Source organism: Pungitius pungitius, chromosome 3 (assembly GCF_949316345.1).
Source record: "Pungitius pungitius chromosome 3, fPunPun2.1, whole genome shotgun sequence".
Classification (NCBI taxonomy): Eukaryota; Metazoa; Chordata; class Actinopteri; order Perciformes; family Gasterosteidae; genus Pungitius; species Pungitius pungitius.
In genome coordinates, this window is record NC_084902.1 from 19,220,470 (window position 1) to 19,292,558 (window position 72,089).

Below are 72,089 nucleotides of genomic sequence, written 5' to 3' on the forward strand. Positions count from 1 at the left end.
CTTATAACTTCAAGGTGGTCCATAGGCCGGGGGCCCAGATCGTCATGGCGGACTTCCTCTCCCGTCCTCCAGAAGGGGGGGCGGGAGTAGGTTAGGCCAGAGGGCTCCCCGGCCTAAGTCGGGCGGTGGGTATTGGACAGCCCTGACCATCTACTTTATTTTCTTTTTCTCAGTCACATTCTTAAAGTGTTTTCAGACTGCATTAAATCACTTGAGGCCAAATCATTCAGCATCACCGCTGTGTTTTTCTTAATGACTGAAAAAGGAAAACTGGAGAGAAGGCTTAAGGATAACTTCTTTGGCTTTGCTGTGAACAACAAACTGAAGCAGCTGACTCCTCATCAGGCTGGGAAGTGTAGGGCTGATTTCCTTGCATTCTAAGAAAGAGCCAAGAAATATGTGAGTGAAAGATATGACTTCTCTGAGAACAGCTTTCATATTAAAGTGTCAAAGCTTAGCCTGACCAGTACTGCGTCTTTTGAAGAATACTCTGATGCTGTCCAGGCCTGCAATCTGAAAGACATTGATCTAGATGAGCTCTATGGGGAATATGGTGTGGTGGAAGCTGCACTGTGGAAGGTTGCCACAGCGAGGAGCGGTATCTGAAACTTTTTTCCAGAGCAGATGTCCCACTTGAGAATGTGAGGAAAGTCAGTGCCTACATCTTCTCTATCCCATGTAGAAATGCACATACAGAGCGTGTATTTTCAATGATGACCACAGCCTGGAGAAACGAGAGAAATCGTCTGGAAGTGGACAGTGTCAAGGCAGAGCTGCAGATTTGCATCAATTTGACAGACCAGTGCACAGAGATATACAAGAAATTCCTTGCGAACAAGAAACTCTTGGAACCAGCCAGGAAAGGGCTGATGTATCACAAATAGACTGTGCCAGTCCCAAGAGGCCAGACCTCCCTTCTACCATCAGATTCTCTATCAGCCTCTACCCAGCCTCCAACACGCCTCCTACCAGCCTCTGCCCTGCCTCAACCAGCCTCTACCCAGCCTGTGACCAGCTGCCTGAACTCAAGGTGAGAATGTCATACAACTCAGTCCTGTTCATGTTAATTAGCATAAAAAATATTATTAGACCTATGTAATCTGAATTAGAAGAGCATGTTGTCATGAGCTGTATCTTGTATATTTTTATTAGCTATGTGGTATGTGTATGCACCTCTATGTAATCTGGTGAAAAAACATAGTAAAATTTGAAACCGGATCATACCAAACAAATTTCTGCTTGCGTGTCCCCGTGCTAAGAGTCCTCCTTTTTGACGGGAAGGAAATGGCCACCCTATGTATTAATCATCTGCATAATATATAGAAACCTTTAAATATCTCTTTCAGACAAAGGGACTTTCCATTTAACATTGAAACAACCTCTTGACGAAAGGAAATACAGCAGCAAAGCCAATTCTAAATAGATGTTGCACTTAAGTTTGTATTTTATGTAACATCACGATGGAAAATTGCCAGTGCAATCATACAAAAACTACTCGTGGAGAAAACCCTTGCCCTGAGCTAAAACACAGCAGTTGGTCTCCAATATGTGAATGACAAATGAATATCACTCAGTGGGTCAGATGGTGTAGACACACTCAATGCTTTGTGCTAATCAGGCCAACCTACAGACCTCAAATACCATCAGCACATCCTCCAGGGGGAAATTAATACTTTCAACTATGCTAAATGACTACACTTTCCTCCCTGGCTGAACACATTGTTTGTTATATGGCCAATTTATTTATGTAAATTATACTGCAATAGGTTACATACCAATCATAAGTGAAACAATACTTTTTTTTACTAATCCTGAATCCTAAATTAAACTCTACTTTGAAGGTCACTTTGTCCAACTAGCTACAGAAGTAACTAGTCTTTATATCTAGAATGGATTTCTTAGTTAATATTCAGTATTGATGCCACACCCACTTATGTTTTCACTGCATGAATAGGATTGACATCAGCAGCCCAAAACACTAAGACCATCTGGTACAGAAACACATTGACTACAAAACATGGTACAAAGGTGGGTCAATTGTTGTGTTTCATTTCATATGTATCAGCTATGGTAGAGATTAGGCAATATTACAACTAAAGGACTTTGCACGCCTGTGGGAAACTGTCACAAATTTGAATAGCTGTTGCAATTAATAGTTTTGGTATAAGTATTTAGCATTTTTGTATTGTTTCTTTGTCGGTCCCTCGTTGTGTTAATTAATACCTGTTCAGTAGTACAGAGTTGTCAATTGGAATTCAAATCTGGCCTTTGGACTGTCATTGTATACTTCAAACGCTTAATTAGAGCTCCATTTCTGTAGCCATATTCTAATGTCCCCCCCATGCTATTTCAAATCTAAAACATAATAATTAGAACTGGCTCCAGAGCCTTAAATCAAATTTAAGTCAATATGTAGTTGAAGCCCAACTTCAAGCCATCTCTATAATGTAGCTAAAGCAGTGCATGATCCAAAGGAAATATTCCAGCACCTGTATCATTACACTATAAAAGTTCACACATAACTCAAATGTTTCTGATCTATATAAACCTACTTGGGATTGAACACCAAATCAAGAGCAGGAAGATGTTATGTCCTTGAATCTGGGGTAAAATATTAATGATATGTATATTAAACTATAGAAAAACAACATTGTTTTATTGGAATACTTGCTTACCAACCATTTAAACTGAAATTTGTTTCAATATTGCATTCTTTTGGCTACCACAGTACCTTGCTTGCAGTGAGATGCGAGGATCTAGGGACAGCAAATGTCATATGCTTTACATAGTTAAGCTCTATGAGGCCAATTTGTTTGGCTCTGCAACTAGGTAAAATTGATTCAAATTGAAATTCATTATTGGCAAGGGACATTTGGCTTTTTATGACCCCATCCATTCGCTGTAGTGGGCATGGTGTTGCATTACACAGAAAGGTGTTTCTGTTACCTAGCCATATAAATTGAGTTTAACAAAAGAATCGTAACACTGTTCAGTGGAACATGATATAAATCAATACAGTATCAAGGTTGAACATAATCCAGACCAAGAATGCACCCGTTTTAGCCATTACAATTGTATCCTTGAAGGGACCTTATAGTGGCTGGCATTACCAGCTTGGTTTAGCTGCAAACTGTCCTTCCATAATTTTACCATCTTAATGAGTCTAATGAAAAGAATCCTACCCAACCTAAACTGGGCCTGCAAAGTACATCCTACTTTAATGCAATGGAGCAACTACTACTTCAGGCCTGGGGCCAACAGCTGAGTTAAGTATTGCTTCGACAGCCCATGGTGCTTAGTTAATGCACCTCCATTTAGGGCGGTATCATTGAGCACAATCAGTTAATGGCCTCAGTCTTTTTTCATCATTTATAAATTTATCAAGCATTTATGGACTGAATGTGTCATTACTTTTAGGGCACTTTATGTGATGAGTTTATTCTCTGAATTTGGAAGAGGCCAACATGTTTTTACTTAAACATAAAAGAGGAATAGCATTCTCTGAGGCATGTGGAAACAGTGGGCAACAATCTGTATTTCTAAAATGGTAATAATAAGTCTTCCCAAACGCTACAAAACTTTCAAAGCATAACACCACATCATATTTCCCTTATTCATTTTTAAAACTTGCAGTTCATTTTGTGTAGATGGGAAAGGCCTAAAATTTGTACTAATCTGCAGATTAACTTGTATTAATCTGCATTTGAATTGTGTTTTCATTCTGTTTCTATACATTCATTTTGTCTTTACCCTGGATTTTCTTGAAATTATATTTGACTTTCTCCAGGTCACATTCTTCCTTGCCGGCTCAGTTAATCACATTCATATTTATTCTTAGTACACAAGCAGGTAGTTCTGTAGTACTGTGGACTGTGTAAATTAAGTAAAAGATTTGCACAATGAAATTAAATTAAATGAAAACCTAATAGTGTGAATAGAGTATGAAAGGAAATCATCCATATTTGTAGTCTTTATAAAAGAAACCTCTCGCTGAACATGATCTTAAAAAATGGTTCTATCGCTTAAACATCTGCTTCTATTTTTTACTCTTAGCAGAGGAGAAAGAAGTGTAAAGAAAATGGGTGGCAAAACAAACAGCTCATCAGCGAAGACCTGCTTATCAGGCAGCTACATGACTGTGTATCACCCACTCGCCGAGTATTGAGCTAGGAAAATGTGGCTCAGCGATCAACTAACCTGCTCCATTGATAAAAACCATTTTCTCAATCTTGCCAAGAGACTGGCTTCCCTCAACATGTGTTGTTTGTTTGAGGAGGTAGGAGGACTGGTGCCATGTGATTGTTTGCCTAGGTAAGGGTACAATTCCAGCTTAGCCGCTTGCATTTAAAACTGGCAGCCAAATGCTCCTCATATGGAGAGGCATGAAAAGAAAACTGCTCAGTTGGAATGCAAGTATCTCACTCTACGCCTACTGGGCATGATCTTCCTATTAGCTCAATGTTTTGGTCCCAGTTGTACTCTAAAGTACCCTTTTTGTTTATTTTGTACCTAAGCGCCTATCCCACTGTCACCCCGTTTCATTACACACATGCACATACAGTACTTGCAATCCTGGTGGGTGTTGGGCTATTTGAACGCCCTGACTCAAGGATTTAAAATCTCATTTAAAACCCATTCAATGCTCTTAAGGTTTGCTTTATTTCTCTAGTGTTGGACTACAAGGTCAGTTTGCACCAACAGCTGATGAGCGATCAATGGGAATTTGAATTTAAAGAGCTGTGGCCCCGGGGGCGGTCAGTCGCAGTGCATGGTGTTGTCACAGAGGGGGCTAAGGCCAGAGGCTCAACAGAGACCTATATCCTTCCACAGACCATCCACCCCTACCTTGCACCCCGCATCCGCAAGCTTGTTTAACTCTCAAGACCATGATTAATTCATGGTGGATTACAGTCTGGAGGCAGAGGAGAAAACTAAGATTGTATACATGATCCTAAGTGCACATGCAGGGTTTAGGAGATAAAGGTTCCCTCAGAATCATGCCACAATCCAATAGCCCATTTCATTGCCCTAAAAATGTGACTATTTTTTCATCCTTCTTGCAAAATATCACGCCCCAGTGTTCAGGCTTCTTGATTATTTTTACGGCTATGTTCACCTAAAATAAGTTCCGAAAAGTCTCTGCTAGCTGTCAGACTGCGCGGCGAGAATCGCAAGCTGCAGGGAATAATGTAGGAGCAGGCTAATAAAAGCATAACATGCAGGAGAGCTGCGGTCACAGCAATTTCATCATCGTCCTTCACAGTTGCACAGCAAACTGCTTATGATTAGTCGACGACCTTGAGTAACTGATCAGAAGACTCTGAGGCCACAGCCAAAGTGGTTGAAAAAAGAAGTTGCAATGGCATAAAATGTGAATGCGCTCCCCCTTGTGTCAGCTACAGCAAGCCAGTTCATCAACTGAAAAGTTTTTCTTTTTCTGTTCAACCCCTGGTACTGTTTTTCTACGAATCATTCTCGAATCCATCACAATCGGGTGCAAGGATAGAGAATAAGGTTTGTAGACATTTTAGGATTAGCATTGCACAATACATACTTTAAAGTATGGCTCGCTTGACTTGGCTTCTACGTACTCATCCAAGCCTAGTTTTTTTGTTATGTTTCTATTCATGACTTTCCACCAACTGCCCTTTCAATTTCACTCAACATTTTTGAATAGCATTAATCAGAATTGTTAAACCATGTCAACATGTCTTCAAAGCCAAATTATTTGACAGTCCCCGTGAATAAATATTTTGACACAAAGAGAATAAGTGTTCATTATGAAATAACTGACACTGTCCTTTTAAGTACCTCACAGGAAGCCTGTGGTTTACGGTTACACTGAAACCGTATGCACCATAATACACTGAACTGTAAGGATACACTTTAAGATAGCTGCTCCACAGAAAATATGTTAAAAAATACATGTATATTTCACTAGTTTTATTTAAAACACATTTTTTGTTGTATTTACACAGTGAATGGTCTAATATGCACTGGAGGTCACATAAGCTTAGGTTTATTGGAACAATATAAGACATCCATGGGGGCTTGATATTCAAAGAGATGTGGCAGCTACTAGCTGCATTTTTGACCATCAATTTTTTATAGTTTGGATTTTTATCCTTTGAGGACAGAAAAATAAAACCTGCCTAAGTATGTTATATTAACAATTTTATGAATGTTTCTTCAGCTGACTAATTAAGTCAAATACTCCTTTAACACTTCTAAGACATTTTGTCTCAAAACAATCTGCAGATGATAGTGCAAAGCACTAACAGTATTTGTGCTATTTTTTTATTTGGCAAATGTCTACTTTACTTATGTTTTTTATTGGGGGTTTTTAAAACCTTTTTTGTAAACAACATCTTGTACAAACTAGCACAGTGAACCACAACCCAAGCCATGTGTGTTTTTATCTCCATACAATATAAATGAAATCAATACAAAAGTTTGGTTGGTTGCTTAGAACATTTTTATATGCATCGAGAGGTTCTAAAACATGGTTTTCGAGACTTCTTGACTCCTGAATTAAATAGATTGCGTAAACAGTTGACTGCTCTATGTCCGATTTAGAACCCCGGTAAAAATCATTTTAGAAGGTAGACTTCATTTCATCATTTGAAGTTCACTTTGATTTTAAATAAAGGGTTTCAATCCGTAGAGGGTATTTACTGTTTGCCTTTTCAAGGCGGCCTTCTTAAGATTTTGTGGGAATTCCGAAACCACAAAAAAAAGGAGAAAACAAGTAGTCCAGACGAAGGGAAAATTGTCATTTTCTTCGGCCTTCAGACAGATGGTGTCAAAAAGGTTAAGTGTCAATATGGCAGAGCCTTGAGAGGCAAAGAGGTCTGAGGAGATTCTGAATAAATACAAAGGACAAGGCTAATGCCTCGAACACAGTCTGAACACCACTCAGCCTTCCTACAGTCCCAGGTCAGCACATGATCAACCCTCTGTCCCTTTATTCTCTCTGTAAAGCTATTGAAGTCTTTGACAGTAGCTAATGATATTTTCATGTTCAGGACACATTATCGGAGATTTCCAAAGGGTTTTTTACCCCACCGGTAAGTTTTAGGGGGTTTGGTCGCTATGCCGGGCTACTGACTGAGTCAAGAGGGGTGACAGAGTCCCCCAGGGACCAAAATGAAGAGGGGAGAAATGGGAGGCAGTCTCGCCAATTATTTATGTCACTTTCAGGGGGGGGGGGGTTCGAAGGAGGCAATTGAACACCCAAACATAATACTGAAGACAATGCTGTTTAGCATTGTGCCGGAAATGTTTTTCCCCACAAATGAGATCAAGAAATCAACTCAGAACCAAATAAATAAATATGAAAACACACAAAAAAAAGATTCAATGGCATCTCCCTAACCCTGTCAATATCCATTTCCCTTCTCGACCAATCCCCCCAACACATCCCACCATTAAAGAATCTCATATCGGTAGAGTCCTCTCTCTCTAAAAGCTACCAAACTGTCCCCTCGTTCATTTCCGAGGGCGGATGGGACAGATGGTTGTTGTATCCGCTGCCATTCAGTGACAGTGAGGTAAAGGGCGGACTAGGGCCAAACACCTCGGAAGAGATGCTGTGCATGGGTCCTGGGATTCCGGGTTCTGGGCTGGGGGAGTCCCCCGGATGGTGGGACATTATATCAGAGAAGCGCTGCACCTCACTGGAGGGGTGGTGGCCCGGCAGTGGGTGGTCCATACCTCCGAGGGGGGTGCCTGTGGGGCCCGAGGAGGGCACAAATGGGAGATCGACTGGGGTCTGGGCCTGTGACGACGGAGGCCCCTGAGGGAAGAAGTCATAGTTCCCTCCTGGACCGTAGTACTCGCTTTGATAATCTGTAGATCGAAGTACATTTTTTATGAGTCAACATTAGTTATAAGAACAATGGGTGTGCTGAAATTATTCCAGACATTGAGTTATTCATTGAATACACATAGCTTGATTTACATAGACTGCATAGGAGACCCTTGCCGTACTATATTAGTCTCAGAGCACGTTACACTTAAATCAAAACTACAGTTGGGTGGGGAGAACAAGTGGCCACAAAATTAATTAAAACAAGGGCTATTTCATCAGCAATTTTTCATACTGAGACAGATTTCCTTTCCACTTCAGCAGATTATTATTAGACTTTGAGCTTCAGCAGAATGGATAAAGGCCCAAGCACAAAGGAAATTCTCTGAAAAAGATTGGATATTTCAAAGCAGTTGGATAACCAGTGTGGCATAAAATCACTGAGACATAAAATAACTATGTAAACTTAAATCACTATGCAATGATTTCTACGAGCGGATAAAAAAATTCCTAAATGAGTTTGTTTAAGAAAGTGAAATGCTCACTGCCGACTGTATACGTGTGCTGTCATGTTAAGCAAGAGCAGAAAAGCCCCTTGCTTAGTGATTGGCTATTGTTTTTAGGATTTCAAGATTTTATTTTGTAAACCAAATAAAAGTATTTTTTGGAAGAGCTCAGAAAGCTGAACCTTTACAGGCCTAACACCTATCCCGTGGTGTATTTCCTTTAGGTGGCAGCGGCTCAATGCGATCTGACTATTTACAGATAAGATGTGGAATGGTTTTATTACATCAGCATATGACAAATTAATATGAAATAAATTACAGAGAAAATAAGGGAAAGCACACAGTTTGACCAATTGTTTAAATTCAAATATTCAAAAATCAAAGACAGAAAATTCCCAACAAATATAATTCACACAATATGAAAGAAGTTGTATGAAAAAAATACACTTTCCAGGAGGACAAAAAAAACGTTTCTCACATGACAAAATTTGAGCCTATGCTTACCCCCATAGTAGGAGAAGGGCCCGTTGGGTATCAGCTCTCCGGGCTCCAGCCGGTCCACCAGCGTCCTCATCCGCCGTGGGCTCCGGAAAAACGCGTGCCTTCGAGCACCAAGCGCGCTGAGCTGCTTCATGCGCCTCTCTTTGGAACGTCGGTTCTGGAACCAGACCTGAACACAACCACACATAAAACTCATGTCACTCAGTAAACATTCAAGAGGCGGCCGACGCCATTTTGATTGCACGTCAATATTGTTGTCTGGGAGATGGGAGGAGAGTGAGAAATGGAGATGATGGCGAGCGGCTTTGGTGTGCATTTGTGGCGGCAGAAATGTATGAATAAATATGTTTTTAAAAGAGCACACCTAGTGGATTTTTTTAGAATCTGAAAGTGAACCTCACTGTGTAAATAATCTGCCATGCAAGGCAAAGTGTAATTAGGTGTCATGTTTACATTGGCAGCCACTCCGAGTTGGCTTCTTACTAGAGTAAATAACCGGGCTGTGTGTGTTCTTCTGCGGAGGGCGTGATGAGCCGGTGCGTTAAATCCGCACGGTTCCGCGGCGAAGAGACCAGCGCCAAATTATCGTTATAGGAGCGGGAGTTACAGCTAACCTCCCTAATGATCTTTTAACCCTCCATTTACTCCGACCGAAGGCAGCAGCGCGGGCTTAAAATCTCCAATTAATACTTAATAGGAGGGTTCTTACCAATATATTACCGGGCTCTTGGAAGTTATCATTTCCTAATCTATTGGCCGGCTTCGTTTAATTACAATCTTCCCCTTCCCCCTCATCCTCATATTAGGTACTCTTACTTCACCACTTTTACCGGTGGTCTAGCCCGCCGCCGTATCCACATTATGAGTAGAAGAAAATACAGTTTGAAAAGTACAAGATCTTCTTTCCAATTGTTTATACTTTTCCCGGGAGTGGTTCTTTTATTATTCCTCATGAATGTATAATTCCTAATAGACCTCTAACACGACGCCACACTAAATAGTGTCTTTCACATTTTTTGAGGGAAGATATGAATTAAGACAATACAATAGTCACCCACAGTTAATCGCTCTAAAAAATAATGAATGCATGAAAATAAATCAAATGAAAATCAATAAACAATATTAATGTTTTGACATTTGTCTGTATGTTTAAATTGGCCCCGACTGTAATTCAGAGTTCCAAGGAGACAATCTGAAGACCCTTGAAACAGATTTCTGTCTTTCCTCTTGGCTGAAAATGGTCACAGCATGGCTAAACGTGGTCGCAAAACGTGATGACAGCACTGTGCCAGGACTGCCAACGCTCCCAGCAGCCCGGCGCCAGTTGGCGACTTTGCCCCGTAGCCTGCGCCAAGAACCAAAAATACCCCTATAAATTACCCGTTTCCAAAACATCACTCTTGCGTCAGCCAATCTCTGGCCTAATGAATTAAATGCGACCACACAGTTTGAAGGCAAGATGCCTCCTTTAAATACGTGGGAAGGATATGGGAGGTTGGGGGGTGGAGTCTCTCTTGATCAGTTGAGGCCTGCAGAGATCACGGCTGTTTGGTGGTTAGGCACCATATTTTTTCATAAAATAACATAAGAGATATAAACTGTTACATCACACCTTTCTATGGATGCGTAACAACCTATAGATCTCACCTAAATGTCATTTCCATAATATTTCAGACAGAATCAGAACATCCCCGTTTTGATCATTTTCTATTAAACCGTGCAGAACTGACTGAGGATAGTCAGAGCCATAATTACAATACTGGCTGTGTTTCTGGACCCGCGGAGAAACACACCAGCGTTCTAAATATGAACAACATCTTTGTTTGGTGGTTTCTAAATGAAGATAGATTAAAGTAAGAGAGATAATCTAACCAGGGTTATCAGAACCAGGTTCCTTTACCTGAATGACCCTCATGTTAAGGCCTGTCTCCTGGGCCAGCTGCTCCCTGATGTGTCTGGTGGGTTTGGGGGTAGCAGCAAACGCTGCCTTCAGCGTCTCCAGCTGTTTGGCCTTGATGGTGGTCCGAGGGCCACGCCGCTTCCCTCCGAGGTTCTGGTCGTCGTTCTCGTTATTAACCGTTTCTTTGTCGGACAGGGCGGCTATCTCCGTGTCCTTCAGGACCACATCGTCCTGTAGTTGGTCTTGAGAGTCCGGTGATAAACTGGGGTCGCTGCACGCTGTTACTACAGAAACGACATGTGGGAATTAGAATAACCACAGGCATTTTTTCGTACGACCTTCGTAACCTAAACTACTGCATCACATTTGCGCCACTATAGACGTATATGTCGGTGATGCGAACTAATACCAATATTAATACGAATCGAACGAGTTTCGTGTTTTAAAACGCTGTTTTTCCATTCGACCAAAATTTATAATAATCCATACATAATGTAAACCAGAAAGATCGTTTCATTACTTAAATATCAGCTAATGTGTGTTTCCTCTGTTAAAGATACTTTAGTAATCATGAAAACATGCAAAATAAAAATACCTAAATTAAATATTATGGAAGACATATTGGAAATGCTCAAGTATGTTGCTTAAAAAATGAAATGCTTGAACAAAAAATACATATATATATATATATATTTCAGAACTGTATGAGAATGCGACTCTACTGTGAGTGGTGTCGACTTGTATTCTATGAATGCCGTGTAAGTCCTAGTCATGAAATTGATGAAGCCACTGCGGAACTGAACACATCACATCCATCACAAGTTATCCAACCGTGCATTGCGCTCACACACGCACACATACACAGACACGCAAACTACAACACACGCGTACCTGAGAGGAGGTTGGTGTCTTTTACACTGGCATTGTTTTGGTAATCGTCTTTGCAGACAAATTTGTTCTCGTCTATAACGTAGAGCTCCTCGCCGGTGGAGAGCTGCTTATTGCACATCATGCAGGTGAAGCAGTTGAGGTGAAACACTTTGCTGCGCGCCCTGCGGACTAGGTCGTTTGGAGAGATGCCCTGTGAACAGCCGCCACACTTCGTGCCGAACCGCCTGCAGGATGAAGAAGAAAATTGTTATTTGGTTATCAAAGACGCGTTATACACAAATAATGAATAATAACTTCATTACGCAGTCAGGTTTGGTGGCCAGGTGGAAAGGATAGACGTAAGAAACTATAGATTCACATAGACTTCACTCAAGCTTCTAACAAGTAATAACTTCTCTGAACATCTTTCCAATGTGGAAAGTGTACATTATTTTTGCTTAATGAAAAATAGAATCTATAAAACTTACTTTTATGGTATTATATTATACCAGACTGAAACCTAAAAAACGACTTTATGACTTTTGCTATTTTTAGAGTTATGACTGAATAGATAATAATTATAATAATAATAATACAATATTTTCTGATTTTGTATTGTATGTAAATGTAATATGCATACACCCTCACAAGTTCAAAATAGTGTCATGTGCTTTCCTCCCGACACACACCACATCAAAAGTGTCCAGTTCTACCATCTTTAATAACTTTTAAGACCATACTTATTGATAGCCCATAGAGTAAGTATTGGTAGGGGATGACACACAGTTAATATAGAGGTCTAATTAATAGTTCGACACAGCAGTTTGCTTTGAAAAAATAAATGGTAACCCTGCCATCGACTTCGCGGTTCAACCATGTGTATTGAGTGATGTGCACTGCTTGTTTACTACACGTCTGTGATTGCATTGTCTGCGGACTTGATCTTTTGAACTAGTTTATTATTCAAATCCACTTATCACGTCCTCCTCAGTCGGATTGAGCAAACACACCGGGCAGCGGCTTCCCTAGCCCGGGTTTGATCCTATGCGCTTCCCGATTGCCTGTATGTTGTTAAAAACACACTCCAAGTGTGATTTCCTCGATATCCTAACAACACCCTCTCCCACCCCCACCCCTCATTTCCCCGCTGAGAGCAAGAGTACACGCATTTAACGTTACTGACCGTCTTTTGTTGTTGTTTAGCATACGAATCCAAATTAACAAGCTTTTAATTACGCGCTCCTAATCAAATCTTATCGCCTCCAAGTCCTGACTCCCCTCGAGGCACGGACAGGTCGGATTATTCATTTATTTAGAGATAACTAACTGAAGCAGAACATGAACAATATCTCTGCAAAAACATGAGGCAGTTTTTGTTTCGGACAATTACTGTGATGTAGTTAAAGGTATAGTAGTGCTATATAACCAGTTTACAAGATATAAATTATATAGAAGAAACAATCCACGCATACAATTTTAAATGATCTTCAGCTAAATATAATGTTTGGCCTAAAAGTATAAATGTTGCCCATTAATTTTATCCTACTCCATGTTTCTTCTGCTACTTAAAATACTTGTAATTTCATTCTGCTTCTTCAGTCCAGCTCCTGACATATTTTCAGAAAATTTCAGAAAGATAAACACAGTTGAAGAGTTGTTCTTTTTCCATTTCCGATCTTACCTAAAGAAATCATTTTTGCAGTACAGTCTCCCCTCTCGAGAAAAACATTTCTCCGTCAAATTACATTTGCACTCGCAGCACTGCACGCACTTGACGTGCCAGGCTCTATCCAGCACATTGAGCAGAAAGCGGTCCAGTATAGGCCTCTCGCAGCCGGCGCAGTGGACCATGGTTCGGTTGGGCTACAACCCCACAAATAAAGCGCGCACACACAAAAAAAAATCAATAGCACGGGCCAAGCATTGACCGAACATCCGCTGTTTCCCTTCTTGAATTGCCTGAAGCTCCCGGGTCACTGTCCGCCGAGAAGCCTGTCGATCAGGTGTCACCACAGAGTTTTTCCCTGCATTCGTAAAAAAGCTCAGCGTACAAACGAACACACGTCCTTTCTCCCAGGTGAAAAGAAAAAAAAGGGCTGGGGGGAAGCAGTCCTGTACTGGATCCGGGTTTTAAAAAAAAATTAACCACAAAGTAGATTTTAACACAGGCAGCGGTAGTTGGGTTAGGCGAGAAGACCGGAGCCAGTGTGGTTGCCCCGGCGCTCTAGGAAGTAACGCATCGGTTGTGGGAGCGTCGTGTGCCACTCAGTGCTGGAAGAGGCGTCTAACAAAATGCATTTAAGGCAGAGCTGTCACACAACAAGACACGCACGCCAATAGATAATTTAGTGTACTTGGACATGACAGCGTATCCACTGTCCTGAAGCCGGCGAGAAACCAAATCACACACCCAAAGGATTTTTAAAAAAAGAGTGTTTTCCCTCTCGCTCAATCCGATGATCCCAGTCGTTCAATTTATGGCGGTGGGGGATGCTGTGATGTGCCGGCGGCTCTGATAGTAGTCTGTGTGTAGGCTGGAATGCCCTCAGTCTCCAGTATCGTATGCTTGCTGATGTGATGGGTCTCCAATACAGTGTCTTGCTCCTGAAGCTCCAACCCAGCCTTATTCCCAGCCTCCTGACGTCAGGCTGCGGCCGGACCAATCAGCGCCACGCCATGCCAGTAACCATCAGGCCACCCCATCATAGCCTAGCAAGGGCTCTGCCTGCTATTTATGCCACACACTCAAGACACCGATTGTCAAGAATTTCCTTGCAAACTGTCATATGTTAGTGAATGTGTTTGGAGGAAGCAGCCGCGGCGGCAGAGGGCGAGCAGCACGGAGGGAGAGCGCCGCTTTTCAGCGGCTGAGCCAATTGTCTTCTGGGCAGGAGGGGGCGTGCAGGAGGAATCTGAACAGGTAGATTGAGGAATCTTCAAGATAAAGAAACCGGAGGCAAATATTGCATGAAGTACTCCCTTTCTACTCATGAAGTTGTTTTGCGCCAAAAAACAAGTCTGGCATGTTTGTCTTAATGTTTAAGAATAACTGTTAATTTTCCATAACCATTTGTTATTCAAAATATAAAATCTTTACCGGCTGCTTGCAAGCGTCAACTATAGAGCTAAATGTTTAATCATACAACAAAGAGCTGCAGGGCATGTCTGTCAAGATGACGTTATCGTTGTCCTCTTCTTCCACTGTCGTGCTACATTAAACAACGTTTTGTGCTCATTAACATATTTTTCGTTGCGCAAAGTAGCACGCCTAATCAATTTTCTCTGTTGTGTGATAGAGAGAAGACCTGCAAGTGAAAGACAGAAAGGCTCTAAAGTTGACAGCTCGTGCAGCTAAGCCCGTCAGGACATCGCGGCCCAGACACCTCGGACGATTCATTAGGGAAGTTCAATCTAATTCACATTAGGTAAATAACACCATACGGCTAAAAGCATTCTGCATTTTTGTCATTCATCATCAAAGAGATAAGTATTGTGATGGCAATTTACACGGCGGCGCAATTAAGCTCTTTTAGATTTGTATTTTTGTCAAACAATTTACGGGATTATCTAGTATTTTTTATTTTAAACACTTACCAAAAAGTGCTATATTTTAGCGGTTATTACAGTAAATTGTTGTGTTTGTCTTTAATACTTAACCAGAATGTTGACTTTCATTTTTCGACTTAACGTGGAATCAAGCTAAATAGCTGCGCACTTTAAGCAGAAAAAAAAACAATCAAGGAAACACATTCATTTGCTATCAATAGCCCGCCAGCATCCTCTTGCATATGGGCTGCTTCTCATGCAAAACGCCCGCCTGTCCCCGTCCAGCTGCTTCCCGGCGTCTAAGGAGCGCCCTTTGAACAGGACACGTGTTAGTGGTGTAAAGACAGAGAGATATATAAGGCTTCAAAACCCACAAACTCCATATATTTTCTTGTTTTCCCTCTATACCACCTCTTCAGCCCGACCATTTTCCTCTTTTCCGTTTCCCTCTTCTCTTTTTCCTCCCCCGTGCCGCTATTTTTGTCTAAATGTTTTTGAACGGTGCTTCCAAGCGAATTCTGTTGAGCATCTGATTGTGTTTCCACCCGGTTGATGGAGAGAGAGGGGGCATTTAGCTCCATGACAGGGGCGGGTCATAGTTCTAAATACAGGGGTCATAAGCAATGGCCTTATCGTGGACTACAAAACTAATTTTTCTACACTATAACCTGGGGGAGATCTGAAAATAACCCAAGAACCCCTGCGGTCTGCAGGTCTCATACTCCCTACTAACAAACAAACTTGTAATAGCAGCATGTAAACAACAAAAGTTACTGTTATTTCCATGTGGATAAGATGCCTTGATAGACTGTCAGGGGGGATAATCTCTGCCTGATTTAGAATAAGCCAGAGAAGGAAGGAAAAAAGGCAGCTCACAGAGGCAGATTAATCCACAAATAGAAGGAAATCAAAATATAGGCTTAAAAATATCTCAACTCCCCTCCAGGCAAAGACACTATTAAATGCAAGAAATGGTTTGAACCTTACCACTGTAATCCCTTACTAGCAATAGATTTTATTCTGTCATTTTCATTCTGATGCAGACCAGGTTGTAAATTGGAATTTGTGGCCCACTGTCTGTGCTCAGATGAAGAAAAAAAACGTATTTTTATTTTTGTCCTGCTTTAATCCTAGAAAGTAGATTTAACGGCAGGAGGCCTTTGGGCACACTACAAAGAGTATACCAGTAAATAATAACGTGTTCAGAAATGACAATACAACCAAATTAATCCACTATGTATTTTATTGTTTTCCACTGATAGGTCTAATATTTTCTTTCCTCCTCCAAAGTTGTGGAAAGTGCTGCACATGCCACCACGGAGAAGGACTATTCTTGTATCAGGGCCAGTTTTCGAAAGCAGCCCAGGAGATTTGGGGTTTATGAAGTGCAGACAAGTGAACTGGTACACTGCAAGATAATTAATCCGAGATAATGAATGAGGCTACGAGGATGCATGCAATCATTAATTCTAATCACGACACGTTTATTTGTCTCCCCTCTCTCCTCTAGGTTCAGAACACACAAAACGTCACTACATAATGTGTGAGAGGCACCGGTAAAGGAAGGAGAAATCTATGGAAAAAAAACAGTGATGAGATCGGTTGGGGAGAGATGTTTGGAATATGAGGGAGAGATACTAAAAGCCACTTCTTCTTCTACTTCTAGTTTCCGGGGTGGCCGTGTGTGACATTATAGCCGGCCCAGTCAGGCCAGACAGGCTCGACTCCGGTAATACAGAGAGAAATATCACCACAGACTCCGCTGAGGGTACCGCGGAGGTAGTGGAAGAGGAGAGTACCGGCCCGCTGCTCCGCTCGGCTCTTTGCAGTCAATTCACGGGACTTGCAAAAAAGCAGTGATCTTTTTATTCATGAAACGACGCATTACAGTTTATGAATACGTTCATTTTAGGAAATAAACATTTCATTTTCTGGTATAATCTGTAGTTGTTTTAACTTCACACGTGGCAGATGGGAAATAATTCAGAGATGTGAAAGTGTCCATATTTTCCACAAAAAAAACAATAAGGAAATTAAAATCTGTGAAACAGGACGTTATTTAATTTCATGTCATGCATGGGTTAAAGTGGGTGGGTTATAATGCAATGTAGGTCGCTTCGGACTAAAGCGTCAGCTAAATAACATGTAAAGTAAATATCAATTACAATAAAATATAAACATTGGTCACACATTTCATGTTAGCTCAGCAAAACTACCTACAACGCGTCCTCTTTTCTAGCGCCATGACGTCGACCGCGTTTACAAATTGCGTTTGAGTTGGTAGATTTAGAAGCAGTAGGAGGGCGGCATGCACCTCCTTTCCTTGTAAAGTCTGTCAGTCGTTCTTCACGGCATTATCGCGCAATTCCGACTTTCTCAGCTCGTCCATCAACTCCAGGGCATGAGACTGAGAGGCTCTGGCATCTAACACGCAGAGTCCCACGATCGACTGAGCTATGGCCTCCCCTCCCTCCCCTCCCCTCCTGTAGATCGGCAGCCAAGCATATGCCGATGTGAACTCATCGTGGATTATTGAGCCAACTCTACCAACTCTACGCAAACATTTTCCAGACTTTCCAACTCCGACCAGGCCTGTGCTGAGAGAAATCCAATGGGATTTATAGATCATCTCCCTACAGCTGTCTTTTCTCAGCCAGTACACCCCCACTCACCCCCCCCCCACACACACACATACACAGTGCCAGTATTCTTTCGTTTATGATCTGGCCACCAGGGCCATTCGCAAATACAGCTGCTACACTGTCTGTAGGTTTTCTCAAGTAGATCAAATGTGAATTTGTCCTTTTGGAGTGCACAGCATTAACCCTGCATGGGACACCGAGGTCACCGAGGGACAAGGCCACCACCACGCTCACTGCTTTAGGGCGCAAATTCAATCCGGGTAAAGTGAGGGCTCGTGATATTATACTAGTATTACTCTTAACAATTCTATTATGTTACGATATATCGGATTATATTTAGGTCAGCACATGTTCCACACATGCCATGTGTAGAAATACATCTAAAACGTCTAGATATATTTCTAATGACTGAATACTTAATTGTGTGTGGGGGTTATTCATATTTTTTTGACAAGTAAGATGCCCACTTATTTATATAGAATTGCACTGGACAAGTAATCTAACAGTAATTATTTATATATAAAGTAAACCCGCGAGTAAAAGATGAGCTTTGAAGTAAATATATTTCGATCGTATCCAATACATACATATCAGTTCGAGTAGACTTTCTGGCAGCGACGGGTGGGTTTTGTCAACCAAAAACTCTTTATTGGGAGAAACTGCCTTTTTCTCTCTTTTGAACACGCTCTAAACAGAGTGTCTGAGAAATGAGCACACACGATGTGCTGGTAAGAAGCCTCTAAAGCAGTTCCCCTAGTTCAGATTAATGGTTCTGCGGGCTTATTCTGCAGTCGGGGTGAAAGGGCTAGGATCACTAATGATTATAATATAATGCGTGGCGATAACCACTCCCTTTGAGATATTATCGCCCGATGCACAATGCTCTGGGGACGGGCTGCAGAGCGTCAGATAGCTGAAGCTGCCGCAGCCATCGCAGCGGATTTCTTCTCTATGAAATAAAAAGCCCGCAAGCACGAATGGAGAAGGAGAGCTGGCTGCAGCTGATACCTGCGTTAAAAAGAGCAGAGCCGCCGTGAATGCTGTTTAACCATTTATCTGCTGTTTTTTATGTATCAACCCTGAGATGATGGGGGTTTTATGGTTAAGTTATTAGTGGATGTTTAGTTAGAAAATCCTTGACCTAATTTCCACCATAAAGGACTAAAGCCCAATGGTTTTATTAGTAAAGTCTGCCAGGTGGTTTAATTATGAGGCCTACTACCTGGATCATTTAATGCTTTACAAGATGGCTTTTTACAGCACCAAAGAGGCCCTGTGGAAATGCTCGTTGCTCATCTGATCTAAGCAGGTCTTTATTTGTCTAAGCTTTTGGTTTGAAGAGGTGAAGATAACATCCGAATTATAATGAAACATTTAATTCATTATGAAATAAAGAAAATCATAATCCATAGTATGAATGTTAAAAGTAATGATTTCGTTTTTAAAATTGAGCGTGCTCACTATTTAATCACTTTTTGACCACCCAACCCTTTTCTAATTAATACTTTTTAATACCTGGGCAGTTATTGGGTATAAACTGTTTGAAAGGAGCTAGGTGGAAAAAACATGCCATGTCTAATCTCCGAATATCATTTGAATTAAAACTGATGCAGCTAGGCCTGTACAGTAAGAGTCTGCACCCGCAAAGCCAGGGGGCAGTCCCGATTCATCCTCATCCAAAGAGCAGTACTAATGTGAAAGCACATATGAACCTGAAAATATTCTCACGGTACATAAAAAACCTTTAGCATAAAGTGCGCGCAAAACTTGGCCAAAGTCGGTCAGGCTAGTGATCCCTGCATAATACTCCTAATTAACTAGCAATAAAAAAACAACAGTCCTCAACAATATCTAATGAAAAGGACTGCCGGAGAGGGGAAGAGGAGGAAGTGGAGGAAGATGACTGAGTGATGTTGCTGTGCTGGACGCCACAGCCAATCCCGCTCCATCCATCTTCATTGGAGCTTTGTGTGCACAAAAAGTAAAGGAACGCATAAGGTAAAGCCTGCTTCAAAGCCACGGCTTTATTTTAATATCCAATAGATCAGCAGGCAGACAAAGCTTTATTTTCGCCAGGAGAGATATATTTTACATCTGCCTTACGGTTTTATGTTGGAGAGGTGTCAGCCGGGGGAAATAGATGGCTAATGCATAGGCAAAGCACTGCTCGACTGGGCATGCACGTCAGAGGGAGGAGGGGTGGGGGAGGGGCGGCGTGGGGTGCAGGGTAGAGCAGCGGAGATTTAGGGCCCCTGCGGGGGGCAACATGGGTAAGAGGACGCTGGGGCTGACTCCACTCATACTGTAGCTTATAACACATCAGCACATATCAGTTAAACCAATGCACAAGCTAAAAATCCATGCCCAGACCACATGTTTAGGGGGGGGGGAAGCAGAGATTTGTAAGAATAATGATGGGATTTGTTGAATAGTAAGACAGGTGGACACACACTAAGAAATTTCAATCCAGTCACTGTTGTTTGTATGTTTCATATCATATTCTATTTAGTGCATAATTCTATTCATTAGCTTTCAATTCCCAGCAAAATTCATGTTGTTATTAAAATGTGGACTCAACACATAGAAAGAAACATGTGTCACTGTTCGCTGGAACTGCATTTTTCGGACAATCCAGAGGAAAATAATATGAAGACGAAGAAGTTTTCACACTCTTCTAAATGAGCCTGGTCAAATTTGAGAATATATAGAAAACTCAGAAACACAACAATAATTTAAATAAATACTTAGAGAGAATTTATTTGTTATATAACTTCATGGCGGCCTACAATTCATTCATGTAGTAGTTGAGTAACTATAAATAAATGGCTAAAAACCATTTGAAAAAATGATTAAATGACAGTTGAGTTCATTCGTTCAGAAATACACATCAGAATACTTTAAGTTCTTATTATTTTTCTTTGATAAATGCATGTGCAGAGTTCACTGTGTGCTACACAAAGGACTTGTGCAAAAGTCAGTAGTGAGAAATGTGTCTTGTGTCCTTGAGGCCAACATTTACATTTGTTTTATCAAAGCAAATTATGACAGTCAATAGATTAAAAAACAACTAATTAACCGCATATTTTGTAAGTTTGTTTTTCTTCTAAAGACCAAATCTTTGAAGTAATGAGTAATCACTTTAGAAAGTGTGTATTCTAGACACTGTTGTTGTTTAAATGTAATTTTACCCACATCGGATCATCTTGGAAGTAGAACCCCACTGGCGAAAGATGTTGAACTACCAATTATTTCTGCTGTCCTCATGCACTTTGCTATGCTCTCAACTCTCCATCATCTGAGGGTTGTGTTTGAAGTGCCAACAATCTCCCAACAGCCAGGACGTTTTCCAGACCACTGTGTTTTAGGGCATCAGTGGTGGTCCTCTGCAGGGTAGATGTTGAGATGGAAGTAGCCTAGCAGCTAGCTAAGCCTAGGTGGTGCGTAAAGTGGTCTGTTGGCCAACCACCCCCTTCTGTTTGACACATAGAAGGATTCCTCTACACAGTTCTACTTCAGACCCCTCCAACACATAAACAACTATTAGCTAGTTGTTAAAATTGTATGCACTGCTTACTACCTGACATGAATGCAGATTCCTCACCACATGCTGCAAAGAGTTATTGAGATTTACAATGCCGCTCAAAACACAGAGCTTCCCTGTCATATTTCCCCCTTATGCTAAATAGAAATCTTAAGAAGTGATTTGAATTTACTGCATACCTGAATAACTGAATATAAATAAGGACACATTGCATCAAGGGGGTTTCACTGACAGTTTGGTCGCATTAAAATGGCGGCATACATTATAATACACAGCAAATAATCTTATTTTGCTACATGCTTGCGATTCCGTCCAAATTACCCAGGATTCAAACATGAATTTTCAATTTATTAGACCTATATGGGCAACATCTCATTTTAATGGGACAATTTATTTCTGGAAAGGGATTATCAAGGGTTGATTGAAATCATGGCAGTCATCCCTCCTTTGCTGTGGCCTGTTTCAGTGGACATCGGGAAGTAGGTGCCTTGCAAAGGCCTTAACCTCGTTTCCTCTTCCTGTGGCTGAAAAGCAAAACTAGCTCATTGACATTGGCCATGCCTCCCAGACAAATTCCTCAATTCTCAACACCTTTATGAGCCTGCATGCGCTTACTGAATTTGGTAGAGGAGGACACAAATCCTCCGGATGGGATTGGCAGTCATGCCCCCGGTCTCTCGGACTGACACGCTTGGGATGTAAAGTGGTCGTGGACGGCGCGACCCCCGGTCGAGAGGGCTCAACGGATTTGGAGATAATGACATTGCCGCCTCTATTAAAATTCACATTAACCATTTCACCACACAACCCCATTTCCCTTTGTCCTACCCCCGTGTCAAAAGCCTCGTAGTTTTACCCTGCCTGTGGTAAAATTCAAAGTTGGCCAAAGACAAGAAATATACCTATACAAAAGGACCTCTCCTTCTCTCTGTCTCTTTCAGTCAGACACACACACACAAACCCCTGCTGTCTTCCGGAGTTGTGACTGTGGTAGGGTGGCCAAATTGTTTGTCTCTCCCCTTGTCGAGGCTCTGCTGCGGGGATGAGACTATGAGAACAACTGCTCCCTGTCGAGTTTCTGGCTGATGGCTCCATCAGAGTAGAGCAGCAGGGAGTCTGACACGGGACGAAGTTGAATGTATGTGTGGGTGACTGTTATGTGTCTGAGGAGAGGTGGACTGATACATCCAGTAGTCAAGAGTGATGCTTTTTATAACCAAGGAAAGCCGCTTTAAAAGCGATTGTTGGAAAGCCAACAGAAATGTCACTTAATTGTGAGCACCAAAGATGGAAACAAAAAACAAATAGTGTCAAAAAATTGCTACATGCATAAACAAATAACTCAGGTGTTTGACCTTTCGAAGAGAACTTGAGAATCAACTTAGTATCGTAAGGACATGCACACATGTGTTACTTAATTCTTCAGTACCTGACAGTAGGCCAGGTTTGCATCCAGCACAGAGAACGTCAAGTAAAATTACTTTGCTTACAAGTCAATGCTTAAATGTGTGATGTACTAGTTTTACTAGACCCAAATAGAGTCCAATCCTTTACTTGACACGCTACAACAACAAATGCGTGTTCGCAGTTTGGTAGAAGAAGAGCTAGTAGCTTTAGCTGTTAGCATCAGCTCTGCCTGATGCTAACAGTTCTGTTTGGCTAATAGACAAAGCTAATGTTCATTGAATAACATTATAATGACAGTATATTACAGACCAAAAGTTAGGATTATAAAACAAAAACACTTTGGGACATGCAGTATCTCATACCTTTATGGTCTACCTCTAGCTGCCTAACATAGATGGTCGTTAATTATTGATACTACGTCACACGGCTGTGTTTACCTCCAGTTATGCAAAAGGACATCCCATTGTCATTATATTTGTCTCAAGCAACATGGAAAATAATTGACAAATTGTATTCATGAACACAAAGCAAACAGATCGTATTTAACCTTTCGTGATATAAGTCAGCGTCCAAGTTGAAACTGAAAGTGTTGCAGGTGTCTTAACATAAACATTACAACATGAAAGAAAAGAGGTGAGGAATAGGTTGTCTGACTCTGTCCAACTATACACCAACATGTTTTAAACTATAGATAGATATATTTAGTAGTTTTAGAGGTTTCTTTAGAGTTTCTTAAAAGAAACTGTATTGTTGCAGAATTTTGTTGGAGTAAACAAAGCTTTTGCTATTGGTCTCTGAACAGGCAAGTTGTTGCTAAACCGGGCTTCAGGAATGCTGGCATTTAGCAAATAGATTTTATTCTATATATCTGCTCCTCTGGCTTCTCCAAACGCCACCTCCACTTGCCTACGTTCTCTCTTGTAATTAATACACCTTCGAAATCTTTCAATCATGCATCATAATGTTTTTAACAACTTTTGTGTTGTAATAATAATGTATGTATGTCTAAATAGAAACCAAAATGTATGAATATTTAAATGCAGGCGTTTGAATCAGCTGAGAATACATCATATTTAGGACAAAAACCTGTCAAATATGGGGTTAGTTTTTTTTCTATATATAGATAAATTGATATAGAAAGTGTAGGGTTGACCAGGCTGTGGGATCTCAGCCACAAAGGGAACTTAGAAAACATTATTACCCTTCCCTATTGGCTCCTCACTAGAGCAATCAGCGTATGTGGTTCAGCTGGGAAACAACCATTGTCCTAACTGCTCTGCCGAACATGGATTTTGTAGTCTTTTACTAGATGTAGTCATTGTAGCGTCAACTGGGAGAGATTGTATGCCTTCTCCATAACATTACGTTAAAACATCACAATATGTTCAAGCAGTGTTTTTGTAGGGAGGAAGGAAATGGATGAAGGAATTTAAACTGGTCAACCCTTTGTCTTGAATCAATATAACAAACGCAGTGTCTTATGCACCTTATCAAGGCAAGGCAATTTTATATGTATAGCAAATTTAAAAAAGAAAGCAATTCAAACTTCACATAAAAAACATCTAAACATAAAGCAAGGAGATTTAAAAAATCAATTAAGAACATTTACAAGAACAAAACATAAAAGAAAAACATTCATTTGAAAGATAAAAGACTGAATGTTACAAAAATGAAAATAGAAAACAAATTGTATTGAATTATTATTATTATTTTTTAAGTTAAAAATTCCAAAATGCTCAAATAAAGACAGCAGAAAACAGAAACATTTAGCAGACCTGTAGCTATCTGGAACTTTGTTCAAGATAGCAGAGCAGAACAACTGAACACTGCTTCTCCATGTTTAATTTTGAATCTGGGAACAGAAAGTAGACTGGTCCCAGACAACCCAAGGGCTCATGGCAGTTTATATGGTATCAGCAGATCAGAATTTATTTTGGCCCCAAACCATTGAGTGCTTTATAAAGCAACAGCAATTATTTGTTGGACAGGAAGCCAGTGCATAGACCTGAGAACTGGAATGATGTGATCCACTTTCTTGGTCCTAGTGCGGACTCATGCTGCAGTGTTCTGGATCTGCTGTAGCTTACTTATTTACTTTTTACATGTAAAAACAACATTAGTCGAGACTACTGAAGATTTGTTATTTTTTCATATTCCATATTTGTATTGTAGGTGATATAAATGGCAAATGGACTTGTATAGCGCTTTTCTAGTCTTCTGACCGCAAGCACTTTAATACTACATGACATCATTCACCCATTCACACACCGATGACAGGACCTACCATACACAGTGGCACCTGCCCCCATCAGTAACTAACATTCACACACTGTAGTCGCAGCTACAGGAGCAATGCTTGGGTTAAGTGTCTTGCCCAAGGACACATCGACATGCAGGTTACCCGGGCCTAGGATCAAACCGCCAACCCTCTGATTGGAAGACGACCACGCTCCCCACTCACCCACAGTAACTATGTACAGTATATTTGTGTGTGGTCTGCATAACTATGATAACACACTGTGGTTTTCCATAATCTGAGCTAATGCTTCCGGGCCCAGTATTGAGCCTTGGGAAACACCACGTTTCATTAAATGGGTCTTCATTTTTTGGGATCATGAGGAGACTGGCAGCTCTATGTCACCGTCTCTGTTTACCCCTTACTTTTTACCTGGTGCCTATATCATTTTCTGTTAAGACATCTACAGCATAGATTGATGCAGACAATTTTGTGAATACAAAATTATCTGAATGCAGGACATTAAGTGCTTGAAGACTTATTTGTCTTCATTTTTAAATTGAAACTAATCTCTTGGTCATGGGTTTTATATTATTATATGTTATTGTTTTACATAAATACATTTTAATACTCTGTTAACAGTCCTGCAAAAATACTCATGCCTGGTAAATATATGTTCAACTATTTGTGAAAAAATCCTTAAATGAGGTTTTGCCCTTGTCTCCCTGGCATACTTTGTATGTCCCTCAATCGAGTCGAAAACTGGCATCCTTTCAACATACTGTACACAGAAGCATATTGTACTTGCATGCAGTACACTTAATTGAAGAGTATTCAGTAAAATATGTATCTCTGCTCATGCATTTTGCCGATCTCTCCTATGCTTTCCTACCTTGTGATAATGTGGATGAGGTAGTTATGCTGTTGCATGGACGACCCACCTTCTCTCCTGACTCGCTATGCCTACAGATGAGTTGAAGGGGTGAAGAGGTCACAACCTTCCTTGGGGATGTTTTACGATGACACGGCCGGGAAGGTCTAATTTGTCTCCACTGGAGCGTGCTGCTGGCGTCTTCGCACCCGTCGAGTGTGTGTGCACAGAGTACCGGTGGTGGCTGTGGGGTTGGGGGTGTTTGTTAAAGGGTGGAGGAGGGGGCTGTAAATTAGCTGGCTTGCCAGAATGATGGTCAGCAGCAACAGCACCCACCTTGACCCCCTGCGGGATGAGTCCCGCCGGACGAATCTTGGACCTCAGATTGGCCGACAAAGGCTCAGCATTATTTTTGTGTGGTAGACACAAACATTTCATTCATTATTCATTTTGTGATGACTGCCTGATAATTTAAGTTACTGTAGTGTCCAATAGCATCCAATAGCTTTATTTCTTAATTACTGAAGGGGTTTGGACTGGCACACTAATTGTCTCTCTGTGTAGTGGATGTAAGTGGATAAAAAATTTCAAAATTACTTTTTGTACAATGTGTACAAAAAATACATTAAAAAGCAGTAGTAGCACTTTGGTTAGCCCACGGAAGGATCATCAAAATATTTTTTTATATCGACAATAGCCAATGTCTTAATTTCTTGTAAATACTGATGATCTGGCAGTTGCCAAACATGTTGAAAGAGTTAAAAAGTGGGCAGTATTCTCCACCTTCCACAAAAACAGTAAATTAGCCTATATTAAACAAATCAATCTCACGCTTGGCAGTTCATCGATCTGCTGTTTCTTGTGGCTCATTTGCAATCATAGAGCTCATTAATGGAGAAAATGATCACCCCGAGGTGCTTAATCTGGGGAGGAGAGCCTGAACAAGGTCCAGGGGCACATCACAAAGAGGAAGAGACACTTAATTTGCATGGAGGATGCTGGAATTTACTCCTGTGGGGCTTAGGTGGGAAAGTTAGCACCCTTCAAAAACATCACTAACACACTCTAATAAATTTTGTATCCCTGATACTGGAAGACAAACTGGCAGCAGATCATATGGCAGAATACATTTATCTGGGCACACACTATACACAGTTTTATAGTCCTCCTATTTCAACCAATGAAATGGTTGATAGACATGATGACTAGAAACTGTATGGGGGTTTAAGGCCTATGCTGATATTTTAAGGTTTATATTAATCTTTAAATCATACCATTAGATCATGGGTGTCAGACTCAAGGCCCGCCAGATTACTTTGCTATGGTGAGCATTACAGAAAAACATTAATTCCATTTCAATAGAAGTAGCTGCTATTCCTAATCAGTCCACTGAGGGTTGAACTCTGTCAGTGAGCGCCATTGGAAAAAAAATGTAGGTGAATGGGCAGAGCGGGACGGGGGCAGACCTTACCCCTTACCAGAACCGGCTGACTAGGGGGGGGGGGGGGTAGATTGCCATGATTTGGTTGATTGAAAAGTACCTCGCAAGCCGAAAAAGTGTGGTCACCTCTTTGATTGCTGCGTCATCCCACCACCCGGTCGCACAGACCGTCCGCATGCCATAAACCGCACCCCTTCAGCCGCACCATCCTCCGGATCAGCCTGATCATCAGCTATGATCTAAAATCATTTTAACTAAGGACACCAGCGGTCTTCAGAATAGTGGATGACCGATGTACATCTTGGGCGACAGCTGCTGTGGATTCTGGAGCCTTTGGTAACGTAAAACCGATAAGTAATAACATATATATACATTAAACTATTTCCTAATTAATTGGTGATAGTAATATATCCATGTCTAACTACAGTATAAATTGGGCCAATATACATGTCTCATATCAATTCCTAGTGTTTTTACTGGATAAACAGACATGGATACAAATAGGAACCTAATCTGTATACATGTAACACCATGAGGGAAACTTGCCCTCTATAACTCTCCTGACATCATAGGAAGTCAAATCACTGACATCCCTGCTGTGACTCCACTTTAAAATGCTTTACAATTCTGACTCAAATGAATTCATTTGAACTGTAAATATTCAGTTTGTCACTTACAAGAACATGACTGCATTCCCCCCCGCCCCCCCCCCCCCACACACACACACTCACTGTAACACCTCTGCCCACCGTGAATCAAACACACAGCCAGAGAGCATCCTGGGGAATACATAGCAGATCCTGGGTGACTTTGTATTGTAATAGATGCATTGTGCTGGTAAAGAATATCCTAGCCTGTATTCATGCAGAAGGGAAAAAAAGGGAACAGAAGAAAGGGTCTGGTGCAGATTCAGGGGAAACTAGTCTAATTAGAAAGAGATGGGATTGGGGTGGGGGGGTCAATTGCTCCAAATGTGAAATCTAATTTCTATATAATGTCATTTAAAGCCTGTGATCCAGAAATTGTATTTGAACTGGGATTATCGGAATCATCAAGCTGTGAATGCCTTAGATCCCAGCCAGTGTTTGTGGGTGTGCAAAGGTGTGTATATGGAGGATGGGGATGGGGGGGCTGGCGGGAGGATTCAGTGTTCCACAAGTTCACAAGTTGCACGCTTTTTTGGGATTATTATAGAGGTGAAAAGAAAAAATGGATTCCATTTAAAGTGGAATGAAATGGCAGGAAGGAATAATTTAAGGATTTGAAGACATCACAGAGAGACAAAATGAGAGGGAACATATTTAGGTAGAGATCATTTATATTTTCTTCCAATCACCGACAAGTTTGGAAAAAACTATCAAGTAAAAAATAAGTGTTTTTGTTTTCTTGATTGCAGTGCTATCGTAAACAGTGTAGTGTGATGTAAAATCGAGCTGCTTAACTGCACGGGGGGACGTCTTTGGATGGTGGAAAGAACTTCTAGACCTGGCCATCATGAGGAGGCAGCGCCTGAAGACTTGGGGTGGTGTATGGAGGGCCATCCAGTCTCTCTTCCCAAGATGGCGCCGCAGATGGCTGTCTTTGTGTTTCGGTGCTCTTTGTTTTTTGTTGTTTGCGTCGTAAATTGCGTTTCCTGTTGCGATTCCCGGAGCTCTTTAACCAGACATGAGCTTTTGAACATCCGTGGAACAACTCCAGCAGAGTTATTTCCAACTTTTCTTCTCCCATCTGTGGCATTACTGGACATTCTAGTCAAAGGTGCGCTCACCTTTACTCACGCGGTGAGACAGCGGAGGAGAGGAAAACGTGCCTGCTCGCTAGTGCGACTCCGCAAGCGTGGTTCTTGCACACCGCTGCCAGGCATCTTTCTCTCCAACGTGCGCTCACTGTGCAACAAACTGGACAAACTTCAGCTGCTGGTGAGAAGAGACAGAGACTTTTCTTCATCCTGAGGTTTTGTGCTTCACAGAGACGCGGCTCTGTGGATCGATACCAGACTCCGCGCTCACGCTGGCGGGGTTCCATCTGCTCAGAGCGGGCCGCAACATGGAGCTCTCCGGCAAGACGAAGGCTGGCGGAATCTGTTTCTATTTTAACGGCTGGTGCAACGACATAACAGTGATCCTACAACACTGTTTTGCTCTGGAATCTTTCTTCATCAACCGCAAACCCTTCTTCTCTCCCCGTGAGTTCGCTTCATTCATCCTGGTCATGTTTACATGCCGCCGGCGGGCAACGTGCACGAGGCACAGGGGACACTCGCCGACCAGATACGGCGTGTGGAGCGGACCAACCCGGACTCTTTGGTTATTGTCTTCTGGGACTTTGAACTCGTGGCTGAGGTTACCTTTGTTAAACTGTTTATTAAATGCCCGACCAGAGAGGAGAACACGCTGGATCACTGCTACACTACAGTAAGCAGGGCTTATCACTCCGCCCCTCGTGCTGCGCTGGGACACTCCGACCACGTCATGGTCCACCTGATTCCTGCATACAGGCCGAAACTAAAGCTCTGTAAACCTGTGGTGAGGGAATCCAAGAAGTGGACCAGCGAAGCGCTGGAGGATCATCGGGCGTGTCTTGACTGCACAGACTGGGATGTTTTCAGGACTGCTTCTGACAATCTGGATGACTTCACAGAGGCTGTAACTTCCTACATCAGCTTCTGTGAGGACAGCTGTGTACCATCATGCACCAGGGTGACTTATAACAACGACAAACCGTGGTTCACAGCGGAACTCAGAAAACTACAACTGCAGAAGGATCAGGCATTTAGGAGTGGGGACAAAGACAGAACCCCTGTAAAGCAGCCGGACCGGACTCAGTCTCGCCCCACACCCTGAAGCATTGTGCTGACCAGCTGTGTTCACCGCCATCTTCAACACCTCCTTGGTGACATGCCACGTTCCAGCCTGCTTCAAGGCATCCACCATCATCCCTGTTCCCAAGAAGTCTAGGATCACAAGACTGAATGACTACAGACCCGTCGCCCTGACCTCTGTAGTCATGAAGTCCTTTGAACGGCTAGGCCTGTCCCACCTAAAGTCCCTCACCGACCCCCTCCTGACCTCTGGTGCGGATGAGTCCACCTACAGGTGGGAGTCTGACCACCTGGTGACATGGTGCAGCCAGAACAACCTGGAGCTCAACGCCCTGAAGACAGTGGAGATGGTCGTGGACTTCATGAAGAACGCAGCCCCACCTTCCCCCATCACCATGTGTGACTCCACAGTCACCACTGTGGATTCCTTCCGTTTCCTGGGCTCCATCATCACCCAGGACCTCAAGTGGGAGCTAAACATCAGCTCCGTCACCAAAAAGGCACAGCAGAGGATGTTCTTCTTGAGGCAGCTGAAGAAATTCAACCTGCCAAAGACGATGGTGCAGTTCTATACGGCTATCATCGAGTCCCTCCTCTGCTCCTCCATCACTGTGTGGTCCAGCTACAGCCAAGGACAAAAGCAGGCTGCAGTGTGTCATCCGCTTTGCAGAGAGGGTAATTGGCTGCAATCTTCCGTCTCTCCAGGACTTGTTCGCTTCCAGGACTTTGAAGCGGGCCAGAAAGATTGTAGCCGACCCCTCTCACCCCGGACATGAACTGTGCTCCTTCCATCCGGCAGGAGGCTGAGGTCCATCAGGACTAAGACCTCCCGCCACACTAACAGTTTCTTCCCTTCGGCAGTCGGGCTCATCAACAGAGCCTGGGAACCCTCCCTGACAGACTCTTTACTCTCTTCACGTACATACACTTTATCACTTTTACTTGTCACTTTCTGTTTAGCTGGTGCACTGGAGAGGCCTTAAACACCTCACAAACTACAAGTCTCTGGTCAGCTGGTTTATCTTTATTTTTAAGCCGTCATGCACCAACCGGCAAGTCAAATTCCATGTATGTCTGACATATTATGGCAATAAACGTTTCCTGATTCCTGATTCCTTCACTGGTTACCGATGGCTGCCCGCCATTAGTAATTTAGTCCTGTGATCCTGGGCTTCTTGGGAACAGGGATGATGGTGAAGGCTTTGAAGCAGGCTGGAACATGGCATGTCTCCAAGGAGGTGTTGAAGATGGCAGTGAACACTGGAGACAGCTGGTCAGCACAATGCTTCAGGGTGTGAGGCGAGACGGAGTCTAGACCTGCTGCTTTACGGGGGTTCTGTTTTTTAAACAGCCGGTTAACGTCTCGCTCCAGAATAGAGAGGGTCGATAATGGTGAGGAGGTGGGGGAGGGGAGGGTAATACAGAGGTGTGAGCCCCCGATGGGTCGGGGGACGGAGGGGTGGTGGGGGATGATTCATTCAATAGTTTGGAACAGAAAGAAAAAAAAAAGATACAGGTCTCACTACTACAGAGTCTGTAGTTGTTTTCTTCGGAGGGGTTGAGGGTGGATTTATTCAGGAGTGGGGAAAACAGCCAGATAACAGAGCATTGTTAATGAGACAGGTGAGGAAAGGAAGAAGGTCAGGAGCAATGGCCTGTAGAATATGGGATGGAACGGGGTCAAGAGGGCAGGTGATGGGACGGGCAGAGGTTACTAAGGTAAGAACTTGGTTAGGAGACGGGGGTGAAAGAGGGAAGCAAGGGCAATAGAGGTTAGGTCAGTGGGATACAGATATAAGAAGGTGGGTTAGAGAAAGAGGAGTGTATGTCAGCTACACTCACCAGGAACACCATACTAATACTGTGTTAGACCCCCTTTCGCCTTCAGAACTGCCTTAATTCTACGTGGCATCAACAAGGTGCTGAAAGCATTCTTTAGAAATGTTGGCCCATATTGATAGGATAGCATCTTGCAGTTGATGGAGATTTGTGGGATGCACATCCAGGGCACGAAGCTCCAGTTCCACCACATCCCAAAGATGCTCTATTGGGGTGAAATCTGGTGTCTGTGGGGGCCATTTTAGTACTGTGAACTCAGTCATGTTCAAGAAACCAATTTGAAATGATTCAAGCTTTGTGACATGGTGCATTATCCTGCTGGAAGTAGCCATCAGAGGATGGGTACATGGTGGCCATGAAGGGGTGGACATGGTCAGAAGCAATGCTCAGGTAGGCCGTGGCATTTAAACGATGCCCAATTGGCACGAAGGGGCCTAAAGTGTGCCAAGAAAACATCCCTGACACCATTACACCACCACCACCAGCCTGCACAGTGGTAACAAGGCATGATGGATCCATGTTCTCATTATGTTTACGCCAAATTCTGACCCTACCATCTGAATGTCTCAACAGAAATCAAGACTCATCAGACCAGGCAACATTTTTCCAGTCTTCAAACTGTCCAATTTTGGTGAGCTCTTGCAAATTGTAGTCTCTTTTTCCTATTTGTAGTGGAGATGAGTGGTACCCGGTGGAGTCTTCTGCTGTTGTAGCCCATCCGCCTCAAGGTTGTGCGTGTTGTGGATTCACAAATGCTTTTCTGCCTCGGTTGTAACGAGTGGTTATTTCAGTCAAAGTTGCTCTTCTATCAGCTTGAATCAGTCGGCCCATTCTCCTCTGACCTCTAGCATCAACAAGGCATTTTTACCCACAGGACTGCCGCATACTGGATGTTTTTCCCTTTTCACTCCATTCTTTGTAAACCCTAGAAATGGTTGTGCGTGAAAATCCCAGTAACTGAGCAGATTGTGAAATACTCAGACTGTCCTGTCTGGCACCAACAACCATGCCATGCTCAAAATTGCTTAAATCACCTTTCTTTCCCATTCTGACATTCAGTTTAGAGTTCAGGAGATGTCTTGACCAGGACCACACCACTAAATGCATTGAAGCAACTGCCATGTGATTGGTTGATTAGATACTTGCATTAATGAGAAATTGAACAGGTGTTCCTAATAATCCTTTAGGTGAGTCTATTTATTTGTTAAAATAGCTGACAAAGTCTCTTAGAAGAAGGAGGGGGGGAGAGAACTGGGGGGTTCGAGGAGGTTGGTGAAGATAGAAAGTTTTTTGGGATTAGAAAATGAGGACTGGATTGGTAGAGCTTTTGGCAGCAGAGACAGAGGCAGAAAAAGAGAGAAGAGACTGAAACGCATTCAGGTCATCAGGTTGTTTGTATTCACGCCATTTCCTTTCCGATGCTCGCAGAGTGACTTTCACGGTAAGCACCGGTTCAGACAACCAGTGAGCTAGGGCTACACGGTATGGCCAGAAATCCTTATCACAGTGTTAAGAAACATTATGACGGAGTCCCGGTATAACACGGTATTGCTTTTTCAAGTAAACACATTAATTCATTGACCGCGAAAACGACCACGGCTACCCAAACAGCTGTTCACCGCTTGCCGGTTAGTGCGACAAATTGTTTATGTGTCACAAGCTGTTGTGTTTTGGTGTTTCACTGTTTTAGTTTTCCCCCCTATTTGGAATTGGATTCGAGAGACAGGTAAAAGGTTTAGACTAACAAATTGTAGAAGTCAGTTGATTAAGGTTGATGGGAGCGTAACCATCCAAGTATGTATCAGAGCCCAAAGATGTATCCAAAGTACCTACACCCGACAACAGGTTGAAGTTAGAACACCATCAATTTTTCCTCCAATAGAATCTTATCATTAAAAAAGTTCATAGTCAATTGCAACTGAGGTCCAAAGGAATAGAAGGCTAAAACAGAGCTAAAGACAACCTTTTTCTCTATTATTGATGAGTAATAAGCTGCATTACAGAGAGCCTTCTTATATAATTTAAGGCTGTCTGGCCAAACAAGCCTAGATTGTTCTCAATTGGTGAAACACCTTAAACGTTCAAGTTCACAGTTCGCTTCAAGTTGCAGGTTTGAGTTAAACCAAGGATCAAACTTCCTTCTAGTTACCATTCTGATTTCTAGAGGAGAATCTGGTGTTTAAACATATCTGGCCCTCTGATTGTTGTACGTTCTTTTTGAGTGCTTGAATAAATAAATAGCCTTGAGTTGTTGTTACCTAGGCATTCTGAGAATGTGGCAAAAGTTGCAAACTGTCTGACAAACTGTCAACAAGGTGATTTGTTAATCTACACCAAGAAGATTGAAAGCAAATATTTTTATTTACAGTATTATTAAACGACTATCATTTACATCTCATTATCCATAACCAAAGAAACTGAAAACAAGCACTTTGACACATTATCAGTGATTCACCACCTATGTAAGCCAGAGACAGTTCCCTGCCACTCAGATTATTCAGCTGCTAGATTGTCAGTTGATCAGGCAATAGCTGACCATTCAGGGTCACTTCAATATACATTACATGTCATTTAGCTGACGCTTTTATCCAAAGCAACTTACAATAAGTGCATTTATTATATATAAACACGTATATATACATATAGGTCCATGTTTTGACAGTTGAAAGCTTGATGTGTGTATTTCATCAACGTAAACAGATATGTTGGTTTTTACCTTTTGGAATGAATTCATGATTATTAAAATAACAGACAATTAGCTGAAACCAGAAGCAAAACCTTTGAGCAGGATGAGTCGAATCCACATGTGGGTCTGGAGGTAAGCAAAAGAGTAATGAGGAGTACTGAATTCTTTCATTATGAACTTGCACCGCTTTCTTTGTAAATTCTTGTCTCATGCCTTTTTCTTCACCCTTTACTTTCCCAGTCCTATTCTACCGCTTCACTTCTTCAAGTCGTTTCTGTCTCTTTATTTACCTACCCTTTTATTTTGTCTGTCTCATTCCATCTCTCTATTCAAATTACCTCCATCTAGTCATCATCAGGCAAATCCCACTGCCGCTTATGGCACGCGGGTTTACCAACCTATAATGCCATTCTCAAATTGGTTTAGCTCCAAATATTGCTCTTTGTGTGCATGTACCCCACCCGCTCTACCGCCCTCCACCTTTACTTTATTGCCCAACAAAGGCAAAAAATGCTATTTTCAGTGGCAATCCTCCTGCAATGTTACCCTCACACCCACCACTGCCGATTGTTAGAGTGGTTTATATACTGAACCATCATACTGTTTCCTGTTGCTAAACCTGGAGACTAACAAGGAATGTCTGCCAAAAACTATGCAAACACAAGGAGAGAGAAAGAAAGCAAGATGCCTGCCAATGCAGCATCTACACAACCTACACATCCTTTCTACACAACTAACTCAAGATTAGGTTAAGGATTTCAACATGCAGCTTCTTTTACCATGATAACTGCTGGAGGGGTTAGGTGAGGGTGGCAGTGTGAAAGAAACGAAAAATGCATAATAATGCATGTATTCATCTTTAAAGAAGTGCGTGGAAAGTCATAGATGTCTCCGTTGGGTTCATCATTGACACCTTTCCAATGCTGGATGGATAATTGAAGTCTGGGGTTTTTCAAAAGGGATGTGCAGGGGGCGGGGGGAGTTATAATACGCAGGTGGAATGAAAGGATGTGTTATGTATGCCAAAACACTCCAGCCGGTGCTTACGGTCTCTTTAGGAGCTGAGCACACACAGCAGTGACTGGTATTTTGCTGTTTTTTTGGTAGACTTCACTCATACAGATGCAAGTGAAAGCACTCTTTGCTAAGATGTCAGAAACAAACAGAGCAGTGAATAGTATTCACAGTTTAAGTAAGTTCACACAATTTCACACAAGTTAAAGGAAGTAAGTTCACACAATTTACAATAATAGTGTTGAAGGCTGACCTTCATTCTGCTAACCATTAGTTGTTTAACACTCCAGAGGCTAGTAGTTTGCTTGTTGAGTGGACCGACGCACAAGGGGTTCAAAGGAAGCAGTTCAAACACATCAGGGAGCTGACTAATGTGCACACTATGCATGATTCAGGGGCTTGCACGAATGTCATCTTTAACCAGAAGAGAGGATACACATTTGCTCTGCTACAATTCAGCTGTTTATAAATGACACAAGTTGCTCCAGTCTTTTTCAACTGTATTTCTGACAATTGTCAGACAAAAGCACTGTCAAAACAATGTAGTTATAGAAATACTCAAAATAAATGAGGAAGGCAGTGCCACCACACCCTATTTTTAACAGGGATGTCATGAAGTTAGTGTTTCCCCTAGGTTTACAACTTCAGAACTGCCTGTTGTCAAACTTAACTGGTAACGACAGGCCATTCTGTGATGCTCAAACACAATGTGTCTATCAAGTTTGTCCTTTGCAGTATATCAAGGTATTTACCTGGTTGACTTCGGAGCTTGCAGACAGGTTACTTGCCTGACAGAATCTCTCAAATCTCCAAATCCATTCCGTCCAGTCGTTCGGCTCGGAAAAGTCAGATGGCTCCGGTGGCTGTATGTTAAACGTAGAGCTGGGAGTGTTAGCCGCCATGCTAAGGCTAGCTGCTTCCCGGTCCTGCTTATTATCACTCATCGAACACTTTGCAAACTTTTACCTATGTCCCTACAGTAGTACAACTTTCACATATCCAGTTCTGACACCGTGTCGGATTCACTTAATAATGCGTGTGAGACAGATTGTGTAGTAAGGTTGACATCTTACTAGTTTGGTTTTAAACTCTACTATTTCAGATGTTTAGATTGGTGGTCCGGAACTTTTACCTCACGGACCGTTTTCATGTCAGACAATATAGCGCAGACCGTAAGAAGGTCCGACGGATTATAATCACGTCAAGATACCACCGGGGGCGGGGGCTATAGCAGTCCCAGGCGGACCGACCGACGAGACGGGGTTGGGGGGGGGTCCGCTGGTGGGCGAAACTGCGCAGTGGGGAGTGAACAATTGTAAACGTGATGAGGGCGATATATAAAGACCCATTCACCTGTGTTTCTTCCTACACCATGGCATGTCCACTTCTGAACAACATTGGAGCGTTGGATGAAGAAGCACTGATATTAAGACGTGCTTTCAGATGTGAGAGGGTGATCAGGGACAGATCAGACCCTTTAGCTGTTCCCGACGAGTACCTTTGTGCAGACTGCTGGGTCCCAAAATTCAACACTGCACAGCGCTCTCACTATTCCACAGATGGTCTGTGTGGCACTGCGCTTCTTTGCAAGCGGCATGCTTTTATATGCCGTGGGAGATGCCGAAACTGTAAATGAAGGCACTATTTGCCTTACCGTCCGAAGTGTGTGTTTGGCCCTGAAGTCCTTGGCACACATCTTCATTACCTTCCCTGGCCACAGTTGAATGTGTTACACCAAAGAGGATTTCCACAAGATTGCAAATTTACCTCAAAGGACTTTACAGTCCATACACATGCAACATCCACTTACCAGCCTGCAAAATGTTTTTATATTTTATCTTGACTGGTTGCCAGGATCTTTGCTATTCAGTCATGTTTGTGAACCTAATTGTAGAAAAATATTTAGAATTTGACACAGCATAGAGATTTGTGTATATGGTTGTAAAACTTATTCTTGCATTGTGGATAAGGGTTTAAAATTAGGCCTTGTCTTTAGGAGGTTTAATTCCCTCTGCTCAGTTTTGAAACAATCATATTAAAGCAATTAAAACATTGTACAACTTTCCTAGTAAGGAGATATTTTGAAATCCTTACGCATTCAGTCGGTCCACGATTGTCTGCTTTTTCGCTTTGTTTAGTTACAGCTGCCGTATTCCCTTGTTTGAGTATGATATGCTACACTTCCGCATACATTTCCATCATTATTTAAGTTGTTGCTCAGCGGGTGAGAAATATGCTGTGCGCGGCGTATTGTCCATTTCTGCATCAGTAAATCTGTGATCGATATCGTGGTCTACTTAAGAAAGCCGTGTACGTGCACTTATCCGAGATATGTGCTCCTGGATCGACTTGGCAAAGGTGCAACCGATTAAGCCGCGATGAGCAGGTCACACTAAGTCAAGCGGCGCTTAATAACATAGCCCAGATTTCTTTATTCTACTTTTGTGCAATACCCCCTTGTCCCTGATGAAGATGTTTACATGGTCAACATATGCAGATACAGGGATGGGACGACAAAAGCTGGAGGACACCGACAGTGACAGACCACCGAGCCTCGGGAACTTCTCAGCCTGCCCAAAAGGCTTAAAAGCTGCTCCCATTTTCACCATACATACAAACAAATCCACCCAAGCTAAAAGGCCCTGAGTGCAGACAATAGATGAGTGGTTCACCGTGTCAAAAACCTTCTCTTGATCCAGTGAGACAACATTTACATACATCAAGCACATCACGAAAAACATTGTCCATAACCGTTCTATCCAGGATACAGTATGTCACTATTTAAAATTACTTCAAAGTAGTCTCTTAGTCTGTTAGATAAGGCTCTGGAAAGTACTTGTAATCCGTGCAATGCAGGTCCGCTGGTCTTCAGTTTTTAAGAAGGCCCAAGTTGCTCTTCTTGGCAGAGAGGAGAGTACAACTCCCTGGCAGGAAAGAGGAAGTGATCTTGTTTCCAAACATTCCACCAAAACACAATGTAAGAACCGATAATGTTCCAGAACTGCTTTAAAAATTCTGCGGATAGGTCATCGATTCCCAGAGTCTTTCCTGAAACCATCTGGTTCACTGCAGTGGTTAGCTCCTCCAATGTCAGCGCACTGTCCAGCATTGTCGTCTTAGCTGGATTGTTGTGTCCAGCAGGGTCTTGGTAGATTCCTCTCGTCGGAAACCCGAGGTCCAGCAACCAGCACTCTCCTAAAGTTTTTCCTGTCCTGTTTTCCTCTCACCCCTCTCCACATGCAACCTCTGTGAGCCAATTACCTTTTCAACACCCGGTGTCCCTAATCTCATCCTTGCCCCGCCTTCTTTATGTTGGGTCAGGTGGGAGAAACCAGTCAGCAGGCTTTGGTCTGCTACACTGGACTCTTTTTGGCCCCTGATTAGGTGCATATATATTTACATGGCAGTAGACAGAGCCCTCTATCTCTGCCCTTAGCAACAACAAACAGCCCTTCACCACCTCAATGACAGACAGAACGGTTGCAGTGGCTGATGTTTTAAACAGCAAAGCTACTCCAGATTGGTGCCGCAGTCTACCTCATCTGATGAAATGGTATGAGTCTGTCAGAATGCGTGGGGACGCTGTATAACCACACTCGCGGTGGCCTGTCCCCATTGCGGCACCAGGCCGTTGGCACTATGGAGGCGGACACCGATGTCGGGCCACGCTGGACGCCCCGGCGGGCTGTATGTGGCATATGTGGTGTAGACGATCAAACCCTTCTAAGTCTTCTAATGAATACAGATCTGTTCCTTTTAATGATGTTTCCCAATCTGATTCGCTCTCATACTCGATTTACTCTACATTATTATTAAGACAGCTGACTGTTGCTTCCGTCTGTCCTTCCTCTAGGGACCAGCAACGGGGCTATCGCCATCATCGGGACCGGCAGCCCCGCCCACAAACCCTTCAATGGCACCAACAACAGGACTAGGCACAGATAAAATGTCTGTGGGATTCCATAGCCACATGACTGCGACCAGCACAGGCACCGATTGTTTTATCCAAAAATGAAGCATGAATATTGTGGCAATATTTTTTTAACACATTCTGACTGTGCACTCCCCTTTTAGCTCTTCAGTGTTCACTTTAACCGGCCCCATACACACTAAAGTAAATCTCGGAAAGAGTAGAGTAGAAAACTCATAATCAGTGATATTCAAAAAAAAAAGTTGAAAAGATATCCAAAAGTTTTTTGTTTTAATAGTTTGGGCTTTTGTCAACATCTTTAAGTTGAAATGATGACTGTAGCTGAAAGTTTGGGGGAAAAGAAGGCTTAAAACCATGTTTAAAAAGTTTATGAATTTAAGTCAATTATAGCATAAAAAGTAGAAAGCTGGAATAGCAAAAATTTCCTTAAGGAGCAGAATATTTAAATACTTGGTGTAGGAGCCATATTAATTTGGTATTATTTCATTTAATTTTGCTCTGTGCTGCTAGGGGGCTGTATGTGCTCAGCCGACCCCGGATCAGGCCTGGTAGGCCATTTAACCTGCAGGAATCCCAGACACAGGTGTTGCTAATTTGGGAAGCAAATTATTGACTGTGCCATTGTGCGTGTGTGCCTTTGTGGTGAGCAATGCGGTTTGTTACTTTGGGTACATGTATTATGAGTTAAAGTCTTGCCGCTGTATGATATGTGTCTGTAAAATAAACATGGAAGATAATTGTAACAATCACAGAACTCTCCGTTTTGCTTTGTTCGAGTGCACCGGGCGTACGTCTAAACCTATCCGCCGTATTAGCAACCAGTACTAGACTTCGTTTAGGACTACGTCAGTACACTTTAGGTCCAAAACTGCTTCGATTTGGATAACCATTCATCGAGACGACGTGGACCTGTTACACTTTGGATTAACGGAGTTCGTTTGGAACCCACGGATGTGAGGTGGGCAAAATGTTTGGAGTTGCCGATTATTGAGTGAAGCTGCACCTGAGCGAGCTGCAGGGGCAGAAATACCAGCATCAGCTGACCGGGACAACATTCATCAAATCCGGCCAACGCTCGATTGGGGTATGTAGTGATCAGCGCTGATATTATGAATGGCCATGGTATTTTGTGTGCACACATTCGCGTAAATCAATGCATTGGTAGCAAACTCGCAACCGTCTAAAAATAACTTTGCGCGTCTAGACGAGTTGTTGCGCAACATAAACTATTTTGCGGGCTTGTTGATTAATAGGCCAATTCACTTTGCGTGGTCATTATGGCCCGAAGAGCAAAAGGGCCAACTGGGCCTTGAGACTGAACTTGTGGGTGCAGGGGTAAAATCTGTGACTGAAAAACCTGTGGTTAAATTAACACCCAAAGCTTTGTTGGAAGAAATACGCATTTTAGGAAAGAAAGTCTATATTTTGTAAACCTTTGAACGCAAAAGAATCTATTGCTAAATTGATGGGTGATAAAGAGAATGTAAGTGAGGTTGAAAATTAATTTAACATGTTCAATGAGTTAAGTGGCAAAATACAGCAGGTGCATACATCTTTACTGAGTTTATTGCCTGCTGATGAAGCAAGCAAACATAAAATATGGTACCAGGCTAAAATGTTGAATATCCATGAGTTTATTGTGGGTACAAATCAATGGTTGCATGACATTAAAGGATGTCCATGTCACGGTTTGGCTCTGCTATGTCTTATTTTGTAGTTTTCATGTCTCTTGTGTTCCTGGGTAACTTCACTTCCTGCCTTGTCTTGTGATTGCTTGATTGTTTCCACCTGTGTCCAATCACCTGCACCTCCCTTGTGTATTTAAGCCCTGTGTGCCAGTTGTCCTTTGTCGCGTCATTGTCTAATGTCAGTCGTTGTTGGAGCACGTCTTGATTTTGGTTTAGAATAAAGAGCACTGGTTTTGGAAAACTCTGCGTTTGGGTCCTGCCTTCCGCCTGCACCAGCACCCGATCCTGACAGTCCAGCCACCAAAGTAGGTGATGATCATGATGATGATTTGCCAGGTCAAACTGAGCAAACTGTGCAAAGTGAAAATGTAATTGGAGTTTTTGAACAGAAAAACACACAGTTGTTGACACAACCGTTGATGTTAATGCTGTAAGTGGAAATGAGGCTGATGCCAGCAATGGAATTGGAGTTGCTGGTGGAAAGGATGAGGAAGAGGAAGATCAGATTCAACCTCATGACAGAATTTCAAATGTGCAGTGAAGGCACCATGGCTCAAGGGGCGGATCCTCAAGCAGCAGATCCTCCACTTCTTCAGCCAGACGCAGGGCGAAGGCGGAACAGGCCGCCTACTTGGCTCGAGCTGCCGCTTTAAAAGATAAGCATGCATTGGAGGAGCAGGAGCTCATCTTGAGGAGAAAAAGGGAGCAGCTCGAGCTGGACACTGAGATAGCCGCCACTTCTGCTAAGCTAGCAGTGCTACAGGTCGGTAGCAGCGTCCATTCAAGGCAATCTAATGGAATGGCTTCCTACATCAGGAAAGGGGCTAGATCTAAGCTCCCGCGCACCCCTTTCAATCGACAGGCCTCGATATTTGTGTTTCAGTCCTCCAGAGTGACACGCATCTCTACCACTACAAAGCAATGCTTCACAAGTAGCCACACCAACTATTATGCCAAAGCAAACCGTCATTCAATGCTCTCAACCCCCATTAGTTACAAACATAGACAACCTTCAGTCAAGGCTTTCAACCCCTGCAAGGCCAAAATCGGACAGCAAGTCTCTGTAATCTGCTGCAACAACAGAATGACATAACCGCTCTCCTTGTTCAAATGCAAACCTCGCAACTGCTACCACGCCGAGAAATTCTAAGGTTCAATATATTTACGAAGGCGTTTGAGCACTGCGTGGAAGCAAAGACCAGCTGTAAAGGAGAATGTTTGTACTACCTTGAGCAATTTACTAGGGGGCAGCCAAGAGATATGGTGCGCAGCTGCCTTCATATGATTGCAGATAAAGGATTTTCTATTGCTAAAAAATTGCTCAAGAAGCACTTTGGAAATTAATTTAACATAACAGCGGCTTACATGGAGAAGGTCACAAGATGGCCAAGTATCAAAGCTGAGGACCCCAAAGCGCTGAAAGCTTGAGGACTTTTCCTCTGTGAGTGTTCTAATGCTATGGATGATCTTCGGTAATTGGAGGAACTTAACATGCCAGCAAACATAAAGATTCTGATTCAGAAGCTTCCTTATAAACTCAGAGACAAGTGAGATACTGGAGAAAACTGGTCGAAGAGCACAATTCTCAGACATTGTGAAGTACATCGAGCGCCAGGTCAAAATCACTTCAGATCCAGTCTTTGGTGACATACTGTACAGGACACTTCACTTGTTATCAAAGGAGCTACCAAGGCAAGCAAGTCACCGGTGAAACAACAGCTGAGAAGAAACAGCTATGCAACACAGGTGGTCATTGAGGATGGTTGCAAAGCAGATGCTCACAAGATTGAGGATGGATGCAGTAAACCGGATGGTAACAAGAAGGAAAAAGCTCAGAACAAACTGACATCCTTTGCCAAGACTGATTCTATTTCCTGCCTGTATTGTGCTGCTGGTAATCATTTTTTGGAACAATGTTTTAAACTGGGAAGAAAGACACACAGGGAGAAACTGGACTATCTAAAGGAGAAAGGTCTGTGTTTGAGTTGCTTGTGCACAGGATACTTGAGCAAGAATTGCGACAGGCGCATAATATGCAACAATCCCAGTGTTTTGCACATAGAGAAGGAAAGGGTTACTCAGAAAGCTCAGAAGGATGGCGAGCAGAAGAATACTGAGAAGTCAAATACTACAGGGTCTGGCCACTGCAATGGAATTCTTCCCATTTTGCCTATTAACAAAGTTATTGAAACCTATGCTTTTCCGGACCGAGCGATTACAGGAACTTTCTGCACCAGGAAGCTCATGAGGAAGTTGAACATGGCAGGACGCAAATTCAAAATTCATATCCGCACTTTGGGCCATAATAACACAGTAGAAAGCTCTGTTGTTGACAGTCTGGAGATTTCAGGATTTTCTGGTGAGTGCGTACCCAGAAAGAGATGCCTGTCTCTACAGCCAACATAATCAGCGAAAGGGAGCTGAGAAAATGGCCTTATTTAGAGGATGTTAAAATTCCCCACATAAACGCCGATGTTGACCTGTTAATTGGCACAAACGTCTCCAAGTTGATGGAGCCTTGGGAGGTGAACAGTCACGAAGGTGAAGATGGACCCTACGCGATCAAAACCCTACTGGGGTGGGTAATAAATGGTCCGTTACGGGGAAATAGCGACTGCGGAAGTGAACACCCTTCCGTTTATGCCAACAGAATTGCCATTGACAGAATTAAAGAACTGTTAACTAGCCAGTACAACTATGACTTCAATGAGCGAGCTTCTGCAGAACAGGAAGAAAAGAAGTTTGTGGAGATAATGGAAAGCTCTGTTCAGCTTCAGAATGGACAATACGTGTTTCAAATGCCTTTCAAAGGGAAAGATGTTTCAATGCCGAACAACCTCGGTGTTGCCATGCAACGTGTTCGTGGTCTGAAAAAGACACTTCAGAAAGACTCAAGCTTTCATGAGGAGTATAACAACTTTCTTGCTGATGTCATTAGCAATGGCAAAGAAGTACTGCAGGATCAGTTGGAAACGTCAACAGGAAAGGTGTCGTATATCCTGCACCACCGCGTGTACCATCCACGGAAGGGAAAGCTACGGGTGGTGTTTGACTGTGGAGCAGAGTACAAAGGAATCTCTCAACAGTCAGCTTTTGCAAGGACCGAACCTCACCAGCTCGTTAGTTGGAGTTCTTGTGAGGTTTAGGGAGGAACAAGTGGCCATAATGGTGGACCTTGAGGCGTTGACGCCAAACCATCTGCTACTCCTCAAAGGGAAACCAGTTCTCCCACCAGGACGTTTACGCAAGGAGAAGGTGGAAACAAACACAGTACACCTCGGATCTCTTTTGGGAGAGGTGGATCCGCGAATACTTACCACTTTTACAAGAGCGTCAAAAATGGAACCAGGAGAAGAGGAGATTTGTTCCTGGAGACCTGGTCATGGTTGCGGACTCCACAGCACCACGTAGATCATGGATGCTAGGAAGAGTCCTGGAAACCTTCCCTGATAAGAGAGGTCTGGTACGTGTGGTTCGTTTGAAGGCCAAGACAAAAATTATGACGAAATTATAACGACCCATGACCAAAATATGCTTGCTTAATGAAACTAAAGAGTAATTGGTTCTATTGGTAACTATTTTTTTGTGTTTTGTTGATGGCTCTTTTGGATTTGGGGTAATTGCTCTGGCAGACGCAATTAGGGACTGGAGTGTAGGAGCCATATTAATTTGGTATTATTTCATTTAATTTTGCTCTGTGCCTCTAGGGGGCTGTATGTGCTTTGTGGCTCAGCCGACCTCGGATCAGCCCAGGTAGGTCATTTAACCTGCAGGAATCCCAGACACTGGTGTTGCTAATTTGGGAAGCAAACAGTTTTCGACTTCGCCAGTGTACTTCAGCAGTCGTTTTTCTGCGTGTGGCTTATATGTGTACACATCTTTCTTTTGTTCAAAATGTAGGTGGTGCGGCTTATATTCAGGTGCGCTCTATAGTCCGTTGTGGCGGCGGGCGTGGTTTCGGCTCGGCTGCAGGGGAGAGAGGGGGGGAGCGGCTCGGGGAACAGCGCCGGGTGGAAACTAATAATTGACAGCTGTTGGTGATTGTGTGTGTGGGTGCTCTCCCGCATTAAAAGCAGCAAGGCGGAGACGAGCGAGGAGACGAGTGGAACGCAACGTGCGAGCAGGACGCCGGCGCGTGTGTTTAACGAACTGAAATAAAAGAATTGTTTACGGGCAACCCGGTCTCCAGCGTCTTCCTCCCGAACCCGACCCCGCACACTTTAGAGTGGCGCCCAACTCGGCGGGAGGGGGGCGACAACGATGTCCGACGGCGACCGACGACAGGGAATTCCGGCCCAGCCGATCATGGCGCTGGGCCAGATGATCAGCGAGCTGGCGGCCATCCAGCGCGAGCAGGCGGAGGCAAACCGCCAGTTCCTGGGGGCACTCCAGACCCAGGTGGGGAGGCAGGCCCAGGCACTGGAACAGCTGGCGGCGCGACCGGCGGCCACCCTCCCAGCACCCAGTCCCACAGCTCTGGCCGGGCTGACCCTCCACCGCCTGACGGCGGAAGACGATGTCCAGTCCTTCCTGGAGGCCTTCGAGGCGACGGCGGAGGCATGCGGCTGGCCGGCGGAAGAGTTGGTGCCCCTTCTGACCGGGGAGGCGCAGACGACGGCCATGGTGCTCCCCCCGGCGGCCCGGCGAGACTACGCGGCCGTGCGGAAGGCCGTGGTAGACAGGCTGGGGCTGCTGCCCGAGGACCACCGGCGGCGATTCCGGGAGGCCAGGTTGGGGCCGGAGGATAAACCGTTCGCATACGGGAAGCGGCTAAAGGACGCAGCGGACAGGTGGCTACAGCCGAACGAGGCCGGGGGGGCACACGCCGTCGTGGAGGTGGTACTGGAGCAATTTATGACGGGGCTCCCATACCCGAACGGCAACGTGGGTCCAGTACCACCGCCCACCGACGCTGGAAGCGGCCGTCACCCTGGCAGAGGACCACTTGGCGGTGCATCCCAGCTGGCCGAAGGGCCGACCAGACCAACAGCCGCGCCCCGGAGCATCGAACACCACCAGCAACCAGCAGCGCGGCAGCCCCCGCCGGACCCCCGGCGGGCACCGCTCCCCCGGGCTCGCGACCCACCGACCCTAGCAAGCGCTGTCGCTCTTCCCGACCCACAGGGGGTTTCTCAAGCGCCAGGGCAGGAATGTTGGCGGTGCGGGCAGCCCGGACACCTCCGGAGGGATTGTCCGCTGATGGAGGTGGGGCAGGTGATCCGGGTTGCCGGCGCTCCAGCACCCTCCCCCGGCCCGGGAGCGACGTACCGCGTTCCGGTAAGAATCCAGGGGGGTACACGCCAGGCAATGGTGGATTCGGGCTGTTCGCAGTCCATGATACATCAGAGCCTGGTTCGGCCTGGGGCATTGATTGAAGCGTCGCGGGTGAGGACCAGGTGTGTGCACGGGGACATTCACGAGTATCCCATAGTGTCCGTGCAACTTAGGTTCAGGGGAAAAAAGTATAGGCTGAAGGTCGCGGTTAGCTCCCACCTGACGCACCCCGTAATTTTGGGAACGGATTGGGAGGGATTTAACACGCTACTGGGGCAGGCTGCAGGGGTGCGTTCACGACTGACCGGGACATGCGGTATGTGTGCTGTGCTCAGCGGCGACGCGAGGTCGGCCGACGCCGCCGGGAGAGAGGGGGGACGATACTTTACGCTCAGCCTACGACCAAGTGAATTGATGGTCAACTGGTGCGCCCTGACGCAGCACGGTCGTACCCGCACTTCTCATTGATTAGGGACAGACTGTATAGAGTGAGTCGTGACACTCGAACGAGGCAGGAAAACACCCAGTTGCTGGTGCCGAAAAGCCGCCGGGAAATGATTTTCCAGGCGGCTCACTATAATCCGACGGCCAGGCCGCACCGACCTGATGATGCACCGAATCGACACACCCCCGGGGGTGACGGTGAGGTCACGACCCTACAGACTACCCGAACACAAAAGAAAAGTGGTTCGGGAGGAATTAGCGGCTATGTTGGAGATGGGGGTAATAGAAGAGTCCAACAGCGCCTGGTGCAGCCCCATCGTTCTGGTGGCCAAGAAGGATGGGACTGTGCGGTTCTGCGTGGACTACCGCAAGGTAAACGACGTCACGATTCATCGCCTACCCAATGCCCCGGGTCGACGAACTCCTGGACCGGCTGGGCACTGCACGTTTTTTTACGACCCTGGATTTAACTAAGGGCTACTGGCAGATTCCCATGTCGTCAGAGTCCAAAGAGAAAACGGCTTTCTCCACTCCGTATGGTTTGTACCAATTCACCATGCTTCCCTTCGGCTTGTTCGGTGCCCCGGCCACGTTCCAGTGCCTCATGGACAAGGTACTGCGCCCGCACGAGCGAGGAGACGAGTGGAACGCAACGAGCGAGCAGGACGCCGACGCGTGTGTTTAACAAACTGAAATAAAAGAATTGTTTACGGGCAACCCGGTCTCCAGCGTCTTCCTCCCGAACCCGACCCCGCACACGTTACATCCGTTAATTGAATTTTTCCTTCTTTTCAATAATAAGTGTTTCCCTGTAAAATGGATTACTTTAGTTATTCTACTCTGTCAAAATTGCCAACTTCTTAACAAATAAGAGTCTGCTGAAATAAAAAAATAAAAAACAGGCGGGCATCCTTTTAATCGAGTATGGTGAGATGCAATTGATGCCTGAATGACTTCTGTTTATTTTCTACCTTCTCCCTTGTTTACATTTTCATTTCCTGACAATTTTCCCTGTGTGAGATTACTCACCACGGCTGGTGGTTTCTTAGACCAAAACAAAAATGCTGTTGACTGCATTTCAATTAATATACCTCCGGGATTTTCTTCACTTGATAGGAAGGTCTGTAAAACTAATTAGTTTGGCAACACTCTTTAAAAATAGGAGAGATGTTGATGTGAGTGGGAAACTGGGAGCACAAAGGTCCTGAATGGTTATTTGATTGAGCTGGAATGAGTCTTTGTTTCTTCTAGCTTGTTAAAGCACACCTGACTATTATGCATTCAATGTGACTGTGCATCTACACAAACCAATCAAAGAAAGCGCCCAGTGCATGTTCTGCAACAAAAGGGAAGCTGGGCAGCTGCCTGCATATGCACACTGTTTGTTTTGGACTCAGTGGCTTCTCATTTACACGTGTTAATTGCAGCTAATTGGTTCTAATTAGATGAACAAGGAACCCTCTGGGATCACTCATACCTTTTAATTTGAAGTAAATATCACTAATTAACATATGCTAATTGCAAGCCAATTAACATTTATTAAGAGATGCCAGCAACAAGGGGGGGAAAGCTACCAACTATCAAACATTACTAATGACTCAGCAAGAGGTAAGAGAGGAAACGTCACATTGGATGTCAGCGAGCAGAGGTGTGAGTCCAGGCTCCAATAGCATTCTTGGCCCCTGGTCCCATCACCCTGCATGGACTCATGCTGTGACCACTAACATGGCTATAATTCCCACCATGCTCACTGTACACAGTGTCTGCCATGTATCATACTCACTGTGCTCACCATCTGCTAGTCCGACTGCTCCCACCACGCTTTCCGTACCCTCCACAGTCTCTGTGCACACCCTGCCCAGCTTACCGATAACGACCCAACCCCCCCACGCTGAACCCTGTTTTCCCAATACCTGCTGCATCCACTACCAGCTATAGTAATCTGACATGCCCTACCCTTCAGCATCCTCAGCATACTTATCGTGCCAAATCTGACCCGCGCCGCTCTTCGTACCAAAGCTGCCGTGCTCACCATGCTCACAGTTCCTATTGTGCAAGCTCTCTGCTACACCTGCACAGGAAACATCCCCGCTGGTTCTGCAGACAGAGGGCATGTGTCTGCCACGCGACTGAACAAGCGAGATTATAGGGCTTACTGCTGAGAGAGGGCGCAGAGAGACCAGGGAGCACAGAAAGTGAGACGGAAAGAGGGAGCCAGTTACAGAGAAGGCAAGGGTGGAATGACAATTAGGGAGTAAAGCATCATCAACAGATATTAGGTGGAGGCCATGCGAGAGGTCACAATATAACTAAAAATAAAATGTAATATACAGGGTGAAATCGGTTGGGTGAAAATCAATTGACAACAATTGATAATTGAATAACAGTTTAGGAATTAATAAAAATAGCAAACATTTACTGTGGCTAGCTTAACAGATATTCTCTTATTAAACTGTATATATACTGTAAAATTGGGCCAACTTGAGCGTATTTTACTATACTCTCAGACCTTTTTAATTATTAATCAAGCATTCAGATTAAATAATTAATTATTAAGAGGAGATTCCATCGATGTTGTCATTAAAAACGACAACAGCAAACACATTTATTAATGCCGGCAGATGAGCTGTCAGCGCAGCAGCTCCCAGTAACATGAGCTCATTGTGTATTTGTTATAAATGTGTGTTTGTTAGGGATCGGGTGCTGGTGCAGGCGGAAGGGAGGACTCAAACGCAGGAGTTCCAGACGTGCACCAACGGCAACTGACGTAGACAATGACGCGACAAAGGACAACTGGCACACAGGGCTTAAATACACAAGGGATGTGCAGGTGATTGGACACAGGTGGAATCAATCAGGCAATCACAGGACAAGGCAGGAAGTGTAGTCACCCAGGAACACAAGAGACATGAGAACTACAAAATAAGACATAGAGCAGACCCAAACCGTGACAGTGTTGGTACATTGATGTTCATAAGAACAATACATGGACCCAGGGGGGTTTCTGGTGAGAAGAAGTCTAGGTCAGGGACTATATGGGCATGATGGAGTTAACGTTATAACTAAGAGCCGTTTGTTCAAGTCTTTTGTGAATCTAAAAACACAACATCGGTTACCAACGTCACGTAACTCAAACTAAAATGTGATGTTATACATTATATTATAACATTTATATCTGTAGATATTCGTGTGAATTCTATTACTTAACGTTACATTCAAATGTGAACTCTTCCGGATCACCTACCTCCGTCCTGAATAAATGAAATCCTCGTCGGCCTGCACTGCATGCTGGGGTGCTCCTGGAGGGATGCGTACCTTGACGGCGGTCGAAGGGGCCGGCAGAATGGGACAGGGAAGTCGCAGCGAAAGAGACCTATTCGGTCGACGAATGCGTCCTTAAGGATGCACCCTAGCGACTTTGAGACACAGCTATTGACACACAGCAACCGTATGGATAAGACCATAAGACAAAGACCACTAGAGAGAGTGAGGGACAGCGTGAGGCAGGCAGGGAGAGAGAGGGCACTATTGCTGCTGGGCTTCATGAATATTTAGCAAGACTTGTTTAAGTGAAGATAGCGGTTAGCTCTGTGTGTGTGTGCTTATCTTCAAACTCATTTCCCATGTGTGTGTGGCTCATGTATCTGCCTTTTTTAGTGAGCAAGTTTGTGTGTACATGCTAAAACACATTTCTCACATTTCTATTTGTGCATGTCTCGCAATGTATCAACCCTTTTATGGTTTCATGTGAATTGTGGCGGTTTTAGCGACAGCTATTTCCATGGTAACAGTGGTCTTTCAGATACTGTAGACATCTACTGTACCTGTGAGGACCCCCCCCCCAACCCTAATCTCTCAAGCCCCTGTCCACTATGTGTATGTATGCCTTTGTATGTATGCAAAGATGATTAGCAGGTCAAACAAAAAGGTCTTCCTGTTGCTCTAGTTCACCTGCGTACGTGCATGGGGGTTTGGGGTGAAGAGAAGGAGGGTTAATTTTTTCTTCTCCCCAGAATTCTGTCATGGCACACTTGACAAAACAAAGACAACTCACTTTTCTTGTCCTCTGCCACATTTTGTATTCAGGAACAAGTCGAGGCCCTGGCTGCAAGGACCCGATAACACCTCTCTCCCTCTTTCTCGGGTGTTGTGGTAGTAGTGATTGAATGGGGGCAGGGGCGGCGGGTCCCCTCACTCCAGACAGACCCTGCCATTCAAATGCAAAGCCTCAGCTGCTGCAAATCCAACCCGCCTGCCCCCTCCACCGCTACCACCTTTCTATTATTTTGTTGAATTTCACAGCTATTTCTGGATGGGCAGGCTAAGCCATCCAAGGATCTCCACTAGAGATATGTCATCAAAACCCAGCCACCAAGACCCAGCCACCACGCCATTAAGCTAAAAATTAAAGAATTCTTGGCAGAGAAAACAAATGAATAAAGTAAAAATTGGAAATCTCCAAACCATAGATTTTTCTTCCTGTTTTGCTGAAAGGAAAAAAAAGGCTGTTGCTATATTATTGATTTTGAATTAATAAACACAGGATGTAATGATATAGAAGTAACAATACACTGTGCATATATATATATATATATATATATATATATATATATATAGACACAAAAACACGAGTCAGTCACTATAATATATACTGTATATACACCAAACAAGCCTCATAGAGCAGTTTAGAAAAGACGGACTGCTAACTGATGACATTTTGATGGTAAGCAATAGCTTAGCAATACACAAGAGGATATACACAGCAGGTGAAATAAGTATAGAACGTCACAATTTTTCTCAGTAAATACATTTCTAAAGGAGCTATTGACATGACATTTTCACCAGATGTTGGTAACAACAATGTAATACAAACATACAGAAACCAAAACAAAGAAGTTGAGAAATAAAGTTATGTGTAATAATGTGAAATGACACTGGGAAAAAGTATTGAACACGCTTACTGATATTTATTCAATACTTTGTACAAAAGCCTTTGTTGGTAATGACAGCTTCAAGACGGCTCCTGTATGGAGAAACTAATAGCATGCATTGCTCTGGTGTGATTTTGGCCCATTCTTCCACTCAAATCTTGAAGGTTCCGTGGGCCTCTTTTATGAATCATGATCTTCAGTTCTTTCCATAAATTTTCAATGGGATTTAAGTCAGGTGATTGGCTGGGCCATTCTAGCAGCTTTATTTTCTTTCTTTGAAACCAGTTGAGCGTTTCCTTGGCTGTGTGTTGGAGATCACTATCTTGCTGAAATGTCCACCCTCGTTTCATCATCATCATCCAGGTAGATGGCAGCAGATTTCTGTCAAGAATGTCTCTGTACATTTGCCCATTAATCCTTCCTTCAATTATGCGTTTGCCAGTCCCATTTGTTGAAAAGCAGCCCCACACCATGATGTTCCCACCTCCAAACTTCACTGTTGGTATGGGGTTTTTAGGGTGATGTGCAGTGCCCTTTCTCCTCCAAACATGGTTATGGCATCCAAAAAGTTCAATTTTGCTCTCATCTGACCACACTACATTCTCCCAGCATTTCACTGACTTTTCCATATGTTGTGCAGCAAATTTTAAACGAGCTTCAACGTGCTTTTTTTTTCAGCAATGGAGTCTTGCGTGGTGAGCGTGCATACAGGCCATGGCGGTGGAGTGCATTACTTACTGTTTTCTTTGAGACAACAGTACCTAATTGCGGGTCTTTTTGAAGCTCCTCACAAGTGGTCCTTGGCTCTTGGACTACTCTTCTGATTATTCTTTTCACTACTCTGTCAGAAATCTTGCGAGGAGCACCGGGTCGCTTAAAAATGCGTCCATAACCAATGCCATCATTGTGTTTTGCAACAATTACCTTTTTTTTGCCAAAGACCTTTTTGTAGGCCATCAGTTGGGACTGAACCAGCTGATATTAATTTGCACTGACAAGGGTCTGGATCACTTTTTAATTAGTTTTCAGGACTCAATGGTGATCAAAATATTCAACGTTGATATTTTGAATTAAAAGGCTGATTTGGATGTGGCCCGCAAATATGATCTAACCCTTAGTTGCACCTCTCATATGGTGAAGGAGCAAATGTAGACCTGCTAATGCAGTCGTGTGGCTTACTGTGTCATCTCTGATTCTATCTGCAAGGTGTTTATTCTGTCAATGACTTCAGTGTTTGCCCAGCTGGCACAGACTCCAACCCTGGCAACGCCAAGGCACCACCTCCCATGGGGAGCAGAGGGATTTAAGGCCTCACTTACTGGTGTGTCTGTGTGGGAGGAGTTATGAGAGCTAAATAGAGGGAGCAATGCCGGTCAACCCCCCTCACTACCCTTTTTGCACCTTCTCCATCCCTCTACCCATTACTCTTTACTAGAGAGCATGTATAATGTCTGCTGAGGCAGTGCAAATGCCAAGCTGACTTGGATGAGTGTGTATGCATGCTCATCCAAAAGCAGCCACCTCTGCCATACAGGCCTGCCCCCCCCACCCTCTAGCCCCACAGCCAAAGTGGGACGGCTTAGCCCATATAATCCCTATTGACTGTCTCTTGCTTTGTCTGCCAATTCCCAGCATTGGATTTGTCTCACTCGATGATGCGCTCCACTCCACTTCTCCCACATTAATCCATACTGTTATTACTTTTCAATACCAATGGTAATTATGGCCCTCCCCTCCACCAACCTACCCATCCAACCCGACCCTGTCTGCCACATATACCATTTTACATAATAAACAATGGCAAAATAAGTAAAAATGAGATGAGACATTGACAACGCACTAAGAACGAAAGCAGTTATTAAAATTGGTCCAGTATTGAACATCAACATTACAGCTGGCAGCTAAGCTCGCAAGGTTTGCATTAAGATGCCCCTGCTGTCGGCCCTACTTTTTTTGCCAGAGCCACATCTACAGAGTACCCGCAATAATCAAAGAAAAGCTCACAAACCCACACAAATGATTCTGTCCAGAAACAGTAGGTTTAGATTGTAGGTGTTAATGATGGATTTGGCAGGATAGGTCACTTCCAATGAAAAGGTAGCATAATTTGACTGAGAGAAGGCATTGGCCCCTCGCCTCTCTTAGCTGAAGTCAAGGCCGGGAGAAATGTGGTCTTTAGAATTAGGTTCTCAGTAGAGATTTGAGTTATTGTCTCAAAAAGACCTGACTCAGACACCGCCGAGCCCAGCTTCCCGATACCTGTTGCTAGTTCCCTCTAGCAAGGCTCCCCTGTCGACGGTTTCCCCGCGTCCAGTTTCCCATCACCGGAACTCTTGTAGAAGAAGGCAAGGGTGGAATAGTAGAAGACAACTCAAATTACACAATTCATTTCACTCTGAATCACAAACTACAATTAAAAACAGTCAACCTCAATATAAAACAATGTCCTATAATGAAATCAGATTAAAAAGAAAACCAGATTAGGCCAGCATGAACAAAAGAAACGTGTGTATTTCCACCACAAGGAAAATTTGCTTACCAATGTACTAAAAGCTATATATTTTTTAAAAGCTCTTTAAAACACCCGGTCACAATTCTTAAGTAAAAGTCCACCTGTATACAAGCAAATCAAAACCAACATTGACCTTCACTTAATGAACCGACAAAAGGACACACATGGTTTAAACACACTAGGAAGGTGCAGGTGATTGGACACAGCTGGAAACAATCAGGGACACAAGATGCATGAAACTACAAAATAAAACAAAAACCAAACCGACACAGTGACATAGGGGGCCAAAAGGATCATGTATGCTTAATATCTCTTTCCAGCTAAATGGCTTAGTAGTAGTTTTCATACCCTTTACCAACTAACCCAACAACTAACAGCCTACGGGGAGTTCCTGCTTGCATTGTACATTTTTTCTCCGCCACTCCGGTTGCCTAGCAACCTACTGCGCTTGACAGAGAAAGCCTTATGATCTTTGTTGCAGATTTAAATCTTATTTAATTAATTCTTCATAAGATATGGTTCACCTCTGGGCTGAGGAAATAAATTGGTTTATTCATATACCAATGCAAAAATATTGCAATCTTTAAGCAAAGGAAATCAATCAATACAGTCAATTAAACAACCCACAACATCAGTTACCAACGTTATAAAACTTAAGCAATTTTCTAAAACAAAGATATTCCAGTACTAACATTTAAAAGTGAACTTCTTCTCCTGCAGCCGGCTCACCTGTCTCCATCCTCAAAAACATAAAATCTTCATCGGCCGGCAATGCATGATGGGATAGGCTGGGCCGCAAAGGACGTGTCCCCCAAATCGCTTATTAGCAGCAAAGCTGACGGAACAGGACAGCCGAGTCTCAGCCAAAGTGGCAGTCTACAAAGGATGAGCATCCTCAGGAGGATGCAGCCGCTGCAATGAGACACAGCTTGTGTGCTTGTCTTCTTTGTGGGACACGTGGAGGGAAAAGACCCAGCAGCCTAGCACCCGTCATAGCGATCTTTATCTGGAGCAGTGGTTCCCAAACGTTTTCTGCCAGGGCTCCTTTTAAAAATATAGGGACATTGTAAGAGCCCCACCTCCCAACAAAAGAAGGGTTGTTCCTTCTTTAAATAATTGAATTATTATATATAAACTATAGAACGTTTTATTTATCAAATAAGTACTTACCACTACAACAAAACTTTTTCTTTTGACAGTTTTATTACATTTGGTAAACAATTGTCTTTCTGATGCTGCGCTATCTCCCTCGATCTCTTTTACTCTCTCTCTACCTTTTTGCTTCGCTTGTCTGCTTGTCACCTGAGCTGCTGTGGTGGGCGTGTTTCGAAGACAACGCATGTTTCTTTTTTTACCGTCATGGCTGTGTTAGGGTTGGAGATTAAGCCGCAACCCCCAGTTTTTGGCCTTTGGTCCAAAAATGGTAACTCTAGTTGAAAACAGCGACAGCTCCCTTAGCCACTTAGTACATAAGCAATGCCGTGTGAAAATGATCTGGACTGATTTTCATAAAATATTTAGTAACTTGTTCGAGTTGTGTTTTGAGCATTTTCAAATGGATAACTGGAGATAGTAGCCAACACTAATGTTTTGAACAGTTTGAGGCATTAAGATGTTTGTTATATATTCGTTGGTTGTGTGTCCTCTAGATTCAATAGTATGTCTGAATGCACCCTGTGAAGACACAAACAAAGGCCAACATAAAACGCTGCCTTCTGAGTAGACGTATTTTTAGAAAGAATCTCTATTAAAATTGCTGCCCTCAATATGGAGAAAGTTATTAAACCGATTTCAAAGAAACTAGACGTTTACATTTTCATATACTTTCTTTCACCCCAGTGAATTATGGTATAATGAAACAAAATGAACTGTCCTAACCTTAAGAAGACCAATATGTTAATATGTTGTTAAATAAAGGTATTTTAGGAGCAGTGGGCTGCAGGCAGTAGATCCACAGGTACATGTAGACAAAGTCCCTTAAGGCCACCTGGAGTTTTCTGGCTTCTTCTTCAAGAACCAGACTCATGTGTGAATACTATTGTCAGAAAATATTGCGCTCCATGGGTGCCAAGGCCTCCAGGAGAGTCACAGATCCCTGATGAGTCACATTATGCAGCTTTGTTTTGGAAACAGGGAGTAGTAGCTGCGGTCGCTCATGCTATAAATATGCTAGTGTCAATAGCCAAGCTCACTGCTCTGTCTGTGCGTTTGGTTTAGAATTTAGTTGTGGTCAGTGCTAGGATTCTTCCGTCTGCAGGAACTGTACATGACATTGCATTGCTGTAGGCTCACCTCCGGTCAAAGTTTAAAATGTTGCAGATGGAGGTGTGTGCTACTTCAACTTACTGACATGCCGTCTCTTTTCTATCTCTTTAGATGTAAGGGTGATGGTGGTGCATGGAGTAGTGTGATGTGCTGGGAGCCGCAAGGTTGGCGGTTTAAATCCAGACTGTTCCATGTGTGAAGTGTCCCTGAGCAAGATACATGCATTATAACCCATGTAATGCATGGGTTATAATGCAATGTAAGTCGCTTTGGATAAAATCGTCAGCTAAATAACATGTAACGTAGTCTAGTGTGCCCGCAGCTTCAGTGTTCATTTTAAATTTCAAGTTCTTTGAAGATGGCAGCAAATGTCTCATCTCACAAGCCTAACAACAAAATATTATTGACTTTGGCCTGATCATTAGAATAACGTTGATAAGCCACTTACTGAACCATTATGTTGAGCATTACAAAATACAAAATGAATTTTTTCAATAAACTTCCTCCAGGCACTACTTTTTAAAGGACCTGATGAGTAATTGTGTAGTCTAGAAGCTAGTGTTTCCATGCTTGTCATTTGTATTGCACATATATTTTAGTGTTCTTTGATGTAGTAACAGATATCCAAAATGAATGTTACCACTCTGACATATTTCTACTGATACTCATTAAGGTGCGTCCGTGTGGTTGAGGGTAATACACCACAAAAATGAATGAAAGGGCTTGTGCAAGAACATAGCATACTTCCAACCACGTTTAAATAGACACACATTCACCAGGAACACAACAAAGCCACGCTATTGGAGAATAGCTGAAGCTCCATTCTGCTGGCTCAGCATCTAGACAGGCAGTTAGGAGATGGGGAGACAGGCAGACACCAATACAAGTGCACACGCGCACACACACACACACACACAACTACATTCTTAGTGTGTCTAGTTGGCCAGTCAGACTGCTGTCCAGACTGGCCTTTATCAGATAGTAGACTACCCTTAATGTTCAGGCAGCACAGTAAAAGACAGCAAACAACCTGCCTTTGTCTTATCACAAGTCACTGGCTGCACCTCCACACAAACACAAACACAATCCACCTGACATTTCAAATTGACTAAGCTGTGACATAGATTTATGGGGTCAGATCAGTCTCAATAATTGCAAATCCACACAGAACTCACAAATGCAAACCGGAAGATTCACAAATGCCCACAGAAGAATTTACAAATACATTTCAATACACAGATCAATAAATTACAATTTATTTTTTTCTGATTGCACTGCATTCATTTGCGGATCGCTTAAGATTTGTGTGTGGGTTTTTTTAAACTAGTTTTACGCAGCAGATTTTTTTTTTTCAACATGGACCTATCTAGAGCCAATCAGATGTTGCCCTCATTGTCAATCATATGAGTGCAGCTCCACCCTACTCTCCCCACGAGCCTTCCAGCATTACAGCAATGCAACTTACGAAGTCAGCAAACAATGGCGTATGGTAGGGACGACGTTGTGAACCTTCCAGTTTTCATTTGTGAGTCGTTCGGTGTGCATTTGCAATTATTGAGACTGATCTAACCACAAGATTGAGCTGGACCCATTCCATCCACAAAAAAACCTGACATATTGACTGTCCTTGTCAACATGCTTTTTACTATGTAAAGCACTATTCGCTAAATAATTAGCATATGTATAAACAATGATGTAGTTTTAGGCATGTTAACAAGACATGGTCAATTTATCTATTGATGTTTATTTCTTCTTAAGAAAATCTACATTTTAAATGATGGATGTGTGTGAGATAGGAACCATCAAATAAAATTAGAAGCAACACATAGGCTTTAGAGTACTAAATATAGTTTTCCTACGATCATACGCTCTGCAGTTGTATTTTCCCGAAAAAGGAAAACAACAACAAATATTTCACTACTGAACCTTTGCTTAGTGTGGCTCCTGGAATGCAAACTGATCATAGTATAGCATAATTTGCGTCCCAAAACTCCATTAACTCTGTTTGTGGGCTGGTGCTGTGGATTTGGAATAAAATGTTCTTGTAAATCTAAACGTAATAAATTTATATTTAAATAAAAGTATATTTCAAATATGAAACCAAAGCCATTTGCCACTCCCAGTGCATTAACGATTTATTTAGAACATTATATAAGAAACGATCCATGATCACATGGAAAGTTAATATTAATCTTTTAATTTCTCCTTTTTCTTCTGTAAAAGTTTTTTTTTTTTTTTTTTTGTCAGGGAGCAGCATGAGATTGATCAATAATCTATGGTTAGGAGCAGGCGTCCCTGTTTGAGTGAAGTGGTCCAGCACTGTAAAAAACTAGGATTTACTGAGGAGGGAGTTTTTAGTCTGTCCATATTTGTTTTGCATTTCCTTTGGGGAATTTCAGTCCAAAAAACGAAGTAAAAAAACACATTTTCAGTGATGCAGGTTATAAATAAAAAATAAAAAAATACTGCAAAAAATTCAACCTAAAAAAAATCACTGTTAAAATATTCAGCCCAAAAAATTCAGCCGCAAAAACACCAACATCCGGGACACTAAGGTAGAGCAATCGATTCTAGATCAGGAGCGTGCATCAAGCAAAAGGAGCGAGCACCCAATACAACTTGCAGCATGGTGACCGGATTGTAGCCATGTCCAATAATAACGGGGCTTTAACTCTTCTTTATGCCATCAGTGTGGCCACGTATGAAGAAATACATAAAAGAACATATAATGTTCACCCTGAACCAAAACGTTTGCTTGTCACTGACGATATACAATTTTATTACAAGTATACAAATCAGCAGACCATCAAACAAGTTCGGTTGGCCGATGGTATAGCGCAGCCGCTCTGTAATACAATGTTATTTTGCGCGACACGGTTCGAATCCAGGTTGTGGCGAACTTTTAATAAATGTTCTTTTATGTATTTCTTCATACGTGGCAGTGACATAGTGCTCACTTATACAATCGTAATCGCTGCAATGGATATGGGATGCATTTTTGAACATTTTCAATAATATGTTTGCAAATGTGTGACTACTCAAGTGACGGAGGCAGACAACATCTGCCTATCGGGGGAAAACAAACACGCACGCGTAGCCAAACCAGTTGTTCAAAAACCAGTAGGCACGTAACACTGTCACTGAAAAATGGGTTCTCATTTCAGACTTCATGAGCAAAAACAGGATCCCTTTGTGTTCATTTCTAAAGCCTCAAATTAAGACATACATCTCTTTATTTAAGACGCTGCGCTACTTGCAGGTCCCTGTGTTGTGCCAGATCCTCAATAAAGTTTACCCACGGTCATGAAGATACTAATTTAACGTTACATGAACTTTGCATGCCTCCTAATACCCAACTGAGATTGGCTTGTGCCGCTCAGAAAAAGGATCCTTCCACCGACCACTTTCCGCACTCGGCGCTACTGCGGTTATTCCTGCATGTCCTGTCGGATTTATGCGTCTGCACACTCTGGTAAAGCCGCTGCTGCCCCCCCCCACTACGCTACAGCGGCTCATGTGCCTCTTCAAGCGCGTTCCTGGTTTCAAAACTCCGCCAATCACTCCTAACAGCTTGTCGAAGGATCTCAGCATCATTAAATCAATTCCAAAATAGAAGAGGCGTATTCTGACCGGCTGTACGCTCTCGTTTAACTTCCGCTTAGTTCATGTCCAATACAGTCTGTTAATGTTGTCTATTACGGAATCTTACAGACACAAACCACACTGATGGCATAAAGAAGAGTTAAAGCCCCGTTATTATTGGACATGGCTACTGTCACAACGGGTGGGTGGAAGCTGGTTGCAGGGAGGAAGGGAGGACTCAAACGCAGGGGTTTCCGAAACGAAGTGCTCTTTATTCCAACAAAGACCATACGTGCTCCCACGACGAACGACAGTAGACAATGACGCGACAAAGGAACACTGGCACACAGGGCTTAAATACACAAGGGAGGTGCAGGTGATTGGACACAGGTGGAATCAATCAGGCAATCACAGGACAAGGCAGGAAGTGTAGTCACCCAGGAACACAAGAGACATGAAAACTACAAAATAAGACATAGAGCAGACCCAAACCGTGACAGCTACAATCCGAAGCTGTATGGGGTGCTGGCTCCTTTTTGCTTGATGCACGCTCCTGATTTTGAATCTAGAATCGATTGCTCTACCTTAGTGTCCCGGATGTTGGTGTTTTTGCGGCTGAATATTTTGACAGTGATTTTTTTTTAGGTTGAATTTTTTGCAGTATTTTAATATACAAATTTCCATGCATAAATATCCAGTGCTAGAAATTCAATCACCAATTCAATCATTTATTTCAACACCTGATGACAGAGATTTATTCCATATCAATCAATCAATTACTAGCATTTGCGCTTCTACACTCCAAAAAATGATATGGGCTGGCTGTCCAATTTACTTCATTGCAAAATGTTATATCTACAATATAGATTTACATTTGAAAGATGAACGTGACCACATTGTGTTAGTTTTTACAAAATAACGTCACTTTGAAAAGATTCGGTCACGTCGATAGGTGATAGAGTTGCGTTTCTGCAAAAGATCCCACCATCCATCATGCTGCCGATAAGTACACTCCTGATCTTGAATCTAGAATAGATTGTACGATGTTCATTTTAGGACATCCTCAGATCTCAGACTCAAGTATCAGACACAGACCAAAAGGCGTCAGTTCTCAGACCAAAAAATAATAAAATATATTCCAAACAGTGAGCAAGTGTCCGTCGGTCATTCCGATCCCCTATAAACCCTGCGGTTACAGTGGCACCCAATGTGATGGGGGGGGGGACGACCGGCAGCAGGGGATAACGACCCAGACGTTTATGGCACTGGGCCGGATGATCGGGGAGCTGGCGGTCATCCAGCGCGACCAGGCGGAGGCCAATAGACAGTTCCTGGGGGCGCTCCAGGCCCAAGTGGGGAGCCAAGCCCAGGCGTTGGAGCAGCTGACGCCGCACCCTTGCCGCCACCCGGGAGGGCGGCTTTGGTCGGGCTGACGGCGGAAGATGATGTCCAGGCGTGCCTGGAGGCCTTCGAGACGACGGCGGAGGCGTGTGGCTGGCCGGAAGACGAGTGGCCGGTGCAGCTGTTACCGCTCCTGACGGGGGAGGCGCAGACGGCCATGGGACTCCCACCGGCGGCACGACGGGAGTATGCGGCCGTGCGGAAGGCCGTGGTGGACAGGTTGGGGATACTCCTGGAGGACCAAAAAATATTGGATAAAGGTCCCCGTTAGCTCCCACCTGACGCGCCCCGTAATTCTGGGAACAGATTGGGCAGGATTTAACACGCTAATGGAGCAGGCTGTGGGGGTGAGTTCACGAACGACAGGGACATGCGCTATGTGTGCTGTGCTCAGCGGTGACGCGAGGTCGTCCAACGTCGTCCCCTGCCGAGGGGGAGGGGGAACCGGCAGAGCCTCCCGTGGAGACTCCCGTGGTTTCCTGAGTTCCGCTCCATGGAAGATTTTCCACTCCAGCAGTCTCTTGACGATACTCTATGCTCAGCATACGACCAAGTGATAAAAATTGCTAATCAACTGGTGCGCCCCGACGCAGCGCAGTCGTATCCGCACTTTTCATTGATTAGGGACAGACTGTATAGAGTGAGTAGTGACACTCGGACGGGGCAGGAAAACACCCAGTTGCTGGTGCCGAAAAATGATTGGTGGAGAGTATGAATAGGGCGCTGAAGTCCATGATCCGTAAATTTATTAGCGAAGATGAACGTAATTGGGACCAATGGCTTGATCCTCTGTGGTTCGCAGTCCGGGAGGTCCCCCAGGCCTCCACTGGGTTTTCTCCCTTTGAACTTTTGTTTGGCAGATCACCAAGAGGGGTGCTGGACCTTATTAAAGAAAGCTGGGAGGAAGGTCCGAGCCCCGGCAAGAACGAGATCAAGTACGTCCTCGACCTGCGAGCCAAACTCCACACACTGGGTGAGTTGTCACGGGAGAATTTGCTCCAGGCCCAGGAACGACAACAACGACTGTACAACAGAGGAGCTAGGCTGCGAGAATTCACACCGGGAGAAAAGGTACTGGTTTTACTTCCTTCATCCAACTCTAAACCCTCTGCTAAGTGGCAAGGGCCCTTTGAGGTCACACGCCGGGTGGGGGGGATGTCGATTATGAGGTGGTGCGGTCTGACTGGGGCAGTGCTATGCAAATATACCACCTTAACCTCCTGAAATCCTGGAGGGAGGCGGAGTCTTTTTCTCTGGTGTCCACAATATCGGAATGGGAGGGCCTGGGGCCGGAGTTGCCAAAAGCGGTCTATCCCACCCCGCTCCCGTGTGAGGGCCGTCTCTCTGAGGACCAGAGGGCAGACATTGCCCAGTTGCAGAAGTGGATTGCTGATGTGTTATCCCCCCTGCCAGGCTGGAACGATGTGATCATCCACAGCAGCGGGTGGACGCGGTGCTGGCGTCGCTGAGGCAGGCCTGGCGTACCACCAACCCGGGGAAGTGTGCAGTTGGACGGAGGGAGGTACGCTATTTGGGGTACCACTTAGGGGGTGGGCAGGTGCACCCTCAGGTGGACAAGACGTGGCTATTGCGGCCTGCCCGCGTCCCAAGACAAAAAAAGAGGTGAGGCGGTTTTTGGGGCTGGCGGGATACTATAGGCGGTTCGTCGGCTTTGCGGACCTCATCAGCCCCTTGACCGACCTGACCCGGAAAGGTGCATCAGATCTGGTCCGGAGGTCGGAGCAGTGCCAGCGGGCGTTTGAGACTGTGAAACAGACTCTCTGTGGAGAGCCGCTCCTCCACACACCTAATTTTTGTCTCCCTTTTACTCTGCAGACCGACGCATCGGACAGAGGGCTGGGGGACGTTTTGTCCCAGGAGGTGGGTGGGGGGGGGGTCGACCGCCCCGTGGTTTACATCAGCCGGAAGCTGTCAGAAAGGGAAGCCAGGTACAGCATGGTGGAGAAGGAGTGCCTGTCCATCCGGTGGGCGGTGGACTACTACCTCCTGGGATGCTCGTTCACCCTCTGTTCGGACCACGCCCCACTCCAATGGCTCCACCGTATGAAGGATACCAACGCCCGGATCACTCGGTGGTATCTGGCCATGCAGCCTTTTAACTTCAAGGTGGTCCATAGGCCGGGGACGCAGATGGTCGTGGCGGTTGTTCAGGGTCTTCCTCGTGGAGTCCATTGATCAACTCATAAAACAGTGTGATATAAGTTGAAAGTGATCTCTCTCGTCTAACATCACGTCTTGGTATGGTCAAATCACAACAATCATACCGTTATTTCTACCAGTAAGTTGAGGCAGAAGCTGCTGGGTTTTATATTTTCATTGATGATAATAATCATTGTCCTCTGGGTATGTTTGCACATTTTTGTATTCTATCACGGATGCTTTTAATACTACTGCAGAAATGGAGACTGTTAATAAATGCTCGCCATCTCCATCTGATTACACCAACCACTGAATGAATTCAGAGCCATTGACAAAGCAGCCAGGAGTCCCTTTTAACATAGTTGCATTGGATGACTTAGAGCTCCAGGAATGAGCTTATACTATGATAAAGAAGTTATTTGACATATGACCTGCCTGTTAGTGAATGTAAAATAAGATATTTGTGAAAGTAGAAGTAATTTGTTAGATGTCCAATTAGGACCTGATCTTATATAGTGCGTGATATTCGGTCTACTTGCTATTTCAGGATGCTGTTGAAGACGCTGTTTCATGGGAACTTGCAATAAAAACATGAAAAGGAACTAGACGAACACGTTGGAGAGTCCAGACTTATTTTGTTCAGTAAATCAAATTCAATTAAAGCTGCGAGCAGCGATGAACGGGCCTTCGCCTCCCCTTGCATTTCGGGGGGGCAGCGGTCAAAAAGAGACTAAAGAGACAAAATAAATCACTCTTGGGGCTGGTATTCAAACCTGAGTCTGTGGTTTCATAAACAGAATCCACCAACACAAGACAATTGCCGAACTGCAAAAGACGTGCAAAAAGTAAAGTAAATGTAGCAGAGACAATTGATGGAGATCGCAGAGTAATTGTTACGGGTCTTGGGCACGATGACCACAATAACAAAAATATGTATTCCTGTAAAATAAAGGTAGAGTCTGAAGCGCAAGAATCACAGCAACACTCAACACATATACAATTTACATACAGTGCATTTTTCTTGTCCTGTTTATCTTATAGATGCAGTCTCAATCAAGGTAAATTTACAGAAATTTCCACCTTTAATTACCTTGGCTGTTATTACTGCCTAATATAGTTCCAATTGACCAACTACGTAAGGGACATTTCCAAACCATATTGACTATCATAAACTCATAGAACTCTTATTCACATATGGATATTGCACTTTAGAATGTATATTCATTAACTCAGGTACCGAACCATATTCTCATGTAAAGAAACAAAATATGTACAACATGACAAATTAAATCACTGCCCCTGCATACTGAACAAATATTACATCCTGGATTGATTAAACACATTTTAAGTCACATCAGGAGTCTTATTAAATAAGTTGGGGGGATGTACAAAGTGCAAAAGCTGAATAGAGGTTACTTTGAACAGAAATACATTAAGTTAAAGGTGGCAAACTCTCGCAATAACAACAAACTCACGCTAGACTATGTCGCGGCTCAATAAACTTTTAAGAAGCTGAATCATAGGACACATTAATCATCGCACCATTATTGTTCTTGACTTACATAACGTATACGAAGCTTAAAGCTGTCATTTATGGTAATTTTAACCAAGTACAAACCTGTAAAATCTCTGATTTTACAGTCTGAAGAGCAAGACCACAGCAGCACTCGTGTCGTTCTCCGTGTTGCTTCTAAGGGGGGGAACAGGAAGTCCGTCCGCAATAGACAACTGGGAATGACCGGCTATAGAGACAAGGGTTCCGCTTATCAACATCTCTTCTTTACCCACTCAACATCTCTCCGCAACCCGCTGCCGACCGGCTTCCCCGTCCAGAGCGGTCCGCCAGCGGAGTACGTACTGCCAGCGCCCCCCCTCCCCGCGTCAGATGTTCGGACCGATCGCCTGTGCCCCGCAGCAGTATCTGGGCCGAACCTGAAATGAGTTTGACAGCCCTGTGTGACAAAGTACAACTTTGTACTAGCCACCATGTAGTTCCATATTGCAGGTTACCCAAAGTAAATGGATAAAACCAGAAGCAGTTACAGACAGTCAATAGTTTATTCAGTCTCTTTGCTTGTACTTGGCAGGGGTAACAAAGCATAGATCAATTAATTTACTATACATCATGACAAAATACTAGGAAACACAATGAGTAAACCCATGAGAGAACCCACTCAAGTAATTGGTTGTACTGCTGAATTTACAACGGACAAATCAGCAATGCGTGATTTCTGATATACTCATGCACATGCTAGTGAACACTGCAAACGTTAAAACACCTAAATTAGGTCACACGATGACATCAAGCAAAATCACAAAAAGAAACTAATTATATCAAAACTCAATCATTAAGAGTGTTTACACTGTGAGCGTTGCAAGGGCAGAGAAATGCCCGCTATATTCTTACAGTAGAGCTATACCAGAGTTGGGCCCGCAAGGAGAACAGACATCAACAAACAGTACAAAACACGTGGCTTTAACTGCTTAGTATGCCAAAGAGAAAAGAAACAAAACGAAACGAGGAAAACAGTGGTCCGGCTACGAATGATGATCGTTTGTAGATCTGTAACACAAATTGTTCATATTAGCAGATATTGCACATTTTCCCAGTACATCATTCCTCTACTACTCACAAAATTGAGAATAACTAGAATAAAAATTAACTAATTAAAATAGGGCAGTATGATTACATTACACGTATAGTAATCTGACCAACTAATAATATGGCCCACGTCACAGTCGCTTTGCCCAGGTGAATGCACTTAAAACCATCCCTGAATTGCCTACCTGGTCGTCCTTTGTTAATTCCAGTGAAAAGACTTTACATGTGCGTCTATGGGTCTCGCGCCACCACAGTCAGACAAACCAAGGGCTATGAGGAGTAAGACACACACTAGTGAGCTGTATGCCTACTAATAACAAAACACAGGGCGTAACATGCACGGCATACCGTAGCTAATCAGAAATAGTAAAAAACCAACTAAGCATAACCGCTTACCTCCTAATGCCCAATGTATAGTTTGGCAGCCTCAAATAGCGTGCCAACCAGCGACGGCAACATGAAACCCAAACAATTCCCGAGGTCATTTCCTGGTTTATCAAGCCTGATGTTATGGGCTCATTAGTCCTCATCTGGTGCACCTGTGGGTGCCAGCCAATACACGCCTACTTGGGCCGACCCTATCACACCTGCTCTAAAGTTGAAGTCAATAACCTCACCAAGGAGAGTAAACTGGATCCCTTTGTTTGTCAGATCCGCCAGACACGCTGAGAGAAGAAAAAATAAATAGTATGGCTTTGCCGGAAATCAATCCCGCATCACTGGCATCATAGGCCAACAGCTTAGCAGGAGAGCTATCTGCTCTGATACAAATTTGTAACCAAAACGTCACTAAAATAGGATTGGTCACTCTATTCACACACAAAAAATGATAACTGACTTCCTATTTGTTTTAGAGCAAAGTCCTCAGAGACTTATTTAAGTCTCCCTGTAATACATTTATTAAAAAATCACCATACTTGTAGGTCAAACAGGGTGCCGGCGCTGCTTCGTCAAAAACTTCCAGGGGGCGTTAGGAGGCAATTTTTCACTTTTGATCCAAAACTCCAGATCAGGTCTGTAAAGGTCATCACGTAGGACTCTCACAGATGTTTTCAAGAGTTTTGGAGTTTGCCAAGGCTCAGAAGATGTGCTTGAACTTTCATGCGAAGATGGCGTTGTCACGGCAACAAAGTTTGTCCAAAACTCCCAATATTCACTGTGACCTATCATCACAGTCTTAAGGCTTATATTCCCAGATTTAAAGTGGATCGGATTAAAGGGATAGGAGATGGACATCTAAATGTAGAAACTTTGCATTGACCTAAGCCAATAGGTGGCGCTATACTTTTTCGAAAATCACTGCATGGCAATACTTATAGGCCTACACAAGAATCATGAATACACATTTCTAGCCAGAAATATCAATGTTCCTTGGAGTTATAACATTTTACATTTTGAAGAAAATCGTCAAATATTGTCCAAACTGGACGCAAGATTACGCCACGGTAGTTTTATGAAAACTCTTAATTTAATAACTTTTCACCCCACGGTTGTGCACGACGGGGCCACCGAGAGGGCTTGCATATCTCCAATTCTCTTGAGGGAAGAAATAGCAAGCAGGAAGAGGGTCTTAAGAGCCACATACTTCACTGCGACCTCTGCGATGGGCTCGAACGGAGCACCGGTGAGACCTTCTAGCACGATGGCCAGGTCCCAAAACGGTACTCTTGTGCGGGGTGCTGCCCTCAGGGTGCCACGAAGGAAGCGAGATAATAGTGGGTGTCTCCCCAGAGCCCGCAGGCACCGTCAAGTTACCTTGATCGTACGCCGCTGGTTTCCCCTCGGGGAGAACCCTTTGGCTCTGAGCCACCACTGCAATGGTCTCAAATGCAACAGGCCGCACAGGATCACATTGGATGCCGCTGCCAGCAGACCCAACAGTCTCTGAAACAGTTTCACAGTGAGTGGCTGACCTAGCTTGGCCTGCTTGACTGCAGAGAGGATCGAGGCTACTGGATCGGGAGACCGTTGTGCCCGCATCATTGTCGAATCCCAAACCACGCCCACGAAGGTGGTCCTTTGCAGCGGGGACAGTACACTCTTCCTGGCGTTGAGTCTCAGCCCCAGACTGTTGATGTGGGCGAGCACAACATCTCGATGTTGGGCAGCCAGTCGCTCGGATGGAGCTAAAATCATCCAGTCGTCGATGTAGTTCAAAATGCGGATGGCCTGGAGACGCAATGGTGCCAGAGCTGCGTCCACGCATTTGGTAAACGTACGGGGCGAGAGGGCTAAGCCGAACGGAAGAACCTGGTACTGGTCAGCTTTGTCCCCAAAAGCAAACCTCGGGAATTTCCTGTGTTGTAGGAGGATGGGTACATGGAAGTAGGCGTCTTTGAGATCTATCGTGATAAAGCAGTCCTCGGACCTGATCTGTGATGCGATCTGTTTGAGTGTGGACATTTTGCAGCTCAACCGGCGTAAATCTAATATCGGACGCAAACCCCCATCCTTCTTTGGAACAATTAAGTAGCGGCTGTAATAGCCTGACTCCCTCCATGGAGGTAGAACTCGTTCTATAGTTCCCTTCTGCAGCAGAGTCTGCACTTCCTGCTCCATTACCAGAGCCTGCTGGGGGTCCACCACTGTGGGTAGCATCCCTCCGAATTGAGGCGGCCACCTCTTGAACTGGATGGCGTAGCCCCTGTCAACTGTACGCAGGACCCATTGAGATACATTGGGGAGGGCTCGCCACTCTCCCAGAAACTCCCTCAGGGGTACCAGCCTCTCGAGGCTGGTCTCTGAAACTCTCGGGTCTGCAGACACAGTGCCCTGTAATAGCGCACTGGCAGGGAAGCACTGGTCTAGTAGTGCCTCCGACACCCGGTACGAGGTCCTGGATCACGCGGCAAAAGGACGGGAAAGTGCCTCAGCCGTCCCGAGCCCCTCCTCCTACTTTCCACCTGCGATCCCCACGAAGATAACCGCCGCTCTGCCTCGGCACGAGCGGGACCGGAACCGCGGGGAGAGCGCATCGAGCCGTCCTCCTCAAAGAGCGCTCAGCTCCAATAGCATATATTAAAGCTGCTGTAGTTAAAAAGCTCGTAGGAACTGCATTATTCTTATAACAGTCATGGTAAAACTGAACTATTTTTATTTTTTTGGGCTCTCGGATACAATATGCAGTAAACACCAAGTTTTAAAATTTTGATTACTGTCCAGTAGTAGCCACATTTTACTAGTTAACGTGTTAATATATATCTAACATTTGTTAACAAGACGTTTCAATCCTCATCCAAGAGGCTTTTTCAGTTGTGGCTGAATGACAGTGGTTCAGTCAGAACTTAATAAGCCTCACAGATGAGAAGCGAAACCCCTTCAAGAAACCTTAACCAGTCCAATTGCCCTTGATTTCCACTTTCCTTGGTTAACTGTAATTTATATTATTAATACAAGAACATTACAAATAAAATTACAATTTAACTTGATGTAAAAATAATATTTAAAATAATCACATTCCATTAACTTTATTTCAATATAAAGTACTTGTGTTGATTGAACATGAATAGTTGTTTGTGTATATTGAACATGGTCAGTCTGTGTTGATGGAACACAATTGTTTAAGTGACTACCAAAGCAAACAATTTGTGTGCAACCAATGTCCACTGTTCAATTGAGTAAATCCAATGAATTATTTTTTTCAGTGTGCCATTTCCTTTCAGGTATAATTTGAGCAATAGTCACAGCCTCTGTCTTAAAATACAAAGATTCTGAGCTACACCTTTGTGGTAAGTGGTTTAGACCCACTATGATGGCTACAAAGTACCCTTCCCTTACATCGAATGTGTGGTGTTGATGCATGTGTCACACGAATAATCGGTATGTTTACATGGGTGAATATTGTCAGCGAGTTGTGTGAATGTGGTTTTGTGTGTGTGTGTGGGGGGGTGTCAAGGTGCAAAGGAGTAGATAGCTCAGCTCTATGCATACATAAAATCACCGCCGCCACCGGCAGCAGAGATAGACCTCGGGGTGGAGGGTGTGCAGGTGGTTGTGCTGGAGAAGGTTGTGTGGGAAGAAGAGAGCGACATAGCACCCCGGAAGCACCTTATCTCACCTCTCGGCTCAGTTTATCTGATTAGACATGACCAGCAAGACAGAGGAAGAAAGACACAGTGGAGAAAAAGAGAGAGAGGGAGCTGGGGGGCAGGTGGGGCAGGGATGAGGAAATGTATTGACGCGTGGTGAAAACTTATTCAAATTTATCTTCCATTTCAACCACAGTCACTGACCTCACTCAGATGTGTGTGATTATATAAAACAGAATCTTGGACTGAGATCAAGGGGTGGTTGATTCAAAGCTAGTTGGCTGGATTTAATAAAGGTATCGAACTGAAGTCTCTTCACGCGACCCTAAAATGCCACGCGCCAAAAAAAAAAATCATTGAAAACATCAACAACAAACAAGGCTATTGCTACTTCCCTCAGCTGTCAAGCAAGCAACTTTGCAAAGAACCCTGAATAAAATAAGTGGTTAGGCAAAGTGCGCCCAAGAAGCCCATCAAATTCTTTTGATAGAGCACAAAGTACAAGATTATTTTGAAGGCAGAAAGAAAATTTAAAAAACTCACTTTTGAGCCTTAATATCAAAGTTACAAGGTTAAAAAAGTTAAGGTTGATGAGGGATCAGAATGGTTAGCCTAATTGGAATAGAGAAAGGCTTTGAGAGTTGTATAAAAACAATTGCAGCAAATGTTTGACACTGAGGAAGCAGGCACAGGGACGGATGTTTTCCACTTTCTAGGTCTTTTCCCCTGGTAAAGCATGAGCTGAATCTTCGCTAAAAAGTTACGATCAAAATGTTCAAATATAACCATATTAGTGTCTTGTCATTGTGTCTGTTAGACAAACGATGAACAATTTTGTTTTTTTTCTCGTCTAATGTGTGAGAAGTTTTCACATAGCTGGTTTTAAGAAGCACCGAAGAACTTGACTAGTGTGAATATATGATCTATATCTGATATCAACACAAATCGTATTACACTATTTTAAATTTACATTGATGACTGTATTTCTTTTTCCCTAACTCAACATTTCCATCATAAATTAACCACAGTGCAAGAAATAGATTTGAAACCAAGAAAAGCAGACACATAACCCTTTTGATAGAAAATAGTTTAACTTTTCAGTGACAACATTTTTAATTAGAATGAGCTTTTAGACAGCTTACATTGAGTGCAGTTTAGGGATAAAGACTGGACCCTAGAGCTTGCTTCCACTAACATCCCATTAGATATTTGTGTATGTTACACTGGATCAGCCACAGCCATTAACACGCTAACAAACATCTTTGAAACTAAATATAAATCTATTGGCCTGCTAACTAGAGACTCCTTTGAGTGAGAAACATATGGCTGATTCTCTCAGATCTTTCCTCTGAGAAAATAGACCATGTCCTCAAGCAATCGCTGCTTATCTCAAGAAGGTTCAGTGCCAAACATTTAGGAGCTGTAAAGGGCAGTGCCAGTCCAGATCCGAAACATATCAGATTTCAGTTTTAAGTCATATTTCCCTGAACGTTTGACCTCTTTCCATTTTAAAGCAATTGGACATGCTGTCCCACTGTCATTCGGCTGTGTGAGGTGTATGCAAAAGAAAATCCCGCAACATTGTGCCGATAACTCGTTAATGTCTGAGACAAAATTCATACAAACCTCTTTTGGAATATAAT

General features: G+C 43.7%; 1 protein-coding gene and 1 long non-coding RNA gene across 4 annotated transcripts; one reads left to right on the top strand and one right to left on the bottom strand.

The window, feature by feature from the left end:
- Positions 1-5,928: 5,928 nt before the first annotated feature.
- Positions 5,929-14,155, bottom strand: lhx1a (LIM homeobox 1a). Its single transcript, XM_037466244.2, has 5 exons — positions 13,266-14,155; positions 11,606-11,829; positions 10,715-10,998; positions 8,818-8,983; positions 5,929-7,848 (listed from the first exon to the last, which is right to left on the bottom strand). The coding sequence occupies exons 1-5, from the start codon at positions 13,433-13,435 to the stop codon at positions 7,469-7,471; spliced, it is 1,224 nt and encodes a 407-aa protein (XP_037322141.1). The 5' UTR covers positions 13,436-14,155; the 3' UTR covers positions 5,929-7,468.
- Positions 14,156-14,270: 115 nt separating this feature from the next.
- LOC119214460 (uncharacterized) lies at positions 14,271-40,320 on the top strand. 3 transcript variants are annotated; one of them, XR_005119975.2, is made up of 4 exons: positions 14,271-14,504; positions 14,881-15,009; positions 16,421-16,533; positions 16,641-20,575. It is a non-coding gene; the product is annotated as an uncharacterized LOC119214460 (long non-coding RNA). The 3 variants fall into 3 exon arrangements; XR_005119973.2 differs by lacking the exons at positions 16,421-16,533; positions 16,641-20,575 and adding an exon at positions 39,482-40,320; XR_005119972.2 differs by having other exon boundaries at positions 16,421-20,575.
- The last annotated feature ends 31,769 nt before the right edge of the window (positions 40,321-72,089 follow it).

Excerpts from the sequence above, each read along its gene's own strand:
- lhx1a (XM_037466244.2), bottom strand. The coding sequence starts at position 13,435 with ATGGTCCACTGCGCCGGCTGCGAGAGGCCTATACTGGACCGCTTTCTG. Across the intron at positions 11,830-13,265 it reads TGCAAAAATGATTTCTTTAG|GCGGTTCGGCACGAAGTGTG; the intron begins GTAAGATCGGAA and ends TTCATCCTGCAG. Across the intron at positions 8,984-10,714 it reads TTAACATGAGGGTCATTCAG|GTCTGGTTCCAGAACCGACG; the intron begins GTAAAGGAACCT and ends GGTTGTGTTCAG.